Here is a 72,089-nt window from a genome sequence, read left to right on the forward strand (position 1 = left end):
TCCTTTGACTATAGCAAAATTACCAATTTGGTCCCTTGAGTATAACAAAATTACCAATTTGGTCCTGATTTTAATGAATGTTTAACGGTAAAATAAACGGAGACCGAATTGGTAAAAATTTTCAAAGTCGAGGGACTTAATTGGGCACGAAAAATTGTCGAGGATCAAATTGGTAATTTTGCAATAGTTGAGGGACCATTTCGGTAATAAACTCCAATATTAAATAGGATATTTAAGATCATGGGTTTGAATTTTTAGTTGACGTAAAAATAAAAAAAAAATTAACTTCAATAAAAAAAATAATAATAATAATAATGAGTCCCTTCTAGCATTGGGCCATGGGAGAGGCCGCCGGGCCTGACCCTATAATTTAAAACGCAACATGAATTGGACTGGGATGATATCTATGCCTCACTCAAGTCTTCCTTACTAGTTTATTCTAATGCAAATTAGGACTACATTATTTCCTGAACTAGATTACATTGGGCCTAAGGCCTAGCTCGGGTTCCTCATTTCGTATTTTCATTAGTACTCTAGCCCAATATCATAATTATGACAAGTTATGCTATGAACCCAAGTTGACCTTGCAAGGTGGACCCAGGTCTATGTTTACAAATGAGTCATTTCCATTTTTGGTCCTACTGTTATTGGGGTATTGTCAATTTTAGTCCACTTCATTAATTTTTGCCACATTGCGGCTAGTCGTATTTAGTCCTTTCCACTTTTAGTCCACCGTTAAAATTTTCATCAAATGACTGTCCAAAACAACGGTATTTTTGTTTTTTCATGCTTTGGTTATCTTCTTGACCATTTGCAGTGATTTTTCTTACACATTTTCATACAATGAAGAGGTTCGGCGAAAGCCATGTGAGCCACATTACAAAGCTATGGCTTTCGCCGGACCACTTTATTAGATGAAAATGTGCAAGGAAAACCACTGCAAATGGTAAAGGAGATGATCAAAACATGAAAACACCAAAATACCCCTATTTTGGACGGTTATTTGATGAAAATTTTAACGGTAGACTAAAAGTGGCAAAGACTAAATAAGACTGACCGCAATGTGGCAAAAATTAATGAGGTGAACTAAAATTGGCAATGTTCCAATAACAGTAGGACCAAAAATGAAAATGACTCTTCACAATTTTAGATCTCAGAATTACATTATTCAATATTTACAACTTTTAAACTCTATATTCACAATTCTGTTATATATATTTAAAAATTGTATTATATTGTTGAACATAGAGTTTTGGTACTGTGAATATAGAGTTTTAATATTGTGAATAGATTTATAAAATTGTGAACATAGAGTTATGAAATTGTGAACGTAGAGTTATGAAATTGTAAACATAAAATTATGAAATTGTAAACATGACGTTATAAAACTGTTAACATGGAGTTATAAAATTGTGAACATGAAGTAATGAAATTATGAAAACAGAATTATGAAGTTGTGAACATAAACTCGTTTCCACCTTGCAAGATGGACACGCGTTCATGGCATAACAATTGCATAATTATCCCAAGTCAATGAAAATCCTGCACTCAAGTATAATCGCACTTGAGTTAACACCACAAATGAGGAAAATTATATGGTGGACCAGGTCCTCAATCTAAGTATGGATCATAGTCTAATACACAGAATTTGATTTAATAATGCACATAATTCATGTTCATAATATTACATAAATATAAACACGATATAATGAATATGAATTTTATGCATTATAAACATGAATCTTATGCATTATGAACATGAATTATGTGTATTATGTTAAGTGCTTATGTGCCCTCAGTTATATAATTCACAGAATTTATATTCATAATGCACAGAATTCATGTTCATAATGCACAGAATTCATGTTCATTATATCGTGTTTATGTGTGTGTATTATGAACATGAATTATGTACATTACGAATATGAATTATGTGTATTATATAACTGAGTGGATCCTGGTCAATGATATAACGATTGCAAATGATCCTCTCACTATTGAGCTAGTACTCTCTTTAATCATCAACTTTTAATTGGACCAAAATATGTATCTTGACTTTTATTCTTTTTTTTTTCCACAAATAGTCTTTTGTTAAGATTTCTATTAAATGAGAGTTAAATTTAGGGGTATTATCGCCAAATTAATTAGTATGATTATGATTACCTCTTTTAATTTAATATGTGGCTTAATTTAATATGAATATACTCCATGGATTGCTCATTTAGCTTAATGCCATACCTATACTCAATCCAGGTATTCGAACACCATCAATCGTAATTGTTAAATAAATGCATTTTGGGAAAACCCAACCGAGTTGGTAAAACAATTGACTTGATAACCACAAGCTTTCAATTTGATTCTCGGTAGGAGTTGCATATTGGTCTTCTTAGTTTAAGTCGATAAGCTACAGGCAACCTATATAGGCTAGTATTACCTCATTGTATTCTTTTGCCTTCTAAGTCACAATATGGGTTTCATCCAGAACACACCTCTGGTAGTGAATTAAAAAAAATAAATGTATTTTGGCAATATTAAAAAAAAATATTCTCTCTCATAAATTTTAATTCAATAACAACGTGATCTCATCGTAACTATATATAAAAAAACACTTTTATATTTATAAATTTACTTTATATTACTAACTCGTATTTATATATGTTATTTTTCTCTCCTAAACTCTATCACCTTCTAGTGTTTACCTCTTGAGTGTTAATAAAATTCTTTATATACATTGATTGTTGACATTTGAAGTTTTGTGAGTAGGGTTGAGATGTCAAAAGATATTTATGTTAAAACGGAAAGTCTGTGACTCCCCGAGTGTCGGTCTCGAAGGAGGGACGTGGAGGTGTGTCAAACGTTCGGGAGTTTACTTGATTGGATCATGCATAAGATTCGAGTGTGGTGAAGGGTGGATTTGCAAGTGAGAGTGTAGTTCATTGGTTGGTTTGAGTGCAAGAGAGTAGTAAAGTAAAAGGGATTTTGGGAATATGTAAAAGGGGTAGGGATTGGATAGTGTTCATGAATATTGCATAGTGAGTGTCTAAGGTCATGGATTAGGATTGCTAGGATATTGTCTATTCAAGAGTGTGTTGTCTTAGTCCTTTTCCACCTTGTGTACTAAGGCTTCTTTGACTTAGGAGTGCCTTCAAGCATCCAAAGTTCTAAGAGGAATTTTATCAAACACTTGAGCTACACACTATCCTACTATTCTTAAGAAGTCCATAGGAACTTTGATTGTGTAAAGCTTCAAATCCTAACTCTAATCAAAGACATGAAAGAGTCAAGAGCTCAATCTCTCATCTAGATTGGCCAAATCCAAACAAGATCTCATCAAAACAACAATCAAAAGACAAGAATAGATAATCCATCAACACAAACTCATAGATCCAAGATATAGAAATAAGATCATCACAAAAGCAATATTCAATCACACACTCCAAATCCCTAGACTAAATTAGCTACTCATGATATGAAATGCAAGCAAAAGCTAATTTAATCCAAGAACAAGATAGCTAAAATTATAGAAATGAAATAGAGATCACCTAGATAGAAGAAGATCTTCAATCCAAGCTTGTTGTCTTCTACAATGGAGATTGATCTAATCTAAAAACTAAGAAAAATGGAGAAAGTTCTCCAAAGGAAAAACTAAGAAAAGGGAAAACTAAAATTCTGGAATCCTCCTCTGGAAATTCATCAAAGGTGTTTAAATAGTATCCGAAATTACAACCCTAGCTGAAATTCGCGCATCACGCCTCCACGCCTCTCACACGCGTGTAAGCGTGCGTGGGGAGCTTCTGGAAAGTTTCAACGCTTGCTCACACGCGTGTAGCCTCCCAGTTTGGTCCTCCGGGGCTCCGCTTTTGCCTGGTTTGCTCTTTAAACTTATCTTTTGGTCCTATTTGCTCCTGGGGCTCCTGTTTTACTTCCTTTGAGCTATAAGTAGCTTCTGTGCATCAGTTAGTGATTTTCAAGCATTTACGCATATGATTTACCAAATAAGGATGCTATAGACGCGATAAAACACCCTAAAATGTGCCTGAAATAAGGGTATCTCGGAGTCTTATCAATTATTCATTAATTAGTTGATTCTACCACAAATTTAAAAAAAAAAAAGAAAGAAAAGGAATTTACTCAATAATCAAATACAAATAATCTCCAATCGAATATTACCAAATAAGGAAATGAATATTATAATATAAATTTAAGATGAAAGTGCAGTGTCAATCATTTATTATTTGTGGAAGGGTTTTTAAAGCTTGTCTATTAAACTTCATTGGTTAACAATAACTTCTATTTTTAGATTTTCAAAATAAGTATTTATTTATTGTAATTTATCAACGTATACAATAAAATTGTATTATCTATGAATTTGTTTGACACTATAACTATCAATAATTGTACTTCTAAAATAATGATAAATAATATGAGAATAATTTTACTTTACATTTTACAATATTATTTTTATTTTATTAACTTAATTTTTATTAATATTTGAAATTAATTATGCCTCCATATAATTATCTAAAAGAGGTAATCATAATTATATTAATTAATTTAACGATAATACCCCTAGACTTAACATTCATTTAACAAAAATCTTAATGGACGACTATTTGTGGTGAAGAATGAAAGTCAATCAATGTACATGTTTTGGTTGAATTAAAAGTCAAGAATTAAAATGAGTACTAGCCTAAGAGTTAGAGGACCATTCAAGGAGCCAACTATATCTACTCTAAATTCATTAAAAGTGAAAATTGGAGTTTTTGTTTATAAGTAATAATTGAATAGTGATTTTAGTTCAAAATTATTTAACGTGGTAATGCATGCCTAGTTCTCAAATTTTAATCACATTACAATTTAAGTTCTCTTATATTACAATTTTAATCTCTAATGTATGACTAAATAGTGATGTTAGGTTTTAACTGTTGAATATAACAGACTAAGATGTCAACATAACTAAAGTTTTGGAAATTGTTTATGTTCATTTTAAACAATTAGAAATAAAATTCGTATTTAATGAATTAATCATAGAAAATTCTAAAATATCAAATATTTAAAATGCCGATTACTATGAATAAAAAAGACAATGATAATTTTAAAATTGAATAATAATCTTACTTTTACTACTAGCTATTTACAAAAATATATACAATCAATATTTATTAATTATTTAATTTACGATAATTTTTATAGAATCGAGTCCACCATAAATCGGGTATAGAAGTACAGAATGATGGTAGGGAAATAGTAGCATTATTAGCTCGAGGCACTATGCCCAAAAGATACTAACCCAAAGAATACATAAATAATAAATACTATAGCCACTACTACAAAAAAACCCATTTTAACGTCGGTTTTTTTTGCATACAACGTCGGTTATTTTGCGATGTAGTTGTAGAGGACACAGTAAATAATTGATATGGGATTAAATGCAATGCATCGACCATCATTGAGCGGAATAAGATAGACCATTGAGAAGCGAGAAGCGGAAGCAGGAAGTGTTGCGGGATAACAATATGCTGATTGTAGAGATGCGGGGTATCAGAATAAGATAGATATATCGACCGCTGAGAAGTGGGATAATAATATGTCGATTATAGATGCGGGATAATAATAATAATATGTCAACCATTGAGAAGCGGGATAATTATATGTTGACCGCTGAGAAGCGGGATAGTAATATTGACCATGATTTTCCTGGCACGGGTCACCTCCGAAGCTATGCGACTGTACAATACGTGGGCCGCCTATCCTGCTCTTCAGACTTGGTATAATGTGCGTGTGTGGGTTGCCTGACTTGCCTCTAGAGCACTACAAACCCAACACGCCTATGTGTTTACACGAGTCGCCTACCCTACCTTGTAGACCCAGTATGGTATGCGCATGTGGGTTACTTCTAGAGCACTATAAACCCACACGACTATGTGTGCACGCGGGCTGCCTGCCCTACCCTTCAAGCCCGATACGCTGTATGATGTGGTGTGCGCATGTGGGTTGCATCCAGAGCATCGCAAACCTAGACGACTATGTGTTTACACATGCCGCTTACCCTGCCCTACATGCCCGGTAGGTTAGCGCATGTGGGTTGCCTCTAGAGCACTGCAAACCCACACGACTATGTGTGTATGAGGGCCGCCTACCCTGCCCTGCAGGCCTAGTATGGTGTGCACATGTGCGTTGCCTCAAGAGCATTGCAAACCACACGGCTATATGTGTACACGGGCTGCCTACCCTACCCTACTTGCCTGGTACGTTGTATGCATGGGCAACCTACCCTACCTTGTACGCCCAGCTTGGTACGCGCATGTGGATTGCCTCCAGAGCATTGCAAAGTGATGAGTGTCAAATATTCCTTATTCTATATGATGGTTGAGTGATCTTTAGTGCATTAATTGAGTCCTTTTGGGTTCGATTTGGTGCTTAATTACTATACTCTCATGTGAACACTAGCATTGAAACACTTGTAAGGCATTTGAGTGATTTAAAGGCAATTGAAAGCAAAAAGAGGGGCAAATGAAGAAAAGCATGAAAAGATGGAATGCATAAGTGTGGATGTATGCTCGTACATAAGCCCTTTCTTAAGAAGGCTGAATGTTGTGGACTAGATCACAATCGTGGTAGCAATCGAGCTACAGGGGAGTGTGTAAAAGGGTGCGTACGCACGTATGTTGATGAACAATTTAATTATCCTCGCAAGTGCACGAATCAATTCCAATATAGCGTGCAAAGCAAGGGTTAATCTCACAGGGAATTAATACTATGCAATTTAAAGACTTAAAAATAATTGACTTAATGATTTAAAGCGCTCAAAGTGCAATAGGTGTGGTATTAATAGTGATAACTAAATCAAATGCTATATAGAAAACCAAGAAACGAAATAAGCAATTGAAAACCTTAACAATAAGATTGCAAATAAGTTAAAAGCTAACAAGAGAAAAGAAACTCTAAGATCATGAATAAACTACCATTATAGTAAAGGAATTTCGACTAACAAATAATTGAGCACTTAAGATTGTGTTTAGCATTGTAATTGATACAGTAGGCATTAAGAACTGTAGGCATCAAACAGTAGCATTGTAGTTCATACTCAAATAGCATTATAATTCATACTAACATAATGAATTGAAATGGTAATTACTAATTATTCCAACTCAAATTAAAAGCAAACGAAAGGAATCAGAATAGCTAATGCCTTCTAGAAATTAACGTTGCTACCAACCAATTTCACTGCCAAGATGAATTGTTGTCGCCAAACTAAATCAATCCAAGGTCGCCGAGCACAATTTCCGTCGTCGCCAAGTACAGTGCTACTAAATTAGAATTCGCTCAGTCTCCAAAGTCGAACTCCGACCGGACGGAAATCTCCTATGCAAGTTTTGGTGTCGAGATCGATGTGTGTTTTGTTGTCTTTTTTTCTTTGATTTCGCACCCTTATTTATAATGCTCCATTCAACTATACTCCGAGATCGCCCGCAATATGCTACAACTCCATTCACAATCCAAGTTAACGAGCGAAAATCCTTCCTTTAGTCTAAAGATCTCCAATGGCCGACCGAAAATTAAGAGAAAACGGGTGTCGAATCACGAAATCCCCAGCGCTATTATTCGTTGAAGAAAAAACCGATCAGCTCTGCAGCTCCTTTAGGCTTCATCGTTGGTGTCTCTACTGTTGACCGCCCATAGGGAAGGGAAGGGGTTTTATTCAATGGGCCAAAATTAGACTAAATAATTAAGTAATCAACATAATGGACTGCTAAATAGTTATTTGAGCAAGAAAATAAAAAAGATATCACAATACTGAAAGTAATAAAACAACTCATTTCTTAATTACTATAAGAAGAATAAAAAACATAATTAATAATAAAAATATACATTAACTAATTAAATATTACTTATTAAATAGAAAAGTTAAACTAAGTTAATAATACAAATATTATTCATCATACGTGAACTCGTATGCCCATCAGATTCCAAAAGTTTAAATTGTTGTTGGCGGGATTCATTTGGATGATTCTACTCTCTTGTTCCAGTTTACTTTCAATTAGATTAGGTTTATATTCTCTATCATCTAGACCAAGTTCTCAACTCTCTCCTCTTGAGAGATAAAGAACTCCTAGGGTTAAGGAAAAATTGGCAACTCTCCTTCACTCAATTAGATCTCTTGTTGCTTAATTGGAGCCATCTTGTGGATTGTGTGTAATTTGCAATTAAGCTTGGTAATCTCCTGCACTTTTCCATCTTTAATTCCATCTTACATCTTCACTACTTTGCTTAATTGTGTTTGCAATACAATCTAGACATGCTTGGCGGCTAGAATCTTCATGTGCATTGGATCCTATTTCCTTGTGTTGTGTATGAATTGATCAGGGTAGTTGTGCCTATGTGTTGATGTCTTATTGGAAGTGAAATGTTTATATTGACTCTTATGTGTGAAGTACACCACATGTAATAGATTTAGGTAGGATTATGCTTGCAAGAGACTGAGTCCTAATCATAGACTTCTTCCCCTCGCAATCCCTGCCCTAAATCCGAAAGGACAAGGTCCGGGATGGGATATACACAACTTGCTTGATGAAATGTTTCCTAGGGAATGTTGACATGAGAGTGCTACATTGCCCTATGATAGGCCTTCAAGACCAAAATGGCTAAGGCATTGGAAGTCATCTCACATAGACCTCAATTCATCACATGGACCTCAATTCATCACATAGTTTCACTTCTTGCCTAGGTTTATTCATTTCACATGATCAAGGGTAGACCAATCCAATTCACCTCACATCTTCTTTGTTTCCTTTGTTTAATTGCTTGCACACTTTACATACTTTGCTCTTTACTTCTCGCATTTCCATAACATGAACTGTGCTTTACGCTTTCTAGTGCAAATGTGTGAATGTGTTTGATAATACAACACTCAATTCCAAGTGTCCATCCTCGTGAAATCGACATCCCATGAATCTTCATTCCCACCTTTCTTTCCCTCCACCGCATATACACCAAAAAAAAAAAAAAAAAAAAAAACCCACTCATCACAAACCCACACGGCAATGTGTATAGGTCGCCCCGGTGCAATGCGGCCTGTACGGTACACGGGTTGCCTACCCTACCCTGTAAGCCTGGTATGGTGTGTACATAGGCCACCTACCCTGTCCTGCAGGTCCAATACGGAAAAGGGGTGAAGAGTAATAAGAAAATAATAAAAAGTATTTTTTTTATTACCTTCTCAGGCTGCTTACGAATCCAGTCACAAATTTTCCCTTAGTCCGCCCATCGTGCTTTCCAAGCCTAAGTACAAAATGAAGCTTAAAATTGTTTTATTACCTCTTCAGGCTACCTACCTTGCATGCGACCCCATTTGGGTGCTATTGCTTGTTGTATTGTCCCCTGTCTAGACCGCTAGTTTCCAACTCACGTTGGGACCACTTATCTTGTATTCGAGTCCACTCTCCGAGCTGGTTGCAAGCCCACCAAGGTACTACTATTCGGTTCAGGGCCGCTACCCAACCTATGGGCTCTTAATGGTTGGAATACGGTCGATACTATTATCAATTAGATCAATGGGCTCCTCGTGAACGGGTTCAACCTCTCTCCATAACAGGTTCCCTCATTTTGGCCCTAGTTGCATCCTCGGGCCCCTTGCACTGGGGTCCCCCACCTTATTGGTGCCCTCTTCCAAGCTCTTGGAGAGCTGAGTCGGTTAAGAGGATGATTTGCTTGAGTGTTCGGGTCAGCGGCCAACTATCGAGTCAAGTCGGGCTAGGCCCCTACTGTTAATGGGCAGTCCACTTGCCGATGGTGTTTGTTGCCTCTTGGGCTAAAGATTGCACACTATGTCCAACTCTCTAGGGACCTTGGTTGGTTTCACCGACAGTAGCCATAATTTACTAGGTCAAACCAAAAATATGCTAATGCAACATATTATGAATAAATTTTAAAAATTAAACTACAATATTTATATTTATATTTTATTCTTCTAATAAAATTAAAATATGTAATGAAATTTTGTTACATTTTACTTAAGAGTTAACTGTATTTACATCTTGAAATAGTAATTGAGAATTTTTTTCAAACCCAACAAAATTTGTTACCTAAAAGTAAACTTATCATTATCCTTATTTATCCTATGATTCCTATCCTATGGATAAAATATGGTGCAACTGAACCTTGGATAAAATGTGCTGCAAGTGAATGAGAAGTCATCGATCTTATCTTCAACCTAATGTGTTGCGTCAGTGCCAGCCCACATCCTGAGAATCAGTCCCTCGAATATTCACCCCCCATCCCTCCCAAAAGAAAACCGAAAAAGAAAAGAAAAGAAAAGAAAATTCATCATCACAAGATTCGTTTCGTACGCGACGCCCCGACCCCGCCCCATCGCCACCCACTTTCTCTCTCTTTATATATGTTTTTGGAAGAAATATCACTCTTCCTTCTTGATTCTCCATAGATCCCTTATTCCCATTTCCCATTTCGGATCTCTCTATGCGCACCCCCCAACCATCCATCCCTATTTAATCCCCTCACCAAACTCCATTCTTCACATTATTATCGCTCCAGAAAGCTCAAGTTTAGAGACCCAACAAGCTAAGCTAAGCTTTAATCATTATCCGCCATGTTAATCAATTTCCCTGAAGACAACAAAACCCAGAGATGCCGGGACTACATCCAAGCTTTGGAGGAAGAGCGCCGCAAGATTCAGGTTTTCCGCCGGGAACTCCCTCTTTGTCTCGACCTCGTCACCCAAGGTTAGTTCAATTCCGAACTGAAACCAATTTTTTAAGTTTAATTTGTTTTGATCATTTTTTTTTTGTCTTGTTTGGAACAGCAATTGAGTCGTACAAGCAGCAGTTGTCGGGGACGACGACGGAGTATAACCTCAACGGCCAATCGGAGTGTTCGGAGCAGACCACTAGCGCCGCTCCGGTTTTGGAACAATTTATTCCGATGAAGAGCGCCCAGGAAGACGACGAGGAAGATTACGAGGAACAATCTCATAAATCCGATAACGATAACGATGATGATCACGGTGATTATGTTAATAATAATTCGGAGAAATCGGACTGGCTTAGATCTGTTCAGCTTTGGAACCAATTCCCAGATCCAACTCCTAATAAAGAGGTAATTAATTAATTTGTAGTTTTAATTTTTCTCAAAACTTTTTTTATTCAATTATCACATATAATTTAATTGGATTTTGTTTATTGGGATTACAGGAATCGCCGGCGCCGGAGGAGGTGAAGAGAAACGGGAGTGGCGGAGCGTTCCAACCATTCAAGAAAGAAAAAAGCGGTGCTGCCGCGGCGGCGCAACCGCCAACGGCGGCCAGCTCAACCGCTGAGACGGGCAGAAGTCAGAAAGAAGATAAGGAAAGTCAGTCTCAAAGAAAGCAAAGGCGGTGCTGGTCGCCGGAATTGCATAGGCGCTTCTTGCAAGCCCTCCAACAGCTTGGCGGCTCACACGGTATATAATATAATAAATTTAATTTTATAATTTTAATTAACAAATATTTTTTATTTCTTCTTCTAATTCCCAACCTAAGGGCTGGGCCAGGCCTGACCTAATAGAGTACATGAGACGAAGTAAATTGAATTATAGGTAACTCTAACTCCATGATTTAACAGTCATGGTTAAATGTCTATACTTACAAGATATATGTTCACTTTGAGTGTAATCTCATGCTGTTGCGGTCAAGTTTCAAATCTTATTTATTTAGATAATTTTTTATTTATGATAAATTACTAATCCTTTGATTTAATATAATGATTGTGCACGGCAGCGGCTACTCCTAAACAAATTAGAGAACTGATGAAGGTTGATGGACTTACAAATGATGAAGTTAAAAGCCATTTACAGGTGTGTTTGCAAAATTATATTCTAGATTTCTCTTTTACTTTTAATTTAATTTTTGTTGGTGTGATATATATTTTGTTTGGTAGAAATCCTAACTCACCCACTAAATTGGATTATCTTGAATAGGAGGAATATCCGAATATGAGTACAATCTAGAAAGATTCTTTTTTCCCAATAATTCATTGCCAAATTGGTCCATTTATATATGTGTATACAGAGATGGAATATGAAAGTAGTCACGTACCAAATAAATTTCTTGAAAACATATACTATAAGGGAATATTTCTCCTCTAAAAAAGATGAATCTCCAACCCTAAAGGTCTCACACCTGATTCCACCCGATGGTGTGCACAAGGGATCACTGTAATTCAGGTCCACAATGAATTTGTTTACTTTGGACACAATTTTCACCCTTTGTCAAATGTTAAAGTCTCTTTTTTTTTTTTCAAATATTACCTATTGAACCAGTTAATTTTAAGTGTGACAATTTTTTACTAATCTGTACGGGCAAATAGGACGTTATTTAGGACTTTTGTCTTTCATTTTCATGAAATTCAATATTTAGGCTGTGTTGTTACAGAAATATCGGTTGCATACAAGAAGGCCAAGTCCATCGAATCGCAATAACGGCATCCAACAACAAGCAGCCCCACAGTTCGTGGTGGTGGGTGGGATATGGGTGCCTCCGGCGGAATACGCCGCCATGGCTGCGGCGCCGGCACCGGCGGCATCAAAGGAAGCTACCACCTCTAACGGAATATATGCACCCGTGGCATCCTTACCACACTCCTCCGCCTTCCAAGATCCATCAGCGTCGAACAGAAGATCGTGCGGCTCCCATGAAAGGGGCAGCCAAAGCAACTCCCCGGCCACCTCCTCCTCGACCCACACCACCACGGCGTCACCACCATACTAACTCCCAACATTTTTCTTTCGAGTCACTCTTCGTAAGGCTGTCTCGCTAATTCTTCTTCGTAACATGAGTTGGATCGAGATTGAAAATATAATATTTATATTGAAATCTTAATACTAATTAGGAATAAAGTGTCCTTTACATATATAGAAAAGTGTAATATTTTGAGAAAAGATTAAAAAGTATTACATTTTCCTTTATAAGTAATAAATACTTTATTCCTAATTAGTATTATATTTTTTAATATAAGTATTATATTTTCATCTTGACCTGATTTGTTGTATGGACAAGGATCCGTAAGATGGTCTCATACAAGTTTTTAACTTTTTCATCTTTTGGTGTGTGATGAGATAGAGGGGTAGATATTTTTGTAACCAAGTCGTATTGTGTTAGTTGTAATATTTTTGTTCTAGTATTATAGAAATTATAGAGGAAATTATTGTTGTGTTTAGTTTAAACATGGGAATCAGAATTATAATGGACTCAAATACTTGGTAATAATGAGTTTTAGATTAATGAACCACTTTGTTTGGTAGTAATTAGGACTTTGTATCAAAACAAATAAATCAATAAAATAAATATATAAAAATGTATTCACATATACATTAAATTCCATATTTAATGCATGGACCGTGACTTTTTTATTTTCATTTTTTCCTTTATTTCTTATTATATTCTTCAAAAGTAGAAGAGTAAGAGGTAATGAATTTTACGGGGCGTTTGGTTGGAGAGAAGAAATTATGTTTGTAATTCCATGAGAAAAAGAATAACGTGGAGATAAAGTGAGAGTTTAAATTGCAATGTTTGGTTTGCAGGAATAAAAAAATTTCGATGTTTGGTATACATGTGAATTGAAAGGAATAAGTAGTATAAAGTCTAAAATGCACATTGTTGTTATTGTTGTTGTTATTTTTACTATTATTAATGTTATTATTATTATTATTAATTATATTATATGACAAGTATCTCTTGGACCCATTTGCATATTCAAACACTCAAAAAATATAACATATTAAATTCAAAATTGTGTTCTTCAAAATGTAGGCAAATATGCTATATACACATCAAATTTAAATACTTGAGAGTTTTGAGAAAACATAATTGATTAAGGTTGGCCTAGAATGATTATTTCTTAAGAACGACATTCTCTGTTGACAGTAGTCGAAGAATAATACACACTATCATCTAGAAGGAAGGTGAGACATAATTTTAGGTTAAAAATGGAGGGATAATTTTGTCTTATGACTCTCTTTTTTTCTTCCTAAAATCCATGAAATTTTTACAGGGGGGCTATGAGATTCTAATTCCATAAAAATGAGGGAATTGCAATTCCACGAAATTACAATTCCCTCCAACCAAACTAGGAATGTAGTTGCCTTTTGAATTAGGTGAGAATTAAGAGGGAATGAAATTCAAATTTCCTCCAACCAAACACCATGTTATAGTTACTAAAGGATTTGATTCCAATAGTTAGATAACAAAAGTAGGCACCCAGTTGCACCCCACATGGGATGGGGTGGGTTCGAGCCTCAACGGAGACGATATTGGCTCTCTGTGCTTCATTTAGTTGAGAAAGTAGCTATGAACAGATACTACATTATAACGGAGTAAATAGTACTAAAAAAAAAAGTAGGAAAATAAATATGGTAATATATATATCAAAATCTAACAAAAATAGACAAATAAACATAATAATAAATATTAAAATTCATAGTAGAGTGCAAAAGTTCACAACCAAACACACCCTGTATATGTTCTATGGAGTTGATTTTTATTCCTTTTCTACAGTCTGCCAATGGTATAGTTTTTCTTGTTGAGGACCATGTACACCTATGAGAGTTTTGAGAGTGACACTGAGACTTGAATAATGTTGCTCACTTCATACCTTCCTGTTATGTTGGATGGCAAAATGATAATATTTCAATCAATGGGTCAAACTTTATTAAGATTTTAATTGTTTTGTTATAGTGAAAAATACTAAATAGCATATTATTCTGTATCTTTTTATATGACTTGTATTAATCTTAATAGCATATATTGAACCTAGAGTGTAAAGGTACACTATATGAAAAAAGAGAAGAGACGTAGTGTATTGATAAATGATTAAATAATAAGTGAGATGTCAATCGGCCAATCCAATAATGTTGAGTTAATTAATGTTCTAATAGGAACATAAAATGTGTTGGTATAATATTTATATTGATAACTTTTATATTTTGATTTTTTTTTCTTATACAATGATGAGATATTTCTAAATTTAATAACATCTTTCCTTTTTAGCTTCAATTCTTTCATTTATGTACAAACTTTGATAACAAAATATTACGTACTTTAACTTATTATTATTATTATTATGCCTGACTTGAGTTATTATAAAATACTTTTCAACTTTTAATAATAATAATACTAATAATAATAATAACAATAATAATAATGAGAATTTTATTTTTATATTATTATTATTATTATTATTATTATTATTATTACTATTATTATTATTATTGTTATTATTATTAAATTAGTGTACACAAAAGGAACACATGATATTTCTTTTTTATTTTTTGTTTTTGTATATTCTTTGTGCAACTATTTTCTCATTTTGTGATAAAAATTAAAATAAAATATTCTTAATTTATTTTTTTTCTTTTAATCATTAAAAAATGTGAAAGATATTATTTGTTGAATCGTCACCCTAACAGAATATGGAGGTCATACTAGAGCTGAGTATTCTAAGAATATTTTTTTTTTCTTTTACTCAAATCTCGTTATAGCACAATTTTTTTTTATTTTTCAATTTTTCACATAAAATATACATTTTATTACAAGTTAATATATTATGTCTGGCTCTACAAAATTTCTCTACACTAACAATTTAAATGAAAAATGTTCATTATGTAATCAATCTTATAAAGAAAAAAATTAGTATTTCAAAATATTAATGAAAATTTGTAACAATAAGAGTTAACATATAACAACAATATAATTGATGTCTTAATAATATACACAAGAAAAATATATAAATTCGTGATTTATAACTTCATTGCATAACTCTTTATTTAACTACTTATCGACAACATTAGTAATTCTATTATAAGCATGTCATCTTTCAATTAAAAAATACGTTAAGTTTAACAAACTAATCAATGATTATCAAAATCACATTAAGAATATTGAATTTATTTTAATACGAAAATTGTTAGGACATGATTTCAATTTTTGATCATAACTATTTATAACAATACTCATATTTACTAATTACTATTACTTCCACCCCAAGCTAAAAATACTCATTTTGATTATATTGAAAATAATCAATTTTAATTTATATTAATTAACTTTTATATTTAAAAATTATATTAATTATTTACTTATTTTAATTTTCACATTGGGTATTAGTTTAATCGTGCATGTATTATAACTAATATAAAGTATAGACATAAATATGTAGTGCAACTATCAACTTGAACTTTTAGTTAACACGGACACATCCTTCAATTTAGTATTAGAGTCAACCCCATGCAAAAAATCATGGGTTCAAATTTTTGCATCACTTGATAACTCTAGTTGGGATGGTGAGTTATAACTTTAGTTTAGTAAAGGTCAATGGTTCAAATCTCATTACTCCCACTAGTAGATTTTTATACTTTTTGGCCTTTTTAAAAATATTAGTAGTGATATTTTTATTTTCATTCTTTAAAATATAATATGTGCAAGCATTCTTTTATATTAATAGTGATATATATAATTTATAATGTGCAATATTTTTTATTTGAATCATTTTATCAAACTAATTATTTTTCATATTTTGTTATAAATATTTTGTTATAAATTTTTTTGATGTGTTTTGATTTTTCGTTCATATCCAACAATATTTATGGTTATGCTTTTTAAATATGTTTTTAAAATTATCTCTTTTGTGTTAATCTTTCGTCCCCACTGAAAAATATTTTTTGATCCACCATTGATTCTTACAACTAATAATTAATCAATATATTAATATATATAATATAACTCTATTATATTTTTCTATCCTAAAATCACTGTCATAAAGATTGTCATATCGCGAATTTCACATAATCATAGCTGACTGCCGCTTTATTTTATCGTTAATATCACAAAAACCTTATCCGTTCGTACATAGGTCTTTGATGGGAAGACAAATATAATAGTATTGTCGTTCAACGGTACAGCCATTCTTGAAAATATGTTTAAAGCAGATAAATAAGAATACCTCTGATCTGCACTACTTTTTACTATTAACTTTTTTTTTGAAAGTATTATTAACTTTTTTTTAAAAGATTTATAATTCTTTATAAGATAGTATCTGTTTTATTCCTTATCAGTCCGTAAAAATATATTTTTTTCTCGTAGTTTGCTGCAATGAGCTTCATAGAGCATTTGATAGAAAAATATTATGTAGACTTTCGTTTTCAAATTTTTGATGTGAACTCTTTTCTGGAGACTTGCATGATGATAATAGCCTATATTTGTTTGTCACATCAGAAAATAAAAATGAGGAAATAAAATTTGAAAGTATACATAATAGAACCCTATCTGGTATGTTTTTCACTTTGGTTAACTTAAAAAAAAAATGATCAAATATATCTACTTATATAAAAGTGAAAGTTTATTATTAATACACTCTGAGTAGTGCCTATAACCCGTAAATTTCTCTCACCACCAAAATAAAAAGTCTTTTTACTTTTAACGAAAGTATAGTTTGATATATTAATTTAAAAAGTAAAATTAGAATTTTAAACTTTCAATTTCTTATAATTAGATTTTAATATTAACATATTTAGTGTAATTAAGTTTTAACTTACAGATTAACGACATTTTTTTGAAACTGACATTTATTTGTGTCCAGATTTATTTTAAAAAAAAAAACATGTATAGTTTTCAAAAGTATAATCTTTTGAATTAAGAGTGAGAGTTTTAATTTAGAAGTTATTCCTTTAAAATATTACTTTTTGATTGATAAGTTTTTACTTTAACTGTATGTGTTGTTATTTGACAAGTGTAAATTTTTTAATAAGTTTTTACTTTAAATGTATGTGTTGTTATTTGATAAGTGTCTATTTTTTTTTTAAATTAAAAAGTAATAGTTTTTACTTTTTAGACATTTTGATGGGAAAGTGATTAATTTTCATTTAAATTTGTTATGTGATTTTTCTTGACAAGTATTTCCTTTTTGAAGAGTTAATTCCATTTTTAGTCCTAGATTTATAGGTAACAGTCTATTTTTAGTCCTTTTTATCAGAACATCTTCATTTGGATTTAGTATTATTGCTGCATGATCATTTTTGGCCCTCCGTCAAGAAAATCATTGAAATGCCGTTAAATACAAGGACATTTTGTTCTTTTTTATACAAAGTAGGTTGATCTGCTATATTTTTTTATGTTTATTATTTTTTTTGAAAAAAAAATCAAAATTAAAGACTAAAGTGCTCTTGTATTTGACGAATTTAAACTATTTTGTTGATGGACGACAAAAAATTACTATGCCACAATAATACTAGGATCAAAAGTGGATATTTTGAAAAGAAAGGACTAAGGCTATGTTTGGCAAACATAGCTGAAAAGCAGCTGAAAGCTGAAAGGCTATAAGCTAGTAACTGAAATCTGAAAAGCTGTTAAGTTAGGCGTTATGCTGAAAAAGTGTTTGGTAAAATTAGCTTTTTAATAAGCTGATTAATATAAAAAGATTAAAAATGATATCTTCATAAAATTTAAATAGGTTTATTTACATATTATAATATAAAATAATGAAACCAATATATTTTAATATAATATAAAGTAAGAACATATATTTGAAAATATATAAAGTAAAACAAAATATTTATAGTAATACAAAAATTAATGTTCAAACACACAATTGTCAAATTGAAATTACAACCAAACATATTGCAGAGAAAATGCCAAAAAATTTTAATTGAGAAAGGTAAAAGATGTCATTTATTTAAAATAATAAGGATAAATATGAAAAAGAAAATTAAGAAACTACTAGCTTATTTTTGAAACGCTACCTAAAGAAGTTTTCCAAAATAATATCTTATTTTAAGATATTAGCTTATTTTGAAAATATAACCAAACAGAGCTTATAGCTTATTAGTAGCTTAAAATAAGTTTTAAACTCCTAAATAAGCTCTGCCAAACAGAATCTAAAATTGACTGTCACCTATAATTCTAAAATAAAAAATGGAATTAACTCACTTTTCAATTAAAAAGAAATAGTTGTGTCTTTTAAATTATTACCTTTTCGATCGACTGAAAAATAATGTCTTAAATTATTAGATTTATAGTAAGAATTATTATTTATCAGCTGAAATGAGAGATAATTGTTAGGTAAGAGGTGTGTAGTGTAAGCTTAGTTGATGTGATAAACATTATTGCAAGTGGAAATTCCACTGTTTTCTTCACAGAGAATTTCGTGTAAACTACTCTTTTTAGAGATTGAATTGGCATTTGGCACCTGACGCCTTCTATGCCAAGAAAACAATATTGGGAATTTTTTATTTTTATTTTTTTCTTTTTGGTGTCCAGATACACACCCCGCCCCATCAGCTCAAAATTTCAGGGGTCTTTGCATAACAATCTCGACTCTTCAGGAATTTCGCCTGCATTTGTACGCTACACGATAATATTTAATTCATTACTTTATATAGGGCAAAAATTTTTGTGACGTTTCACGGATCTCAATCTGTGAGACAGATTGAATCTTTGATTAATAATGTCAAAATTATCAAAGATCCGATCAGTCTCACGGATTAAGACCTGTGAGACGGTCTCACATCAGTGTTATCCTATATATATATATATACACACACAGATACACACACAACACACATATTGGATCAAATGCAGACAGGACTTTCCGTGCATATTGGATCATTGGATATGCATAAATGCACCACACAATGTTAAAAAATGTACCATAATGAAATGAACAAATGCACCACACCTAATGGTGCATTTCCGAACACATTGTGGTGCATTTATGCGTAACTAATGGTAAGTGACCACACGACCGTACGGGAAGTCCTGTCCGCACGGAAACTTGACCCTATATATATGTCCATATGAGAATCTATACTAACATGTGAACTTGAGAACTAATCTGAACTCTTTATCGATATTAGTGGACAGTGCATGTTATCAATAAAACAATGAACACACGTTGTGCACCGCATTCTGGGTTGACTTTTCCCGTGCGCCATGTTATGAGCCGTTGGATGATGCAATATCAATGATGTGCACAAGTTCTCATATTTACACAATAAAGTAGGTTTTCACCTAAATAAATTTATCTTAATTGCTTTATTTTATTAGGTATTCAAATTTATTTATCTTATAACGAGTTAATTATGGTTACATATAAATCTATCAAAGCTAAATTATTTTTATAGATTTACATTCTAATATTTGCATTCACCCTAATATATAAGAATAATAAATGTACAATTTCATTATTACTTTAGTTTTTTAGTTGAGATAAAACATTAGAACTTTTGTGTATTGCTAGATCCATAATAATAATAAATATATCGTCTTACTATTCATCTAAACTTTTAATTGAAATAAAATGTATTCATCAATTATTTGATTTATTTAATTTATTATTTTGTTATTTATGACTAAATAACTTTCTTTTACACTCATAATAACACCGATGAATTTATAAATTATTAATGAATATAAAAATTCATTTTCACGTGAAGTGCAAATTAAGAAATAAAATTGAAAATAACAAATTTTCTGAAAAAATATAAATGATGGATGTTGGTACAAATCTATGGGTGCCGCCCACAGTAATCCATTAATTGGCCATTGTAAGCTACAAAAGTAATAATTCCCTATTCTTTCTCATAAATTATCAACCATAGTGGCATGCCGGCCTGTATGGTTGTAGCGTTTCTTTGCTTAAAGTGCCTTTTGAGCTTGCTAGCTATAGATTGGATAGAATCATTCCAATTCAAGGAAAGAAATTAAAATTATCTACAAGGAGATTTCAAAGAAATTTGGTAGAATAATATTTTTTTTGAGAAAAAGATAGATGCTACTAGAACTTTCCGTCTATAAATAAAATGTATAAAACTTGTGTGATCCGTGAGATGTGTCTGATCAATATGAAATGTAATTATATTTATACTAGAAAATGTAATATTAAATCAAAAATAAAATATTTATTACTCATATGGAAAGATGTAATACTTTTGAAGAAAAACAAAATACTTTTACATTTTTCATCAAAAATATTACATTTTTCTTTATAAGGGCAACATTACTTATAATGGAATAATTTTAATGAAAAAAAAATAGTAAACTTTTACATCAAAATATAAAAATATTACATTCGTACCCAAAAGTATTATGTTTTTCCAAGTAACAAATATTTTATTCCTAATTTAATATTACATTTATTAGTATAAGAATTATATTTGCACATTAACATGACCCGACCCGTCTCACAGATAAGGATCCGTGAGACGATGTTATATTAGTATGGCTCGAAAGAAAAAATTTCAATTTACTTTAGTTTTGAAATTAGGTAGAAAATGAAAACTGTTGTGCATCTATTTTAGTTTTGAAACTAATAAGATATTTTATCACAAAACTTAGAACTTGTATATGTTGAAAAATTAGTTAAAATTGGCATCTAAAGTGGTAATTTAATTTTGAGGCAAAGTTTTGGGTGAAGTTTACTTTCAATTTAGTTCGGGTCATAGTGGATTTGAACTCTTCTAAGTGAGGGGTTTAATTTGATAAATTATACACTCAAAATGGATAATGAGTGAATAAGAAATTAATTCTCAAAGTATACCCAGTTGAGTTAGAAAAGTAATAGAGTCTGTGGAAGTCATTTTAAGTAGTATTTGTTCCACATTGAAAGAGTATGTGAATTTGTACTAGTATATAAACAATTCAACTTTTTATGGAGTTTAAATTGTATAGCATAAGTCAAATAGCTTGTAATTCAATAGCAATATTTTGACACTTCCAAATAGGAGGCCACCAATTCACTGAGTTAGTTTAATTTTTCTTCAAATTTATATCCTGATTTTTTCTATTTCTTTAATTTGAATTACAATAACTAACTAAAAGGGCATATATGAAGGGAACTAAAAGACCAGCTGTTCCACCAAGAGAGGTGCCTACAGTCCAGCGAGGGGTTAGCCACTGTGTCCGACGGTGGAGACCCTGGGTTACACCCAAAAAAAATGAAGGGAATTAAAACAAAATCATCATACAAGGGTCACACTTGCATTGCGTGAGACCTCCGTGAGAAGGAACAGATTAGGTCGAGTCAATATGTAAATTTAATACTTATACTAGCAAATGCAATACGAAATTAGGAAGAGTCATACTTGTGTGAGACCGTCTCACAGATCTTTATTCGTGAGATAGGTCAAGTCAGGTCAAGTCAATATGTAAATGTAATACTTATACTAGCAAATGTAATACTAAATCAGGAATAAAATATTTGTTACTTAATTATAAGGGAAAACATAATACTTTTGAGAGCAAATGTATTAGTTTTATATTTTGATGTAAACGTATTACTTTTTTTTTCATCAAGTATTATATTTTTCTTTATAAGTAATGTTGAACTTATAAAGGAAAATGTAATATTTTTGATGAAAAATGTAATACTTTTACATTAAAATGTAAAAGTATTACATTTTTCATATAAGTAATAAATATTTTATTCCTGATTTAGTATTACATTTGCTAGTATAAGTATTACATTTCATTTTGACCCGACCTGTCTCACGGATTTTTGTACAAACCTACAATTTAGATTAAAAAGAATACAAATTTTAAGAATATAACTATCACTATTTCTTTATATATATATATATATATATATATATATATATATTTTGTATGATTAATCGTTACTCAAAACGAAGAAATAAATATATAATGGATGGTCCTCAACATATTCATATACATTCTCATGTATAATGGTGATCGTTCAACTTGTACAACCAAAAAATATTTTTAAAAAATACAAATAAAAGTTGTTTAAACAGGATGGATGGTCGTGCATGCACACACAATACATACGTTACATTACGGGAATAAAAATATATTCCACCAAGTTTCAACAATGCAATTTGGATTATTACAAAGCCAAGAGAGAATATACCATCTTAAACACTATTAAAACTAATCTAAAACGTGGTCTATCTAAGTTGAATTCCATATCATCTCAGAGAAAAATGGGACCAAAAAATAAAAAAAGGAAAAAATTAATTAGCTGTACTTAGTGACTCTATCAAGGCACATTTGCTTTAAAAATGTGTATAGAGAATTTGTACTCCTCCCATTAAGTGAGAATATTCTTAGGAATTCCTATAATATTCTTTCTCCTTATCTGTATCGTCTTATATTATTCAAATACAGTGAATTATAAATCAGAATACGTGTCAGGATAATACATAAATAATACACTAAGGTACACTAAGTTTCATATTACAAAAACAATATAACATATTGACCAAAATTTCTGCACTAAAACTTGTTTAATAAGGTAACCGCATAGTACTAAAATGGCTGTGTTAGGTTTTCTTAGTTAGATCCATTTTATTGTAGTTTTATGGAGCTCCAAGAGACATTTGACTCTTTTATGCACTGAAGGGTCATATTAAAACCAATAAGTCTATCTTTGTCCGGTTTAGGTGATTAAATTAATGCTATAATATTCATGGCATGTCCAATGCTGCTAGCTTAAACAACTTTCAAAACTAAGAAAATAATCATTATTATCATCATATCATACCATAAAAATACATTATCATCTAAGGCTGCACATTGTTCTTTAATTTTTTATAGGGTATAACATGATTATAGAGAATCACATGATCTAAAATAACAAGGTCAAGCCTAGTTTGGTTAAGTTTTTCGCTTAACCCAATTTACACCCCAAAAAAATATGATATATTGTTTTTCTAATGGAAAAAGTAAAACTAGATAAAAAAAATTACTACATATTAAATTTTTTGACTTACTAATTGAAATTGACAGAAACTTAAAATAAAATAAATAAAATCCAGTAAGAATATCCTTACTCCATCCCATTTTGTCTATTTTCAGTTTTCAAAAGTCAATGCCATAAAAGTTTAGGTGAACTTATTTTAAATTTTAATTGTCTATGTTAAAATATAATACATTAGATCTAGTATTAAAAATAGAGAAACAAAATAAAATTATTAGAAGGTTCAAAACATTTTTTTTTTCAAGAAACTCTAAAGTTGTTTTCTTAATAAATTGCAAAATCAATATGAATTAATGAATAAAATATACTCCAAAAAATGAGTTTACAATTGAAGCATGTGATCTATCTCAACTAAAAGACTAAACTGATAGTTGGATTGCACATTTATATTTATATATTACATATGCTCAACATTTACAACTACATAAAAGATATATGTCTTTAAAACATAACTTATGTTAATAAGTTAGGATTTAAAAAGTAAAAATGGACAAATAAAATTGATCAGGATTAGTACCTCTTCATTTAATTTATTTGTAAGGAAAATTATAAGTGTATTCTTAAAGTATAAAATTCTCATAACTTATCGTAGTTTTATTAAAAGAACGAAAAAAAAAAACAATGTTGACCCCTTTTTAAAGAAAATTATTGTGTGGACCATAACACAAAATACATTTTTTATATATTAAAAGTACATTATTTGGTGTTGGATATACATTATACAAAATAATGTATTTTTAGTATTCAAATAATGTACTTTATCTGAATACAATGTATATTTTTATTAAAAGTACATTATTTTTGTACTAAATGTACATTATTTGATAGTAACGATTGTTTTTTTAATCAATTAAAGTAAAAAGTATAGTTAAAAGTAAAAGTAGATTTTGTATCTCGGTAAAATATTCATATCATTAAATTAGTTGGATAGGCTAAATGGCAATATTGATTGTTTTTTTTAAAGCAATAAAGAAATTTTAAAAAAAAATTGATTGTTTTTTTTTTTTTTAAAGCAATGTTAATATAGAATAGCGCAACAGGTGGGGTTGGCCATTGGAAAGGACCAATATGATGATGTACCCTACGATACGTACCCCCAAATAACTCCAAAACGCACTTTTGAATAATCAACATAAATTAATAAGTAATCAAATAAACTATTCCATTAGGGCAAAGCTAAAACATGGGTGGGGTTTAACCTAAAGTACTAAAGAAAAGCCAAAACATGGCATCGAATCTTGAACAAGATTCTCTGGGATCGGAATATCTCCATTCAGGATTGAGGAACCTTTAAAAAATTTTAAAGAAAGAGGGAATATTCTTGACCAATCAAATGGGCATGCATTTTTCTAAAGTTTTTTCAAACCTAATTAGGTTGTAACATGCATAAGCGCAGCTAAGGATGATGAATATGCTTGTTATTATGCCAAGAACATTCCCAAATGCTTTGTATTCTTTTGTTTGGCTTTGCCCTAGTGGAATCAATGGACGGAAAAGAAATACTATTTGGCTTATTAGCTCTTTTTTTTTTTTTTTTAAATAATTTTCTAACTTTAAGGGGTGTATTCAATCAAAACTTTTAAAGATTTTCAAAGACTTTTAAAGTGATGGATTTTAATTGACTTTTGTAGAATTCTTGTACACTTTCCTATAATCTTTTAAACTTTCATCAACTTTGTAAAAGTTTATAAATATCCGTACAACAAACATTTATAAACTTTTAAAAACTTTTTCATATTAAAAATTCTACAAAAGTCATTAAAACTCTAAATTAAATAGGCCATTACAAACATTCCATAACTTCTATTAATTTTCTTAAAACTTCTATTATTTATAATTTTCTTACAAAAATATATTTCTATAGATCATAAATAAATTAACGCATTGTAAAAAAAAAATACAACCAACAGCAACTACAAAAATATTTTTAAATTAAATAAAATTTTAATTAATATATTTTTGAATGCATTGAATATATTTTTATTTTCTTATATAAATACATATATTAATAATTAATGAACATAAAATTATATTAATTAAATAGAATTTTAAAATATAAATTTTTACTAATTTTGCAACCAATAGCACTTGCTGCTGGTTGCGGCAGCAAATTAATATTATTATAAAATGTTAAAGTTATATGTTATATTAATATTATTCTCAATACTTAGATGGTTGAATCAATTATCTTATTAAGAATTAAAGGGGCGTTTGGTTGGAAGGAGAGAATTAGGGTGAAATAAATTGTAATTTTATAGGAAAAGAATAAGCTGAAAATTCAAATTCCATTGTTTGGTAGACAAGAATAGAATTGCTAAATTTTAATACTAAATTATAAACAAAATATTTGTTACTTATAAGGAAAACAAAATACTTTTGAGGACGAATGTAATATTTTTGTATATCTATACTATTAATAAAAACAAAATCCTCAATTTTAACTTCCCGCTCAAAAAATTCCTATATTATTAAGGTTTGCGTAATATTGTAAAATATGGTAATACAATTTCTATTCGTAATACAATTGTACATTAAAATATGGTAATACAATTCCTAAAAATATATTCTTCCCTACGTTCCTATTCGTAATACAATTCTAGATTAAAATTACTAATCGTAATAATAGAATACATATATTTTTCTGCAATGCAATATATACAATTAATAAAAACAAAATCTTCAATTTTAACTTCACGCTCAAAACACTTATATATTATTAAGGTTTGCGTAATATTGTAAAATATGGTAATCCAATTCCTATTCGTAACACAATTGTACACTAAAATATGGTAATACAATTCTTAATAAAATATATTCTCTCTTACGTTAATATTCGTAATACAATCTATATCTATATATATATATAAACAAAATCCTCCAAAACGAAATCCTATTTCCCGCCCAAAATATTGTACATTAAAACAATTAAAACAATAAAATAATATTAAAAGTACAATAATATTAAAACACGAATTCTATAACATCAAAACATTGTTATACATTAGGATTAGTACATTGTTATAATATATATCTATATATATATATATATATATATATATATATATATATATATATAAACAAAATCCTCCAAAACGAAATCCTATTTCCCGCCCAAAATATTGTACATTACAACAATTAAAACAATAAAATAATATTAAAAGGACAATAATATTAAAACACGAAATCCTATAACATCAAAACATTGTTATACATTACGATTAGTACATTGTTATAATCTATATCTATATCTATATATATATATAAACAAAATCCTACAAAACGAAATCATATTTCCCTCCCAAAATATTGTACATTAAAACAATTAAAACAATAAAATAATATTAAAAGTACAATAATATTAAAACACGAAATCCTATAACATCAAAACATTGTTATACATTAGGATTAGTACATTGTTATAATCTATATCTATATATATATATATATATATGAAAACACAATCCTATTTCCCGCCCAAAATATTGTACATTAAAACAATAAAATAATATTAAAAGTACAATAATATTAAAACACGAAATCCTATAACATCAAAACATTGTTATACATTAGGATTAGTACATTGTTATAATCTATATCTATATATATATATATATATATATATATCTATATATATATATATATATGAAAACAAAATCCTATTTCCCGCCCAAAATATTGTACATTAAAACAATAAAATAATATTAAAAGTACAATAATATTAAAACACGAAATCCAATAACATCAAAACATTGTAATACATTACGATTAGTACATTGTTATAATCTATATCTATATTATATATATAAAAACAAAATCCTCCAAAACGAAATCATATTTCCCCCCCAAAATATTGTACATTAAAACAATTAAAATAATAAAATAATATTAAAACACGAAATCCTATAACATCAAAACATTGTTATATATTACGATTAGTACATTGTTATAATCTATATATATATATATATATAAACAAAATACTCCAAAACGAAATCCTATTTCCCGCCCAAAATATTGTACATTGAAACAATAAAATAATATTAAAAGTACAATAATATTAAAACACAAACAATAAAATAATATTAAAAGTACAATAATATTAAAACACGAAATCCAATAACATATTAAAAGTACAATAATATTAAAACACGAAATCCAATAACATCAAAACATTGTAATACATTACGATTAGTACATTGTTATAATCTATATCTATATATATAAATAAAAACAAAATCCTCCAAAACGAAATCCTATTTCCCGCCCAAAATATTGTACATTAAAACCATTAAAACAATAAAATAATATTAAAAGTACAATAATATTAAAACACGAAATCCTATAACATCAAAACATTGATATATATTACGATTAGAACATTGTTATAATCTATATATATATATATATAAACAAAATTCTCCAAAACAAAATCCTATTTCCCGCCCAAAATATTGTACATTAAAACAACTATGATTTTCGCCCGTGCATTGCACGGAATGGATTTGCTATAATATTTTAAGAATATTTGGATCGATATACAATTATATAAATTATAACATCAAATATTATATAGCGCAATTGATGAAATTTGTTGGACCGATTATGTTTTATGTTTTCCTTACTTGAATTAAAGCAAATAATTGTCCAATTACCCGTGCGATGCACAGTTAATTTTTTATTATATATTTAGATAATAAAAATAAAGATAAAATTATAAACAAAAATTATATTGAACATGTACATTTATTATTTGATTATAAGATTAGTGCAAAAGTATTACTCAATTAATTGATAATATATGACTTGTTTGTCTACAATTATCTTAAAAAGATCAATATGTAATATGACTTATGTAATTATATTATTACTAAAATAAATATGGGAAAAATTAGAAATAATTTAATTATAATTATAATTATTATAAAAATAAATTCAACGACCAATGTTTAGTTTAATTATCATAATAATGATTAGACAATTATTAATAGTCAATTACACTAATATATGTGAAATTATACTTTTATAACATAAGTATATTCATGTTCACTGTATCGCATTTAGTTTTTTCTTCCTCCTCGATAGTTGAATGAATTAATTGTAATTATTATAAATAATCTAACAACACATGTTTAATTAATTTTTTTAAAGTTTAAATAATTTAAAGTTTTCTAAAGGAAAGTGTAATTAACTTTCTTAAAAGTTTTTTAAAAATAATTTTTTAGTCAATTAGTAATGTCCTTTTCCTTTCTAATTTGCCTAATTTCCATTTCTTTTTTCGTTTGAATATTTTTATATTTCAATCAATTAGTAAAATCAGTTTTCTTTTCCATTTTATCTCTACTATTGTTTGGGCGGAAATTTCACAAAGGATTATTTTATATTTATTAATAGTAGTATAGATATAGAAGTATAGATAAGTGTTGGTCCCGATAGGGTAGGAAAAGTCGAGAGGGGGGGGGGGNGAATAGACTTTTCAAACAATTCAAAAATATTATAACACTTTATCAAAGATAATTCAAGTGAATAAATTCAACTTGAATTGCACAGCGGAAATAACGATACGGTAAAGTGCTATAAAATAATCAGCGTAAAAACGAAGAGATAATCTGCATGCAATACGTTAGAAACACTTAGAATATATCAAATAATAAGTGTATGAAGTTTGGTGCACATGCATACGTGGGATCATGCAAACCCAGATGTGTAAATTGAATTACACGTATGGAGTGGGTTGTGAAATATGTAGCAAGATAAAGGATGTGTCAGGATAAGAATATATCTTGCATGCAAAAGAGCTTTCACACAAACCCAAATGATAGGATAAATATGCAATGGATAGTAAATGGGTTAGCTCAGATCAGTTTGCAAAAGTAAAGCTACTGCAAGTAAAGTAAAGAGACAGAGAGATCTATAGTGGTTCGGAGATGGTGTAATTCTCCTACTCCACTTCTTCCTTTAACTCCAAGGAAGGTTTCCACTATCTTCAATCACCCAGATACAATAGTGAAACTCCAAGTGCTACACAAGCACTTCTCCGAGTGTTTTGCACAAAGCTACACTCCAACCCGAACGTCTCGCACAAAGCTACGTTCCCGAGCGTCTCGCACCCAGCTACGCTCCTACAACCAAGTGTCTCGCACAAAGCTACACTTAGTCCTCCCGAGTGTCTCGCACAAAGCTACACTCCCGAGTGTCTCACACAAAGCTACACTCAATTTTCTACACACAGTAGAAATGGGTTTCACAAAGAAAATATTTTTCTTCTCTCTTCTCAGACTTGTATTTTCACGTTAGTAGCTCAAGAACTTGCTATTTTTGTGTTTCGCAGTACTTCGTATTTTATCTCATAAAAATGATCCGCAAGTTTATATCTTCATCCTCAAGTCTTCTCGTTGGTGCATTCATTTTCTTTCCAGATTCGGAAGTCATCCTCATCCTAAATTGGATTGAGGTCATCCTGTTTCCTAATTTGGAAGTAGTCCTCATCCTGATTTGGAATTGAGGTCATCCTCATCCTGATTTTCTTTCTATTTCTGGAAAGTCAGCCTCTTCTCGATTAATTGATTGAAGTCATCCTCTTTTCGATTTGAATGTCATCTTCTTCAATTTTACAATGTCATCCTCATCCTCTTCAATGTCATCCTCTCGAATTCAAAGTCATCCTGATCAAATTGATTCGAGACTTGTCCTAATTTCAATTGATTGAGGTTATCCTGATCGAGGTCATCCTGATCTGATGTCAACCTCTTCCTTAAAATTGATTTGTGAGAGAACTCATTCAATTTTGACTTCTTCAATTTTGACTTGTGCTAGTCAACCTCTTCCTTGATAAATTAATTCTTCCAAAATAATTAATTCGAGGCTTGAACTCGTGACCTTAGCGTCGAAGATAATTCCGGTGCTCGATCATTTTTCCACTTCTTCTATTTTTATTTAGTGGAAGCAAACGACTTACAAGTATAAAATAATTTTATACTCTATTGTAAATTTCAAACCGTCGTTGCTTGACCTTGACTAGGTTTTGACTTTGGACATAAAATGTTGCTAGACTCAAAATAAAATTGGGGGTCTAAAATACATATTTGGTTCATCAAAACAATTACACTATATTCCTAACAATTTCCCCCTTTTTGATGATACCAAAACCTATACCCGAACATTTTGGCTTAGTCCAATCAAAAATTGATTTTTCGTTTTTCTCATTTTATTTTGACTAGCCAATTTGACGAGTGTAAAATAATTCGGACCTACTTGCTTTTTATTTTAAGACACATACGAAAGGTTGCAATTTGAGATTCGATTTTATCTTTGTAATCTATCTTTTAATTTGTCTTTTCCCTCGAATTGCATTTTACAATTAATAACAGTGTGTCTAAAATAATTAAGCAATTGACAACATAAAAACGTAAAAATAAGCAACATATATCATCATCATAGATATAGCCATAGTCACGTACATATATAGCAAAATGTACGAAAGTAGTAGAGCAATAAATTTACAAACAAAGCATATCCTTAATTCTTGCTCTAAGTTTCTCAAAGTTACCTTTGCAATCCTCATGGTAGAATATCTCCTTGACCGTGCCGTTAAGGTAACACTTGATAACTTCACGTGGATCTCCGGTGGGAAATACTCCTCTAGTGTACCAAGATGCACACTCCTTTAAGCTTCGTCCTTCCGTGAGTTTTGTTCCTTCCGGTACAAGATACTTGAGCATCCCAACGACTTTGTCTTCTTCTATGCAAATGGGTGTACCTGTAGAATCAAGACAAAAACGAAAAGAGGGTACAAGTTCCTCTTCCCCCTGAGTACCCGAACTGCCACCATATGTAGTGTCAAAATGTGAGGGTCTCCTACTTTCCCCCTTTTTGGTAGCCTCAAAAATCTTGGTGAACATAACCATGTCACCCTTTTGTTGAGCTCGGACCTCCTTTATCAACGAAGAATCACACGCTTGTTGGCTTTGCATTTTCTCCATGATTGCGGTTAATTTGAGCATTGAATCGTGTAGGATTTTTATTCCCTCATGTAAGTGATCAACTTCCTTTTCATGAACCAATTTTGTTTCCTTCAGGGTGCCTTTTAATCCTTCAACTTGTGCCATCAAATGGTTGAATTTGCCATTATTTCTCTTGTCAATTCTAGTGGTTTCCTCCCGTTGTGCGTTGATAATTTCTCCAACCGCTTTCCTTTCATTCTCAAGAGATAATAACATTTTGGCAATAAATCCATTTAGCTCACCTTTCACATATGGATTCACCTTTTCAACCTTGCGCTCCATGCTTGTAAGTTAGTCAAATAAATTCCTAAAATTAGTGAACATAGTAAAATCTGTGTCAAATAAATTCCTAAAATTAGTGAACATAGTAAAATCTGTATTGTTCAAATTCCTAAAATTAGTGAACATAGTAAAATCTGTATTGTTCACTGCCCTAAAATTAGTGAACATAGTAAAATCTGTATTGTTCACTGCCTCCTTGAATTCTTTCAAAGCTTTGACCAATTCCTCATTCGAATTTCCCTTCTCTATATATATATATAAACAAAATCATCTAAAACGAATCCTATTTCCCGCCCAAAATATTGTACAATAAAACAATTAAAACAATAAAATCTTTATATATATAAAAACAAAATCCTCCAAAACGAAATCTTCCTTCCCGCCCAAAATATTGNATCTTTATATATATAAAAACAAAATCCTCCAAAACGAAATCTTCCTTCCCGCCCAAAATATTGTACATTAAAACAATTAAAATAATAGAATAATATTAAAAAAATACGATTCCTATACTACAATTCCAATACAATTCGTATAAACAATAGAATAATATTAAAACAATACAATTCCTATACACAATAGAATAATATTAAAACAATACAATTCTTATACTACAATTCAATACAATTCGTATCAAATAAATCTGCTATTAAAACACGAAATCCAATACTACATAATAATTTTAAAACAATACAATTCCTATACTACAATTCCAATACAATTCGTATAAACAATAGAATAATATTAAAACAATACAATTCCTATACTACATTTCCAATACAATTCGTATTAAATAAATCTGCTATTAAAACACGAAATCCAATACTACAAAATGAAGTCTACTATTCTACAATTCCTATACTACAATTCCTCTACAATTCCTATACTACAATTCCAATACAATTCGTATACTACAATTCCTCTACAATTCCTATACTACAATTCCTCAGTCTATTCGTATTATAAATACATTCATCAATTAGAAATTTTATAACCTGCTCACACAAATCGAAATAGTAAAACGATATTGTCATGCAAATCTTTTAACAATATTGTTCTTTCACTAATGGGGTCTATTTTTGTCTCTGCTTCCGACCTATCTCCCAAGACGAGAACGAGTTGTATTAGACTCCGGCTAATGCGTTGTTATTTGTCAAGGGAATATCCACATTCCACAATCAACCAACACACACTGGAGTGCTTACTCCATGACTCCCAGGTAAATACTATTACGTTTAAAATTGTATATAAATTAGAGAGAGCAGATTGTGCCTATATCGTGGCCGAATTTTGTTCTATGAATTAGAGGAAAAAAGGTTGTGTAAATTTTGCGGTGGTTGGCATTTTGTAATGAACACTGTAGTCATATTTAATATTTGCACCTGGAGAGCATTACAATATATTTTTTTTCTTTCTTCAGGGAACTTGTATCCATCTACAAATCCATAAAGAGTTTGTGGTTAAATTCAAGAAACATTGAAGGCTCCCGGAGGAGTGGATAGCAATATGCTAATTGGTAAATTCTACTTTAAATCTTATTCTATACTAGATGTGTTTTTATTTCTTTTTGTTATACTAAATTTCTAATAGTATACATTCACGAATGCCAATTTTAAATCTTTTGTCAAGAAACATTTTATCAGACCAAAATAATATTAAATATACATGCATCCTTATTAATACTTTAAATATTTAGTTGCTACAAAATATATAAATTTTAGTTTGGAAATATAGGATACAAAAGGTCCTTTATTTCAAATCTTTTGTTTGGTTTTTTGCAAATTTGATTGGCCGTGTTGTTTCCATTACTGAGCAAAAAATTGTCCAAGTTAATTCAAATCCTCAAAGGTTGATTGATTTTGTCATTGAAGACTCTCGGTATGTGTTTGTTTGGATGTCTTTTTGATTTGTTTAAGTATAAATTTAGGCATCATAATGCTCATTGTTGTTTTCACTACACAGGGATAGTCGGCTCACTGTTACCCTATGGGAGGAGCACGTGGATTCTGTTTTGCCTTACTATAATGTTGATTTGGCAGAACCACTGATTGTCCTTCAAGTTCCAGCATAAACAATTCCCATTGATATTTGCATATGCCATGACTATAAACAAAAGCCAAGGCCAAACACTAACTCACGTTGGGTTATTGCTAAAAAAACCGGTCTTTAGTCATGGTCAATTGTATGTGGCTTTCTTCCGTGTCAGTCATCCTAATGGCCTGAAGGTGTTAGCGGTAGACGATGATAGACAAGATTGTGTTGCGACTTCCAATGTCGTCTATAAAGAGGTTTTCAATAATGTGTAAATATAATCGATGATATTATGTTTTTTTTTTCAAAATAATAAAGTTGCTATTTATCTAGACAAAAAATATATCATCTATACAAATGAATTAGGATAGCAATTCATTACTATAACTAAGTTGCTAGAGAACGAGCACATTGGTTCAATTTCTAAAAATTTCTAACAATCTATACTATATATAAAAGTAAAATCCTCCTATTTCATTTTTCTCGCCAAAACTTTTGTAGTGAATTAATTAAATATTTTATTGGTAAAAAAAATTAATAAAGTTTAATTGGTAACAATTTTTTTTTTTGAGAAAAAAGACTTCATTCATTGAATCCGATAAAAGACAGTCAACCAGAAACTGAGGAGGGGTATCAAACCACTCCCCGCAACCTGACATAGAAACGGCCTCCCGAGCAAGTAGGTGGGCGGCACGATTCGCAGATCGCTTAGCAAAAAATTGGTAATAAAATTTTATTTACCAAATTCTGAGAATAATTAAACCATTATAATTGTGAGAATAATGGAAACTAATTCTGCATAATTTTATAAGAAAAAATAATTTATTAATTATTATTTACACCAATAATAATAATTCCAATACTTATCTATACTTCTATATCTATACTACTATTAATAAAAGTAAAAAATATATTTGTGCATCGCACTGGTAATTGAACAATTATTTGCTCTAATTCAAGCAAGGAAAACACCAGACAACATAATCGATCCAACCAATTTCATCAATTGCGCTATACAATATTCGATGTTATAATTTATATAATTGTATATCGATCCAAATATTCTTAAAATATTATAACAAATCCATTCCGTGCAACGCACGGGCAAAAATACTAGTTCTAGATTAAAATTAGTTATCGTAATAATACAGTACATATATTTCTCTACAATGCAATCTATACTAATAATAAAACAAAATTCTCAATTTTAACTTTCCGCTCAAAACACTTCTATATTATAAAGATTTGCCTAATATTGTAAAATATGGTAATACAATTCCTATTCACAATACAATTGTACATTAAAATATGGTAATACAATTCCGAATAAAATATATTCTTTCCTACGTGTCTATACGTAATACAATTCTAGATTAAAATTACTAATCGTAATAATACAGTACATATATTTCTCTGCAATGCAATCTATATTTATCTATACTATTAATAAAAGCAATATCCCCAACTTTAACTTCCCGCCCAAAACACCCCTATAGTATTAAGGTTTGCATTATCTTTTAAAATATAGTAATACAATTCTATCCGTAATACAAGTGTACATTAAAATATGGTAATACAATTCCTAATAAAATATATTACTTCCTACGTTCCTATTCGTAATACAATTTTAGATTAAAATTATTAATCGTAATAATACAGTACAGATATTTCCCTACAATTCAATCTATCTATACTATTAATAAAAACAATATCCTCAACTTTAACTTCCGCCCAAAACACTCCTATACTGTTAAGGTTTGCGTAATATTGTAAAATATGGTAATACAATTCCTATTCGTAATACAATTGTACATTAAAATATGGTAATACAATTCCTAATAAAATATATATTCCTTCCTACTTTCGTATTCGTAATACATTTTAGATTTAAATTACTAATCGTAATAATACAGTACATATATTTTTTTGCAATGCAATCTATATCTATACTATTAATAAAAACAATATCCTCAACTTTAACTTTCCGCCCAAAACACTCCTATACTATTAAGGTGCCCAAAACACTCCTATACTATTAAGGTGCCCAAAACACTCCTATACTATTAAGGTTTGCGTAATATTGTAAAATATAGTAATACAATTCTTATTCGTAATACAATTGTACATTAAAATATGGTAATACAATTCCTAATAAAATATATTACTTCCTACGTTCCTATTCGTAATACAATTTTAGATTAAAATTACTAATCGTAATAATACAATACATATATTTTTCACTGCAATGCAATCTGTACTATTAATAAAAACAATATCCCCAACTTTAACTTCCCGTCCAAAACAGTCCTATACTATCAAGGTTTGCGTAATATTGTATAATATGGTAATACAATTTCTATTCGTAATACAGTTGTACATTAAAATATGGTAATACAATTCCTAATAAAATATATATTCCTTTCTACGTTTCTATTCGTAATACAATTCTAGATTAAAATTACTAATCGTAATAGTACAGTACATATATTTCCCTGCAATGCAATCTATACTATTAATAAAAACAATATCCTCAACTTTAACTTTCCACCCAAAACACTCTTATACTATTAAGGTTTGCGTAATATTGTAAAATATGGTAATACAATTCCTATTCGTAATACAATTGTACATTAGAATATGGTAATACAATTCATAATAAAATATATATATTCTTCTCTAAGTTCTTATTCGTTATACAATTCTAGAACTAAATTACTAATCGTAATAATACAACATATATTTCTCTGCAATGCAATCTATACTATTAATAAAAACAATATCCTCAACTTTATTGTAAAATATGGTAATACAATTCTTATTACAATTGTACACAAAAAAAATAAGGCCAATGGTTGATGTTACGAAGTTTGGCATAAGTCAACGACATTCGTGCCTGCAGGTGTCGGCACACACGAGTCAAGCCTTTTCAAGTTCATTTTGGGATTTGATTTGCACCCCCCTGCACGCGAGAGAGAGTCTCTATAAGTAGTTGGATCGATTATGTTGTCCTAGAAAGACTCTTGTATAAGTAGTTGTGCAAACCTACTTCCCAAACCAATGTGGGACAAAAGCTACTTGAAAGTTTTTTCTCTCGATTTTTCTAATCCAAATGTGTCAACTTTGAGAATCAATTTCTCATTCACCCATTATCGTTTTTGAGCGCAATATATCAATCTTTTCGTCTAACTACTAAGAACCCGAATCCACTTTGACCCAACCCAAAGTGAAAGTGGACCCCACATATATTTGTACCACAATATAGCCACTAAAATGCCATTTTATGCTATTTTTTCCAACAGTTATTTGTGCAGAGAATATCAACGCTCTACAGTCACCCAACAATCACTCAATTGATTATCTCATTACTCCCAGGTGAATTTTTCTCTAATATAGTTATACTTATTGAATATCAAAATGTAAGTGTACCTTAAGATCTTGCAATAACTAACCGACAAGTAATTAAATTAATGATATATAATGCAATAATGCAAATTATCTACATATTGCATTTATACACTTATTTTAGAACACTAAATTTTTGTGATATTTGTTGCATGCAAGAAAGACTCATACTATAGTTTATTTGTCGATTCTTATATGTTATAAATCGTAGTATCATTAGAAACGGATACTTTGATGAAATATGAAGCATGAGTAGTCTGCCAATCAACGGTTATAGACATCGCATTTCAACAGTTTGGATGTGCATCATTCCAAAAAGCCATACACTCCATTTGGTAATCTGGAGTGAAGTTTGGATTAACAGTTTAGACAAACGATTCATATATTTTGATATATTTTTGTTTATTGCCTGATGCCATTATGATGATTTGAATTTTGAGAGCATAGAAACAAGCTCGAAACATGCTTATATGCTTGAATGGTCTTACCTCAAAGTTACTACCTACTATCACACAATGCTTTATGTTGTATGTTAGATTCAAGGTTACTAACTTCTCACAATAGTCAGAGACTTGCTTTAATTTATATGTATGAAATATTGAAAAAAAAATTAGGCTTTAGATGTGAGTTTTAATTATATATACCTGGGAATCTGAAACATTTTCAAATTTAGTGATTGGTAAAATCAATATGTTTTACATTAGAAAAAATCACAGAATATATATACATATAGATTATAAAATTAAAATTTCAGTGTCAATATTGTTATGACTCAATGCTTTGATTACATTAAAAGTGATTTTTTAAAATTTCAAGCTCAAGATATGGCACGCTTGATGAGTCGCAGCTGGAAGGTCAGTGATCCACTCTCTGACTTTAGATGTCGTTGATCAAATTAATCAGTAATGTGCTACATGAATATTGCAAAAGGACGAAGATATTTAAGTTGTAACTCTTTGTGTAAGGCAGAACCAGACGGTGAAAATCTATTAGAAGTAACACTCCTAAATTCTTAAATAGTTTGAGATTGTATGATTTTCTTAATCATTCATTGACATTAATTAAAGGTCGGTGCACCTGTTATGTTATTGCGGAAGATTTGGCATATCACATTGTTGAAGCAAGAATAGTTAATGAGACACATGAAGGAACCAAAGTTCTTATCCCTTGAATGTCTCTCACTCTTTCTGATACAAGATTGCCCTTCAAGTTCCAGCATAAATAATTCCCATTGATGCTTGCATATGCCATGACTATCAACAAAAGCCAAGGCCAAACACTAACTCACGTTGGGTTATTGCTGAAAAAATCAGTTTTTAATCATGGTCAATTGTACACGGCTTTCTCCCGAGTCACCCATCCTGATAGCCTGAAAGTGTTAATTAGTTCTAGACGAGGATGGACAAGATTGTGTTGCTACTACCAATGTTGTCTACAAAGAGGTTTTCAATAATGTGTAAATACAACAGGTGATATTATGTTTTTTCCAAGATGGAAAAATTGCTATATATCTACACAAAAAAATATATCTTCCATACATATGAATTAGAATAGCAATTGATTCCTATAACTGAGTTACTAGAGAACGAGCATATTTGTGCAATTTATAGAAATCCTAAACAATGATATATAAAATCTCTAAAGTTCCAACACCGCATGCGTACATCAACACATTAGCTATTAATTAAGCAATTATTTGCTAGAATTCGAACAAGGATAACATCATAAAACATAATCGATCCAAAACATATCTTCAATTGCACTATATAATATTTGATGTTATAATTTATATAATTATATATAAATTCAAATATTCTTAATATATTATAACAAATCCATTCCGTGCATCGCACGGGTGAAAATACTAGTTTATGTAAAAGTATTACTTTTTTCATCAAATTATTCCCTTATAAGTAATGTTGCACTTATAAATGAAAATATAATACTTTTGATGAAAAATGTAAAAGTATTACTCCGTACATTTTTCTTCAAAAAAGTATTATATTTGCTAGTATAAATATTACATATAATCTTGACTCGACCTGTCTCACGGACAAAGATCGGTGAGACAGTCTCATAAAAGTTTTATACTCCATAGTTGATTTTAATTTATATCTTTCAGTTATTATTATCCTTTATTACTTTTGAAAATTAAATTCAAAACAATTATATATTTTTTTAAGATGGCAAAGACCTTGTGTTCAAGCGGCGTGAAGTGACTTTTTCAAATGGACTCAAATATATATATATATATATATATATATATAAAGATAAAAGGAAAGGGAAAACCCAAGATTAAACTACACAAGCCACTTGGTACTTGCAGCCTAACTAACACTACCGTACCCTTGAACGACCCTTTGAAGAGCTCTCTGAACTTGTAAAAGTCGAAATTTCAACACTTTTATCCTGCGTTTCTGCTGCACTAATTTCTTGGTTATATGATTAGCTGCTCTAAAATACTACTTGGACTTCCAAATTATACTCCTTACTTTTATTTCCTCACATAAAAATTTGATGTTGACACTTTCTTTGGAACTCACAGGATGAAGATAACCAATCATATCTTGCCACGACAATGAGTAAAAGTGATGGAATAGAAAATGAGAGTCCTTGTAGTAGAACTCATTCAGTTTTACACATTGTATGTGATCTCATTTCTTCTATGCCCTTGCTAAAAGACAAAACTGTATTCAAAACAAATATTTATGTATTAGATATCATAACATTCTTTTTGAGTAGTACTTATTCCATTACAATGTAATATCTGTTCATACAAAAAGTCATTACCTACACTGGAATTTGAACATTTGACCTCCCATGTAGGATAATGTGCCATTAAACTACAAGTTACATGGCATTTGAATGTCATATACTCCGTAATTTATAAAATATGAATGACTTATGCAACATATATATTTTAAAGAGTTTATTATTGAAATGGTCCATCGACTATTGCGAAATTACCAATTTGGTACTCAACAATTTTTTGTGCCCAATTAAGTCATCAACTTTGAAAAATTTAACCATTTTGGTCATCCGTTTATTTTACCGTTACAAATCTGTTAAATCATGACCAAATTGGTAATTTCACTATAGTCAAGGAACCATTTCAGTCACTACATGCACAACTTTTCTGAAAAATTAATTACCGAAATGGTCATTTGACTATAGCAAAATTACCAATTTGGTCTTGATTTAACGAATGCCTAACGAAAAAATAAACAGAAGACCAAATTGCTTAATATTTTCAAAGTTGAGGACTTAATTGGGCACGAAAAACTGTCGAGGACCAAATTAGTAATTTTGCAATAGTCAAGGGACCATTTCGGTAATAAAATAAACGTAACTTTAGAGCAATCCAAGTTAGTCGACACTCAACAATTAATATGATAACTAAATGATTTCAAATTTGTCTTCCAATAAAAATCGTTTATTGGTCTTCTTGATTTGTTTATTAAAATCTTAAATACACTTCACAAGAAATTTGTATAAATCCAATAAAAATAAATATAAAAATATGTACTACCACTACAAGAAATTTCACATTTAGTGACAATAGAAGTTGTCACAAAAACTATCGATTTTGGTCACTATTAAAATTAGTGATCAATTTTTGAAGTCGTCACCTGTCGTCACTATATCCTCCGTCACTATTATAGTTGTGACGACTTTTAGAAAGTTGTCACAATTACTCAAACTTTTGTGACAATGCTTACGGACACTAAAAGTTGTATTTGAGTGCTAACAATAGTGGTCACAATAAATGTACATTTTGTGACCAAATATGTTATTACAAATAATTGATCTAGTGACAACTAAAATCGTTGCAATTAATTATTTTATTGTGACAACACTTTAGTCACAATAGTTGTATTTATTTTTGAGAATTGTTCTTGACACAAAAAATGATTATCAGTGACCTAAAAAGTGGTAACAAATAATTACTTTGTTGTGACAATACAATCATGGTAGTAACAAATGTTGTATTTATTTGTGACAAAAGAAGTGAACTCTAAAACAATCATTAGTATTAACTAAAGTCGTACAACGTAACAATTCAGTTTCTTGTAGCAATCATCTTTGTCACTGATATCTTTAAAAATAGTGGCAGGGTATTTGTCACTAAAATAATGAAAATTAGTGGTGAAATTTGTGTCACTAAAATAAGTTGAAAAAATGTCACTATTTTCAATCTTAGTGTTTTTATAAGTGACCATTTCTTGATTACAATTTTTTTTTCAAATAATACTAGCCAAATGCACAAAATATAAATTACTTATTTCAAAATTTTGTCATAATTAAATGTTTTAATTTAATTATTATCTGGAATAAAATAATTCATTCAACAAATATTACTCTTCAAATTAAAATATATCTAAAAGAAAGATCTCATTGTCTAACAAATATATGTTGTAAGAAATACAACCTAAAGTAAAAACTAATATATAAACTATATTAAAGGAAGAAAGGAGAATGGATATTATTGAAGAATGAAATTAAACTGCCAAGTCAGTAGTTTTAATAGGCATGCAAATCCCAAGATAAAGAAAAAACAAGTGATCAGTTGGACATTTGAGGAGAAAAGGCTATCATCAGCAAACAATAGAGCCTTGAACGCAATCCATAACGCCATGAGTTCAGACCAATTTATGCTTATATCCGCCATAGATCGGGCAAAGGATGCATGAGACGCACTAGAAACTCATTTTGAAGGTACTGGATCTTTGAAAGTATCCAAAATACATATGCTCATGTCCCAATATAAAAGTCTATGGATGGAGGAAACAGAAACTGTCTCAGAGTTCAGTGCTCATGTCAAAAGCCTTGCAAACAATGCTTTCAACCTAGGGGAACCATTTGATGAAGAAAGGATGGTTCGTAAGGTGTTGCGGTCTCTACCTCCAAAGTTTAAAATGCAAGCAATTACTATTAAACAATCTATAGACTTGAAAGCATTCACACTAGATGCATTGATGGCCAATCTACAAACCTTAGAGATGGAATTAGACGAGGAAGACAAGTATTCGAAGAAAAACAAAGGAGTAGGTTTTGGTGTAACTACACAGAATACTGGCTCAGATTCTGAATCTGATGAGGCCATGACACTGTTAACCAAGAAATTTACAAAGTTTCTGAAGAAGGCTAGAGGTCAAGGAAAGACCAGAGGATCAAATTCAAGAAATGAAGGAAGCAATAAAAAACAAAATAGTGTGGGCGCCGACTACAAACAGAAGGGAATTCAGTGCTATGAATGTGGAGGCTATGTGTACGTGCAAGCAGACTGTGCAAACAATAAAGGAAAGAAATCCTTTACTCTCACTTGGAGTGATACAGATGACTCTGACAAAGATACACAAGAGGAACAACAAACCAACTTTGTGGCATTTCACGGTAATATATATATCACCCAGATGATATAGTAAAACGAGTTAACTTTGAAAAATCCTTCAAGTTTGCAGATCAAGAAGAACCAGAGCTCAAGGAAGTGTCATGTCACGAGGATGACTCTCAATCAGAAGATGAAGATGATCTAGCAAAAGCATACGAAGAACTGTGCATAAGTTGGTGTAAGGTAAGTAAATTAAATCGTTCTTTGCTTAAAGATGTTAAGATTCTTGAAGAAGAAAACTTGAAACTGAAATCTTCAGTAAAGATACTTGAAAACGAGATAGAACAAAAGATTCTAGTGAAAGGTCTTTACAGAAGGAACTGGAGCACTTGAGGAAACAAGTCCGGATGTTGAACGTGGCCGGGTACCGACAAGTTAGAGGAGATACTAAGAACAAATGGACAATCTTTGACCAAAATAGGGTTGGGATATGTTGAAGGAACAACTAATTAGTCAAAGACTACCTGGTTGAGAGAAAAGACAACAAAGGTAAGGAAAAACACTAATCATCTTTACAATAAAAGTTGTTTTAGGTGTAAAAAACGAGGGCATGGTTGGAGGTGGTGTAAAGCACTAGAGCTAAAACTGAAAAAAGTGTGGAGACTCAAGATCACATGTATGGCAACGAAAATATCAATGTCAGCTAGCGTGTCATCAGCATGGTACTTCGACAGCGGGTGCTCTAGACACATGACTGGACACAAAGGGTATATGACAAATGTAACATATGCACATACTGGTCAAGTCACTTTCGGTGACGAAGAAAAATAAGAAATCATTGGACGAGGAATGCTCGACACAGAAGGTATGCCTAAACTTGAAAATGTCTTTTTGGTAGCGGGTCTAAAGGCCAACCTAATTAGCATAACCCAATTATGTGACCAAAACTTGCTTGTTAGTTTTACCAAGAAAAAATGCAAAGTGTTTGATACTCAACAAACATGTGTCATGGAAGGGATTAGAACATCTGATAATTGTTATATGATCAAATCTGTGCAATGTGCAATAGTGTCACAACCAATGAATGCACAAATTGGCATTACTAACTTGGGCGCTTAAATTATCATGACATGGAAAAGTTAGTTAAGGTTGGGGCAGTCAGAGGACTTCCAAGCCTCACAATCACGGAGAAAACTCAACTGTGTGAACCATGTCAAGAAGGCAAGCAAACCAGAGTGCATCATAAAAGGTTAGTACACATTTCTACTACTAGAGCTCTTGAATTACTACACATGGACCTAATTGGTCAAACTCAAGTAGATAGTCTAGGAAGAAAAATATATGTGTTAGTATATGTGGATGATTTTTCACGTTTCACATGGATTGACTTCTTAAAAGAAAAATCCGATACATTTACTGCCTTTGAAAAAATTTGTTTGAGATTACAAAGAGAAAATGAGGCATAGATTGTGAAAATCATAAGAATAAAAAGTGAGCACGGTAGATAATTTGAAAATAATGCTTTTAGCAAATTTTGTGACAAAACTGGCATACAACATGAATTTTCTGCTCCTAAACCACCACAACAAAATAGGGTAGTGGAAAGTAAAAAGAGAACTCTACAAGAGATGGCAAGAGTAATGCTACTCACCAAAAATATTTCTCAGGAGATTCTGGGCTGAAGAAATGAATACAGCATGTCACATCACAAACAGGGTAATTTTAAGACCAGGTACTAAACATACCCCCTATGAACTATGGAAAGGGAGAACCTTGAATCTAAAGTATTTTCATGTGTTTGGAAGTATGACATTGGAGTTTTGTGAGTAGGGTTGAGATGTCAAAAGATATTTGTATGATAAAACGGAAAGTCTGTGACTCCCCGAGTGTCGGTCTCGAAGGAGGGACGTGGAGGTGTGTCAAACATTCGGGAGTTTACTTGATTATATCATGCATAGGACTCGAGTGTGGTAAATGGTGATTTGTGAGTGAGAGTAGTTCATTGGTTGGTTTGAGTGCAAGAGAGTAGTAAAATAAAAGTGATTTTGTAAATAAGTAAAAGGGGTAGGGATTGGATAGTGTTCATGAATATTGCATAGTGAGTGTCTTAGGTTATGGATTAGGATTGCTAGGATATTGTCTATTCAAGAGTGTGTTGTCTTAGTCCTTTTCCACCTTGTGTACTAAGGCTTCTTTGACTTAGGAATGCCTTCAAGCATCCAAAGTTCTAAGAGGAATTTTATCAAACACTTAAGCTACACACTATCCTACTATTCTTAAGAAGTCCATAGGAACTTTGATTGTGTAAAGCTTCAAATCCTAACTCTAATCAAAGACATGAAAGAGTCAAGAGCTCAATCTCTCATCTAGATTGGCCAAATCCAAACAAGATCTCATCAAAACAACAATCAAAAGACAAGAATAGATAATCCATCAACACAAACTCATAGATCTAAGATATAGAGATAAGATCATCACACAAACAATATTCAATCACACAATCCAAATCCCTAGACTAAATTAGCTACTCATGATATGAAATGCAAGCAAAAACTAATTTAATCCAAGAACAAGATAGCTAAAATTATAGAAATGAAATAGAGATCACCTAGAAAGAAGAAGATCTTCAATCCAAGCTTGTTGTCTTCTACAATGGAGATTGTTCTAATCTAAAAACTAAGAAAAATGGAGAAAGTTCTCCAAAGGAAAAACTAAGAAAAGGGAAAACTAAAATTCTGGAATCCTCCCCTGAAAATTCATCAAAGGGGTTTAAATAGTCTCCGAAATGACAACCCTAGCTGAAATTCGCGCATCACCGTCTCCATGCCTCTAACACGCGTGTGAGCGTGCGTGGGAAGCTTCTGGAAAGTTTTCACGCTTGCGCACACGCGTGTGGCCTTCCAGATTGGTCCTCCGGGGCTCCGCTCTTGCCTGGTTTGCTCTTTAAGCTCATCTTTTGGTCCTATTTGCTCCCGGGGCTCCTGTTTTACTTCTTTTAAGCTAAAAATGGCTTTTGTGCATCAATTAGTGATTTTCAAGCATTTACGCACATAATTTACCAAATAAGGATGCTATAGACGCGATAAAACACCCTAAAATGTGCCTGAAATAAGGGTATCTCGGAGTCTTATCAAATTTTCCACACTTTGTTTCTTGCTTGTCCTCAAGCAAGACATTTTACTCTCTAAGCATATAAGTCTCCGAGATACTCTCTCATGCAAAACAAAGCTTTTGGCAAGTCAAAATAATGGGTGTCTAAGACTGTTGAAACGGGGGAAATCATTTGTGTTATCTATAAAGGATTTTGGTCAGATGTCGACTTCTCCTCGTGTCAACCCCTCATGCCTTTTTCTATTTAATGTTCAAGGGTTTTGTTTTCTCATTAAGCTCACCATTAGGCTCACCTTTTGCCCCATGCCCTACCAAGGTTAGTTCAATTCCGAGCCTTGCTAGTTTTATCTTTCTCAAATTAAAGAGTGCACACTCCCACTTCGAGAGATCCTTGACTAAGGTCCTACGTAAATAAGAGGTGAACATCATGCAAGCAGGCAAGAATATAAACTTATTTGGCTCTAAACACTCTCATGGGTGCGAAAAGTAACTTCCTCAAAGATATTTCGAGAGTAAAAATTTTTGGGTATCTAGTCAAAATTCTCTCTAGATAACACAAATAATAACTCTCTTTTCAAAACTGCAAATGCACCCGCTTATCATTCCCAAGAGCTTCAACTTCTAAAACTAAGCATGTAAGCATGTAAGCATGTAAAGCACAAAGTGCGTCCTTTCCACACTTTAAAGTAAACATCGTCCTCGATGTTTCCATACGTACAGGGTAAAAGAACGAAACGGGGATCCTAAGGATAGACAAATAAAAATCCCTTTCCACACTTTGGAAATTGCTCTGGGATAAAGGGTATGCATCAAACGATCCTATTAATCATGGTAAGCTCTAATATACTCATACACAAAGCTATAAAGAAAATATTTCCACACTTTAAAGATCAAAACGGGGCTTAAAATTAGAAAAGGGATAAGAGGATAAACCAAGTATGCATCCCTCTTTCCACACTTTAGCTTCCAGCATAGGCCTGCTCCCGTTATAGATGCTCTATAAGAAATGGAGACATAACATACAAAAAGGGTTTTCGGTGTACTATTCAATTATTATAAGCTGATAGAAATATAAAAGCAATAAAAATAACAAAAACTTAGATTATAAAGCATATAAATAAGTAGAATTATTCAAATAGAAATGCAGAAAAGTAAAGCAGTTGGAAATTAAATAACATAAAGCGATAAAGATAAGTGAAACAAAGTAAAGAAATAAAGGAAATAAAAGTCGGAACCCCGCGCATAGGGATCCTAATGTTCAGATGGGGCTAGCAACCATAGTAACCAAAGTCAAGGAACTCAGTATCAAGTGTCAATGGGTCAAGACCGAGAAAAATCGAAGGAAGGTATCACTCATCACCGAAGGGATGAAATTGCCTGTCGAATCTAGCTTCAAGAGCGGCAATTCTTCTATCATTATTGTCCACCGCTTGTCTCATGCGGTTGAGGTCCTCGGTGTGAACATCCTGTCTCGTAGAGATGGATGTGAAGTGGCCTTGTTGCCAAGTATGCTCCTCACGCCTGTCGAATCCATTCGTTCATTTGTTCCTCATGGAGCTATCTATGAAAATTCTGTGACGCGGCCCAATCCATTGGAGTAGGGCCTTGCTCCTGTGCAGCATCCTCCTCCTCATTCTCTTCCTCGTCCTCATTGTCATCATCAGAAGCCTCTAGATCAGGTGCATCATCACCTCCAAGCCTTAGTTCTGCAACAAAGAACTCACCCACGGTAAAAGAGACTGTACAACCATCGGATCTCTCTCCTATCAACCGGTTCAGTAGGCCCAACCCAATGCACAGTTTAGTAACGAAAGGTCCAATGAACACAGTCTGAACCTTAGGCTTTTGCTGGGTCTGGAGCCACTTTTTAGCTTGAACGCCCATGTTGATGCGAACATCATTCTCCATGCACCACATGTAGAATAGATCCTGCTTGTATACCTTGTTGCGATTTGTTGTTCTTCTGAGAGATTTATTGCAAAGGCTAATCTGATAGCCTTCAGAGCATTCCGGGTGATGAGCTTTGCTTTCAAGTTTGAAGTGTTATACGGGGCATTGTTGGTGATTCTTCTCCAATACTGTCTAGCAACTTCGTCAGTATCAAAATCTTCCTTGAAATCTCTGAAATATGGCATGGATACGCTTGCTGCATCATGAAGACCGAGTGTAACACCTAAAGTGTTGACAGACATACTGTAGTGGTTGCCGAAAAGAGCGAATGAAATAGACTCCCTTGCATCGTTTACTTCTCTTCTGATTTCCAAAGTCGCCAAGAACTCATAGGTGGCAGGCGCATAGGTGGGTCCTCTCCACTGAAACAGATAGCGGAGCTGTGGGTGCCTAAGAAGTCCATTTACCTCTTCCAAACGACCAAATTCTCTTAAAACATTATCCTCAAAGTGATAGCCAACAGAAAGCTGCTTCCCTTTATAGTTATCCACTGTTGCAAGTTGAATAGGTGTCAAGTGTCGCAATGACCTTGACCCCGGCTCTTGTATAGCCTGTTGAGCAGTAGCTTGTTGCCGTGTCCTTGATCGACTCGATTCTCCTACATCATGTTTTGATTTCTTTGCAATTTCTTTCGAGCATCCCATCCTACAAATTATATAAATTATAATTCATGGTTTTAAATAAGTCACAATCATATTAGTGCAAAATTCCTTGTTAAAATAATGGATTTCAAACATATAGGGTTAAGAATTTTTGAAAATTTCGCCATAGTTTCCCCTATATTTTGGACAATTCTATCATAAGAATATCAACAATATCATTCCATTATCACACACATGCATAAATTCATCATAAGATATATCAATTTGATAGTCAAATAAGAAGTCAACTACAAAAGTCAAGAATTTCAAAAAGTCAACTTCATATTCTTCCCCAAATTCAAAATTAGGGTTTGAAATTGAAAATTTAATTTGGGCAATGTAGCATGTGAAAAGTCAAATTGATGGCATATAATAGGTCTATAACAAGTTTACTCATCAATTCAAGCATCAATTTCATAATTTCAATAAAAATCTAACAAACCTATTTGTTCATCAATGGTGTTCACACTTGAAGTTCAAAAATATACAACAATCCATCAATGTAACCATCAATAATGAATGAAAACATCAAAGGATAGTTCTATGAAGCATTATAACCAATTTAATCATTCAAAATCATGCTAGGCAATGTAGAATAACTTTCATATTCAAGCTTTTCCAAACTCATGAATATTCAAGGATAAAGAGTTAAAAAGATGGAAAATTACCTTGATGTTGATGTTTTGATCTTCCTTGAAGGTAAAAAGTAAGAAATATGTTCAAACCTTGAGTTTGGTTCTTCCTTGCGTGGAGAAGAGAAGAGAAAAATGGTGTTTTGGGGCTAAGGGGTGTGGAGTGGCCGAACAAGGGTTTTAAACCCGTAGGGGACCTTCCACGTCGGTCACACTCGTGTGACCGTGCGTGGGAGCTCTCTGCCTCGCTCCCACGCATGGCAACACGCGTGTGAGCGTGCGTGGGAGGCTACTGCCTCGTTCCCACGCACGGCTACACACGTGTGAGCCTCGTGTAGGTCCACTGCATTGTTTTCTTCCGATTTTTGGCCTTGCCTTCCATACCTATGTCCAAATTTAGCATTTCCAAAGCAATTTTTAGTCCCGACTCCTACAAGTTAGTCCTCATAATATGGTTCCATTTGATTGTAGCAATTTATTAGAACAAAAACATTAAAAGCTAAAGCATAGAAATAATGTAAAGCATATTATTAAAACCTTGGGTTGCCTCCCAAGTAGCGCCACGGTTTACGTCATTGGCTAGATGCATCATTCCTCGGTTGAAATTCAACCATATTCCTTGGTAGTGGGTAGAAAGCATTTTGGCACCCACGTGTAAGTTTATCATTCTTCCGCTTCGGTTTTGGTTTCACCTTTGATTTGACCTTTGCCCTTTCATCGTCATCAGTTCCTTCTTTTGCTTTTTCCTTGTCGTCATTTGTGGCTTGTCCCTCGAATCGCAGGGTAATTTCACCTGAACTAACATCTATTCGTGCACGACAAGTAGCCAGAAATGGTCTTCCAAGAATTAAGGATTCATGGGGATCATCATCACCCATCTTACAAACAATAAAATCGACAGGCACAAGAAACTTTCCTATTCTTAATAGAACATCTTCCGCTAAGCCTTCAGTATACCGTGTGGTTCCGTCAGCTAAACGTAGAGTCAGCCTCGTCGGTTTCATATGAGGTAAGTTCAGTTTTTCAAAAAGATTTGAAGACATGACATTAATAGAAGCACCAAGATCAGCAAGAGCATTTCTAGGTTCCATGTTCTGTATAGAACAAGGAATCAATAAAGCTCCAGGCTCACCCTTCTTTCTGGGGTTTCCCTCAGTTAAACAAGCCGAAATTCTTGGCTTAAACAGGTAAAATTATCACAAATGTCATTCTCAAACATCTCACGACATTCTTTGCTATTGAAATTTTTTTGAATAAAAGCTTTAATTGTACCTTCTCGAGCTGTTTCTTTCTCTTTTGAACTTTTGATGTTGTCTCGTAGTAGCTCCGTTTCTTTCGGGCATTCTTCCGAAGTGGTTTTCTCTTTGTGTTCTTTCATTGATATGGTGCACGAGCTGTTCGTATTCTTCAATTCAAGATTTGGACTACAAGAGGTAGTCTTGTTTCTTTGGTCATCTACCTTACATTGACATGTTCCACAGATAGCATCCATTGGATCACACTTTACATGAGTTTCTTCTGTGGCATCAATGGCGTTGACTCTCTCTTTCGGATTATTTTCAGTATTACTCGGGAGTTGTCCGTAGTGGCGATCTGACATCATCTTAAACATTTGAGAGATTTGATTCTCAATTGTCTTAAGTGTGGCCTTAGACTCTTGTCGAAGACTAGAAATTTCTTGTCTAATCTCTTGAGTAATCTCTTGTTTCAGATTTGCCCGATCATTTTTCAGTTCCATGATCGTCCTTGTAAGTCTTTCATCTACTTCACGGATGTCATCCCTCCTTTGTTGAGTAAAATCAAGTTGAGAGTCGGATTGTGGCCTGAACTGGGTCATTTGATTTCCATTTCCTTGGTTTTGATTGTACATCAGTCTGCTCTTGTCATTTTGTCCATATGCAGGCTTGTGTCCATAGTTGTATTGTCTTTGCGCTTGATATCCGTCATTGTGGCTATTGTTCTAACCCTCTCCCTGTTTCCAATTGTTGTTTGATCTTTGGTTTTGTCCATAAGCATTGAAGTTGGAGTTCCTTTGATAATCTACCGCCTCAACTTGTTTAGATGCAGACGTAAAAGTGCAAATATTGGTGTCATGAGGTCCTCCACAGATATTACCATAAAGTGCCAATGCCATGCAAGGCTTGGGCTTTCCTTCCATTTTTTCTACCATAGCCTGTAGCTTTTTGATTTCGTGATTCATTGCTTCGATTTTGGCCTCGCTTGCCACTCGATTATCAACTTCATAAATTCCTCCATGATCTCCTCATCGTTCATACCAACAGGATGTGTTTTTAGATATTCTCTTGATTAGTTCCTCAGCCTCTTGCAAAGCTAGGGAGACAAAGGCACCGCTGGAGGATGAGTCAAGCGACATCTTTCCTTCATCGGTCAACCCTCCATAGAATGAGCTAATCATGTCCCATGGGTGCATCAGATCTTGTGGGCATTGCCTTTTAAGAACTTTAAATCTTCGCTAAGCCTCTCCCAAACTTTCAAGTCTTCCTTGTTTGAATTCTTGTATCAACCTTCTAATCCTCATAGTTTTTGTAATGGGAAAGAACTCGTTCATGAATTCACGATGCAACTGTTGCCACGTTCTGAAATGATTGTCGTCTTGGCTTTCCAACCATCGTGCTGCCTCTCCTATAACTGAAAATGGGCATGTAGGCATAGGCCGACCTACAGAGACGGACTCCGCGAGTTATTAGGCAAGACCGTAGAGGTCGGGCTGGGTATCCCTTGAAAAAGGGTCAACCGATTGAAGCTCGGCTAGGTCCTTAGACCTTAGGTCTGAGGGACTGGAAGGATGTTTAGTTTTCATAGTCGGACCTCAGTGCTTGAGGTACGTCCCAAAGGCAAAGTTAAAGAAAAATTCGGCCTCAATCCCGTCAACTAAGGTTTGAAGGACTGGCCCGTCCTTGAATTCGAAGTAGCAAAAGGTCTTTGGTAGTCCTCCTAGGGCCAAGAGAATGACTCTGGTACGACTCGGCCTGATTAACAAAAAGCATGCAGAGAGTAAAAGGCAAGCACGAGCCAAAGACGATCTTCATTCATGAATCCCGGAGGCTAAGTATTTACATCCAAAATAAAAAGAAAGGGTCAATGGGGCACCCTTTCTGCAAAAAACTAGCAAAAATTGGGACTATTCTAGGTTAAGTCCCAAACCTACTTAGTCGGAGGAGGAACGATTTCAGAAGAGACGGCCGTAGTCGCTAGAGCTAGGGTAGATGCGTAATCACGGTACTCCTCCCATAAGATAGCGATGCCCAGAGGAGCACCGTTAGGAGTATCGCGATCCAGCATGGCTTGGAGTTCGTTGAAGAAATGCAGATAATCAAGGACAAGAATAAGTACGTCCTTCAACACCGGCTCGCCAAGAGCTAGTTCTTTTTCCTCGGGCGCTGGGTGGTTGGGTACGAGAACCTCACCATGTTCTTCCGCTTTCGGTGGAATGTCGTTAGGCCAGGAAGAATAATCGCCAAGAAGAAGGTCGCGAGAGCTCAAACGTTCCCTTCATTCCGCCATGCAGGCCTTGGCGGCGCGGCGGGCCCTCTCAGCAAGACGTGGGGAAGATCGCCTATGGGCCGGAGCAGGTGCTTTGCGCTTAGGACCCATGGTTTTCAAAGGAAAGTTTTGGAACGTGGGTGAGTGAACAAATAAGGAAGTAGCAGTGTTATTTATAGAGGGAAATCTGTTTTAAAATGACAACCATCAGTTGCACTCGAGTGAACGTAATTAAGCTGATGTGATAGTGTCAGAGGCTCACTATTCGACAAAAGATAAGGATCGAAGGGAATTAAATGCATCAGACTTGACCAATGATGGGACCAGGAGAAGATAGAGTTAAAAGGTGGAAGATCCAGAAGGCACGAGTGATGGCCAACGTAGGATGAAAGCTTGAGACCTAGTTGCAGGTACTTTTCCGAGTCGTGCTTCGCATAACTCGGGAAAGTGAGGGACTTGGGGGGGGGGGGGAGTAAAAACTTTCTCTAGGCAAAAAAAAGTGAAATGGTTAAAGTGCGAAGAGGATAGGACGATGGTAGAAATATAGTTATTAGTATTTTTCCGAGTCGTGCTTCACGTAACTCGGGAAAGTGAAGGACTAGGGTTCAACACATTTCCCCAAGCCGTGCTTTGCGTGGCTAGGGAAAATGAGGGATAGACTAAGGCTCGGTACTAGAAACTTGGCGTAGACAAAAAGTGCGACTGATGAAGAGGGAAAGAGGAACGGAGAGGCCAAGCTTGAAACACTCGAAGGAAGGCATGATGATACGGCGTAGGTCGGTCGATGATGAGTCAGCTGGCCGATGGTTTGTTATAGAGGTGACAAGGCAGTTGAAGATCTTAGACTAAGAGTGATTGAACAATGTTATTGAAACAGTTAATTACCATGAAAGAAAGAACAGACTAAAGAAATGTCGAGATAGATTAGGAAAGTGTCTAAATGTAATAAGGAAAGAATTCCTAACTTGATTATGGTAGTTTAAGGTTTCCAAAGGGAGAAATCTCTCCTAGCTTGTATAAATAGGAGTGTAAAGCCTTGAACGAAGAAGATGCAATTCTCTGTAGTCACAAGCAATTTACCGCATTCAAAAGGCAATCTATAATACAAAGAAGGCTGAGAAGTCACTCTAATTTCCGATAAAGTGTTAGTCGATTTTCTGGTGGTGTTGGCCTGCCGTTCGACCATCCATGGTTGATAAAACCAACACTCGTGATTTCTATGATCTCCTTGATAATGAAGTAGGACAATAATAATGTTAAGGTAGGCCTGATTTGAATGCTGCAACTGTTGAAGTAAGCTCATCAAATATTAATACCATGAATATCGAAGAAGATGAAATTGATAGGGATGGAGATGCTTTTATTAATGATGATGATAATTATGAGATTTCAACAACTAGAGATGAGGAAGCTGGTGATGATGATGATTGAGTATTATATTAATTTTTATTTATAACTTTTGAATGATTTATGTAACACCCCAGCCCGGCTATACCGTACATTCGGAGTAGTTACCGCCACATCTAAACTGAACCCTGTCCAACCTCGGTAGAGTCCACTCTAGATGCACATGCTAAAGAAGAAAACTGCTTCACACACACACACACTTTCTACTTGACATAACCATATATTCATTTCAGCAGAAAGAAACAAAAGTAGCTAGATTAGCTACGAATATATATATATATATATACCAGGATTGACCTCTAGGGCCCCAAAACACCAAAGTTAAAGTTACTTACAACCTTACTAGCCAACTAAGTTTACTATGGCTACAAAAAATATTTACACAAAACAAATCCTTCCAAAACCTTCCCAACCAACCATCTACTCTAAGAGGCGGTACACCGGTCCGATGTACGTGCCCCATACTAGGTGCCACTCACCCGCGAACCAGGTGAGATGATCCAAAAAGTAGCAAGGAGTGTTCACCATAGACCACTCATCCCAATACTCCGGAGGACTGGGGTCCCACGGGTAGGGATAAAAGACGACGAACTCCAGGGGATCACTCCCCTCTAACACTTCTATGGGATAAAACCCATGCCTAGCTTGGGCACTATCCAGAAAAGTCGGCTGCCAGTTGCGAACCGGAATGCAAGAGGGTGTAGATGGATAAGCTAGGGGAGGGCTATACTGCGGAGAAGGAGGAGTAGGAGGATCAGGAGCGTAGCCAAGAACGTAGGGGTCTTCGCCTATCAAGAACTGTGTGTAGTCATCATAGTCCATAGTCGGGAATGTAAACTCAGATGAGCTCCCTGAGCTCATCGGGCTCCAAGAGCCCACACTAGATGACATCTGTTAAATAGAAACACATTGAAGTGTAGTTAGCGCGACGGCTAAGTAAGGGATCCATGGGTCACCCAAAATCAAATAAAGGTTTGCAAAACAGGTATATTTAAACAAAACCTTTATTACCATTCTCCTCATTGACACTTTACCTGCAAACATGTTATCAAGTATAGCTTGCACAAGTAATAATTAAGAATGGAACAACAATAGAATTTATTTAGATAAGGGATTGCTTAGCAAGAAATACATTCCTCAACACATCACTAATCATTTACGCATATAAGCAAGCAGTGGAAAAATTTTATGGACTTCGCGTTTAATCACCACCCTGTACTTGAAAATCTTCCTCATAGGGAAATTCCACTAACTTTTTCTCAAAGAGGGTTCATCAACACCCTTTCTTGCTTAAACAATCCACACATCCCTCTTTAGAGTAGCTACAGAGTAACTACATTTTCATACGAAATTCTCCACTTAGTTTCTTTGTAGAAAGCGTGAGGCCTTTGGAGTATTCTCTTGACTCCCTCTCTTGACCACTTGGATCATCGAACTCGGGTTCAGTGGTCATCACCCGGTCTAACACTGATCCCCTGGACGTAAGGTTCGTTAAAATGATCCCTAGCTGGCCCTACTAGGTCCATAGAAACGACACCTACCCGGACTTTCTAGAGTAACTATACTTTAAGTGTACACACCCCCGCAGGAATTCCTCATCCAAACGAGTTATATAGTACCCGGCGAATAGACTTCGCTCCTTCCGTATGAATGATCATACTATATATAACAACCTTGGGCAAGGGCACTTTAAGCTACCCGAAGGCTAATTAAGGTCCTCCTCAACTTTACTAGAAACTAAGGGTTTGAAAACATTTTTCCTTCTTCCTCATCTTCCTTGAGTCAAAAATTACGTTTTAGACATATTCCACAAAATCAAGTCCCAACTTGAAATCATTCAACACTCTTAACTTTGTCCAAAAGTTTTATTTCTCAAAACATTTTGATAGTACACTAATTACCATACACCGGGGTAATAAAGTGTAACTATCCCACATTGTTCCATTATCACATTACATATGTATATAATACTTCATATATGTATATAAGCAATCAACATAACGCCTCACACATTTAGGCAAACTCACATAAAAGTGCACATACTATCCATATACATAGTATAATTTCCACAATACTCATACGTATAGGTATACACGGTTAACATATATATCACATATATGTATATACACATAATACAACATTTTATTTTAATTATACATACATACCCATTAGGTATTTATTTATACCCATATATGCACATATATACGGTTTAACATATACATACATCACACGTATATATATATATATATATATATATATATATACCATACTTATACGTATATACATATATTATATAATACACCTAGCATCTCTAATTTAGATATTTAGGCATATTAACTACCACATCTCCTCAACACAACAATTCATACCTATATATTATGCAAAATACAATTTCATATATACTATACATACAATCATGTACACAACATTTCCACCTAGATCTCATCATATTTCAACCAAACAATCAATTATCCAATTTCAAGTGACCTTAACCTACTTAAGGGATTCCTTACCTTGAGAAAGTTTACTAACACCGTAGAAAGCAAATCTTGGACCTTTTCCCCAATTTTCACTCAAAACCCTAGGAGAGAAATTAACATCATAACAACAAATATTAAGAAACTAAGCTTAGATTTAAGGTCTAGGAAGGAAAATAAAGCTTTATACCGAATAAAATTAAAGTTTTACCGAAAGACTTGAGACTTGTGAAGAAACTTTGGCTATGGAAGTAGAGCTTTAATGGAGGAAGATGATGATCTCTCTCTCACTCTTCTCTTTGTGTATATCGGCCAAGTGAGGGGAATTTTGGGAAAAATGGCTTTATAATTTTAATCCCACTTGGTTGACTAGTCTCCATAACATGTGGTAAAAATTTGTGACAAGTGTCACTCACTTATGGTGGGATATTGAAAAATTATCTTAGCTAGACTGATCGGGATTAAAACAGATGAATTCTCGGTAGAAAATAATTTAAATCAAATAATTTTCGAAACCAAAAATTTATCCCAGACTGAAACTTAAAATTGGGCCAGGTTCGGTACACCGCGAAATTTAGCGATGTTACGATCAAAATAAATTTTCGCTGCTATGGGCTAATTTAATTAAATAGGAAATTCAAGAATAATAGTATGGTGTCTAATAATCCATTTCCTAGGACTATCGGGTCCGAACACCAGCTCCTAAAATTTTTACGGTTCGTGACCGGTACGTACGATCACAGCTTATTGGAATTAGTGAGGGGTTATAGTCTACCCTCCTTAAGAATAGTTTCGTCCCTGAAACTAAGGTTAACCATACTTATTGAAATAGAAGCTTCAATTTGGAAAGAGATAAAGGTTCTCTTTTACCTTGCTCAAACAATGTAGGATATCGCGTTCTCATTTCATCTTCTAGCTCCCATGTGGCTTCTTCCCCCAAATGGTTTGACCATAATACTTTCACCAACTTTATGGACTTTCTGCGGGTATCCCGGGTCTTAGTATCCATGATTCTTACTGGTTTTTCTTCATATGATAAGTTTTCATCCAAAGTCACCTCCTCAGGTTGGAGTACATGCGATGTATCATACACGTACTTCCTTAATTGCGACACATGAAATACATTGTGTACTCGATCCATCACCACAGGTAGTGCTAATCGGTATGCTACCTTTCCGATCCTCTTAAGGATTTCATACGGTCCAATATATCTTTGACTCAATTTTCCTTTCTTCCCGAACCGCATTACTCCCTTCGTAGGAGATATTTTTAGCAATACCTTATCACCTTCTTGAAATTCCAATAATTGCCTTCTTTGATCAGCATAAGACTTTTGTCGGTCCTGAGCAGCTTTCATCCTTCCTTGAATCAACTTGACCTTTTCTGTCATTTCTTGAAGACATTCGGGTCCTAACGTCACAGAGTTAATCGAATCTTCCCAACACAGAGGGCTTCTACACTTCTGTCCATATAAGGCTTCATATGGTGCCATTTGGATACTTGCATGATAACTATTATTGTAAGAAAACTCGATTAGGTCCAAATGTTCATCCCACGATCCTTGAAGTCCAACACACAAGCCCTTAACATATCTTCCAAGGTTTGTATGGTCCTCTCAGTCTGCCCATTAGTCATAGGATGAAAAGCAGTACTAAGTTTCAACTTTGTTCCCATAGCTACTTGCAGAGCTTGCCAAAATTGTGACAAGAATCGAGAGTCTCTATCAGAAACGATATCCTTGGGTATTCCATGATACTTAACCACCTTGTTCACATAAGCCTTTGCCAATTGAGTCATAGTCCAAGTTTCCTTCATGGCAATGAACCTTGCTGTCTTGGTAAGCCTGTCTACTATTACCCATATCTTATCTTTCCCTGACCTTGTTAATGGCAATCCCCCCACAAAATCCATAGAAATAGAGTCCCACTTCCACTGAGGAATCTCTAACGGTTGTAGTAAACCCTTTGGTTTACTCCTCTCTGCTTTAACCTTCTGGCAGTTTAAGCACTTGGCCACAAATTCAGCTACATCCTTTTTCATGCATGACCACCAAAAGTTTTGTTTCAGATCTTTGTAAAGTTTGTCTCCTCCAGGGTGAATTGAATATGGTGTATAGTGACCTTCCTTCATTAGCTGGTCCATTATCTTCTTACAACCTGTAGGTATAACCCATCTGCCTTGAAATCTAACACTCCCATCTGGGTGTAACTCAAATGAACCACATTTTCCATCAACCATTTTCTCCTTGAGTTTATCCACCCCATTGTCTTCTCCCTGTGCTTGTTTGATTTCTTCAAATAGGTTTGGGGTGACCGACAGGTGATATAATTTCATCTCTTGTTCCACTTGACTACCCATTCTTATTTCCAAATTGAGCCTTTGAAAGTCCTTACATAATTGCTCGGGCAATACCCAAAGAGCGTGATTTGACTTCCGACTCAATGCATCTTCTACCTTGTTTGCTTTGCCTTCCTGGTATTGGATTTCCAAATCATAATCCTTGATCAACTCCAGCCATCTTCTTTGCCTCAAATTGAGATCTCTCTGAGTGAAGATGTACTTTAAACTCTTATGATCCGTAAAGATCTTACAAGTAACTCCATAGAGGTAGTGTCGCTAGATTTTGAGAGCAAACACCACAGCTGCTAGCTCTAGATCATGGGTTGGGTAGTTAGCTTCATGTGGTTTCAGTTGACGAGATGCATAAACTATTACCCTTCCATGTTGCATCAAGACACATCCCAGTCCTTTGTGAGACGCATCTGTGTATAGTTCATAGCCTTCCGTTCCAACAGGTAAGGTTAATACTGGGGTAGTTGTTAACTTCTTCTTGAGTTCCTGGAACGCATGCTCACACTCTTCACTCCAACGGTACCTAGTAGTCTTTTTGAGTAGATTTGTCAATGGTCTTGCTATCTTCGAGAAATCCTGGACAAATCTCCGGTAATAGCCCGCCAATCCTAAGAAACTTCGGACCTCCGTGACCGATTTGGGTGCTTCCCATTCCATTACAGCTTTTATCTTAGTTGGGTCCACTGCTATTCCTTCCTTGGTGATTATGTGACCAAGAAATGCTACTTCCTCCCTCCAAAATTCGCACTTATACAGTTTCGCAAAAAGTTTATTTTCCCTCAGCATTTGCAATACTGTCCTAAGATGTTCTTCGTGCTCCTCTGGTGTCTTTGAGTACACCAAGATATCATCTATAAAGACAATGATGAACTTATCTAGATATGGAAGGAAAACCCTGTTCATCAAGTCCATGAAAGTCCCTGGTGCATTTGTCACTCCGAACGACATGACGGCAAATTCGTAGTGGCCATATCTAGTCCGGAATGCGGTTTTGGGAATATCCTACTCCACGACTCGCACTTGGTGATACCCTGACCGTAAATCAATCTTTGAAAATATTCCAGCTCCCTTCAATTGATCGAACAGATCGTCGATCCTGGGCAATGGGTACCTGTTCTTCACTGTGACCCGATTGAGTTCTCTATAATCAATACACAGTCTCAGACTCCCATCCTTCTTCTTTACAAATAGTACCGGTGCGCCCCAAGGTGACACACTTGGTCTGATGAATCCCTTTTCCAATAACTCTGCCAATTGAGCCTTCAATTCTTCCATCTCTTTCGGTGCCATTCGATAAGGCGCTTTTGAGATTGGCGCGGTTCCTGGTGCGAGATCAATAGTGAATTCCACTTCCCTCTCTGGCGGTATTTCCGTGAGATCCTCTGGAAACACGCCGGGAAATTCACGCACTACTGGGATTTGATTAATCTCAGGTTCTTCCATCTCAGCATCCTGCACCAAGCAGAGGTACACTTCACACCCCTGGTGAGCGTACTTCCTCAACTTCTGCATTGTCATCAACTTGGGCTCGGGTTGCTTCTCAATCCCTCGGTAGGATATTTTCTTCCCATTCGGTCCTCGTAGGACAACCTTTCGCTCATTACAAACAATTTGAGCCTTATACATATCCAACCAGTCCATCCCGAGTACCACATCGATGCCCTCTAGCTCAAAACGAATAAGATTTCCGGGACAATTGAATCCCGCAATCTCTATCGAAATGTTGTCATATCCATCCTTACAGGCTACCACTATCCCCGAGGCAGTTCTCACATTTAAGTCTAACTTACTACTAGGCCATAACTTCAATCTATCCGCAAATGTAGATGATATAAAGGAATTGGTAGCTCCCGTATCAAATAATACTGAACCAAGCACTGAGTTTCTAAGAAATGTACTGGTTACGACGTCGCCAGCCTGAGCCTGAGCGCTGTTGACGACGTAGATTCGTCCTTGGTTCCCTGTGCTGCTTTCTCCCATTGGTAACTTCCTTTGTCGCTCGAACCTGTAGCAGCGTTCGCTGGTCTTCCCCAGTTCACTTGTGGAGAATTAACTCCCCTGTTTCCTGATTCCGTAGGTTTTCGGCCGTTGCTCCCATTGAATCCTCCTCCTTGCCTGGTATTCTGCGAGGAGTTCCGGACGTTTTCTACCCTGGTTTGGCACTCATAGAATTTGTGTCCTAAGAGGCCACACTTGTAGCACCTTATTCTCATCCCTTGGCAATTTTCTCCAGGATGGCTCTTTCCACATCTGCTGCAAGCTGACTGTTTCCCTTGGTCTATTCCTCCCCTCTTCTCTCCTTGCTTTGGTTGAAATTTCCCTTGTTTAGACTTCCTATCATCCACCTTGAATCTCCTCTGTTTATCATCAGCTTTTCTTTTGTTCCTGCCGTAAACTTCCTGTTGATCCAGGTACACTTAGTACTGATCCGATGCCCGATTATATGCCTCCTTGAGAGTGGAGCACATGAATGGTGTGATTGCCCTTCTCACGTCCCAATCCAGTCCTCGCACAAATCTTCTTGCTTTGCTTGCCTCGTCCGGCACAATATCTTGAGCAAACCTCATTAGCTCCACATACTGGTCATAGTAGACCTGAACAGTTTCTCCTTTCTGCTTCAGTCGCAAGAATTCTTCGCACTTGATTCCCTTAATTCGTTCCGTGTAAAATTGTCCCCTCAATTCCTCCTTGAATTCCTCCCTGCCAAAGTCTGGGTTTTGCAGGAGTTCGGGTCCAGCCGTTGCTCACCAGTTATCTGCGGCTTTCGTCAAGTAATAAACCGCAGAAGATACTCGTTGATTCGCCGGGCAATTTACTGCGTCAAGCAGTTTATAAAATGTCCGTATCCATTCTTCCAAAACCACTGGGTCATCTTCCCCCGCATAATTAGGTGGGTGTCTGCTTGCTATAGCTTTAGCAAAGTCGACCCGAGGGTGTCCCTGATTTTGATTCTGGGCCTGCTGAGCCATCATAAACTCAGCCATCTGTTCCATTGCCAATGCCATATGATCCATTGCCGTGGTGGCGTCGTCACGTCCCGCAGGTACATTTCGTCTTGGCGGCATTTTCACTAAACGATTGTTTCGAGTTAGCTTCCGAAGTATAAAAGTTACTAAGAAGTTAGTTAACTAAACAGTTAGTATAGCAGCTTCTCAAGTTCACTCACAGCAATCATACGAAATGATTAACACATATAAGAATGCACAAGTATCAGTCAGAGTATTTAGCAACCAGAATCAAGAGATTCTGCAAAGTAGAAGTGAAATACCCCCTTTTTACGCTGCCTGGTCTCCGTTCCAACTCTGCTCCGAAACTTATACTCATTAGGATGTAATAACGACTCAAGTTGGTCTTAACGAACCTAAGCTGACTCGAAACTTAATTAACTTGAAACTGACTGACTTGAAACGAGGGTTCAAGGGTTAGACTGCAATCTAACCTCCAAAGATTCAACCGCTCTGATACCAACTTGTAACACCCCGGCCCGGCTATACCGTACATCCGGAGTAGTTACCGCCACATCTAGACTGAACCCTGTCCAACCTCGGTAGAGTCCACTCTAGATGCACAGGCTAAAGAAGAAAATTGCTTCAAACACACACACACTTTCTACTTGACATAACCATATATTCATTTCAGCAGAAAGAAACAAAAGTAGCTAGATTAGCTACGAATATATATATATATATACCAGGATTGACCTCTAGGGTCCCAAAACACCAAGGTTAAAGTTACTTACAACCTTACTAGCCAACTAAGTTTACTATGGCTACAAAAAAATATTTACACAAAACAAATCCTTCCAAAACCTTCCCAACCAACCATCTACTCTAAGAGGCGGTACACCGGTCCGGTGTACGTGCCCCATACTAGGTGCCACTCACCCGCGAACCAGGTGAGATGATTCAAAAAGTAGCAAGGAGTGTTCACCATAGACCACTCATCCCAATACTCCGGAGGACTGGGGTCCCACGGGTAGGGATAAAAGACGACGAACTCCAGGGGATCACTCCCCTCTAACACCTCTATGGGATAAAACCCATGCATAGCTTGGGCACTATCCAGAAAAGTCGGCTGCCAGTTGCGAACCTGAATGCAAGAGGGTGCAGATGGATAAGCTGGGGGAGGGCTATACTGCGGAGAAGGAGGAGCAGGAGGATCAGGAGCGTAGCCAGGAAAGTAGGGGTCTTCGCCTATCAAGAACTGTGTGTAGTCATCATAGTCCATAGTCGGGAATGTAAACTCAGATGAGCTCCCTGAGCTCATCGGGCTCTAGGAGCCCACACTAGATGACATCTGTTAGATAGAAACACATTGAAGTGTAGTTAGCGCGACGGCTAAGTAAAGGATCCATGGGTCACCCAAAATCAAATAAAGGTTTGCAAAACAGGTATATTTAAACAAAACCTTTATTACCATTCTCCTCATTGACACTTTACCTGCAAACAGGTTATCAAGTATATCTTGCACAAGTAATAATTAAGAATGGAACAACAATAGAATTTCTTTAGATAAGGGATTGCTTAGCAAGAAATACATTCCTCAACGCATCACTAATCATTTACGCATATAAGCAAGCAGTGGAAAAATTTTATGGACTTCGCGTTTAATCACCACCCTGTACTTGAAAATCTTCCTCATAGGGAAATTCCACTAACTTTTTCTCAAAGAGGGTTCATCAACACCCTTTCTTGCTTAAACAATCCACACATCCCTCTTTAGCGTACCTACAGAGTAACTACATTTTCATACGAAATTCTCCACTTAGTTTCTTTGTAAAAAGCGTGAGGCCTTTGGAGTATTCTCTTGACTCCCTCTCTTGACCACTTGGATCATCGAACTCGGGTTCAGTGGTCATCACCCGGTCTAACACTGATCCCTTGGACGTAAGGTTCGTTAAAATGATCCCTAGCTGGCCCTACTAGGTCCATAGAAACGACAGCTACCCGGACTTTCTAGAGTAACTATACTTTAAGTGTACACACCCCCGCAGGAATTCCTCATCCAAACGAGTTATATAGTACCCGGCGAATAGACTTCGCTCCTTCCGTATGAATGATCATACTATATATAACAACCTTGGGCAAGGGCACTTTAAGCCACCCGAAGGATAATCAAGGTCCTCCTCAACTTTACTAGAAACTAAGGGTTTGAAAAACATTTTTCCTTCTTCCTCATCGTCCTTGAGTCAAAAATTACTTTTTGGACATATTCCACAAAACCAAGTCCCAACTTGAAATCATTCAACACTCTTAACTTTGTCCAAAAGTTTTATTTCTCAAAACATTTTGATAGTACACTAATTACCATACACCGGGGTAATAAAGTGTAACTATCCCACATTGTTCCATTATCACATTACATATGTATATAATACTTCATATATGTATATAAGCAATCAACATAACGCCTCACACATTTAGGCAAACTCACATAAAAGTGCACATACTATCCATATACATAGTATAATTTCCACAATACTCATACGTATAGGTATACACGGTTAACATATATATCACATATATGTATATACACATAATACAACATTTTATTTTAATTATACATACATACCCATTAGGTATTTATTTATACCCATATATGCACATATATACGGTTTAACATATACATACATCACACGTATATATATATATATATATATATATATATATATACCATACTTATACGTATATACATATATTATATAATACACCTAGCATCTCTAATTTAGATATTTAGGCATATTAACTACCACATCTCCTCAACACAACAATTCATACCTATATATTATGCAAAATACAATTTCATATATACTATACATACAATCATGTACACAACATTTCCACCTAGATCTCATCATATTTCAACCAAACAATCAATTATCCAATTTCAAGTGACCTTAACCTACTTAAGGGATTCCTTACCTTGAGAAAGTTTACTAACACCGTAGAAAGCAAATCTTGGACCTTTTCCCCAATTTTCACTCAAAACCCTAGGAGAGAAATTAACATCATAACAACAAATATTAAGAAACTAAGCTTAGATTCAAGGTCTAGGAAGGAAAATAAAGCTTTCTACCGAATAAAATTAAAGTTTTACCGAAAGACTTGAGACTTGTGAAGAAACTTTGGCTATGGAAGTAGAGCTTTAATGGAGGAAGATGATGATCTCTCTGTCTCTCTTCTCTTTGTGTATTTCGGCCAAGTGAGGGGAATTTGGGGAAAAATGGCTTTATAATTTTAATCTCACTTGGTTGACTAGTCTCCATAACATGTGGTAAAAATTTGTGACAAGTGTCACTCACTTATGGTGGGATCTTGAAAAAATATCTTAGCTAGACTGATCGGGATTAAAACAGATGAATTCTCGGTAGAAAATAATTTAAATCAAATAATTTTCGAAACCAAAAATTTATTCCAGACTGAAACTTAAAATTGGGCCAGGTTCGGTACACCGCAAAATTTAGCGATGTTACGATCAAAACAAATTTTCGCTGCTATGGGCTAATTTAATTAAATAGGAAATTCAAGAATAATAGTATGGTGTCTAATAATCCATTTCCTAGGACTATCGGGTCCGAACACCAGCTCCTAAAATTTTTGCGGTTCGTGACCGGTACGTACGATCGCAGCTTATTGGAATTAGTGAGGGGTTACAATTTACTTTTCATATTTTGAGTTTGAATCGTTAATTTTAATAAATCTTTTTGAAATATATTGTTGGTACTAAACATATACATTTTTAGTGACAAAACTTGAAATCAACAAAATTATTGTCACAATTTAGTAATTTTTGTTATGGAATTATAGAGCGTCACAAATAGTTGTAACAATTTCATCACAAAAAATGACAATATTAGTGACAACAATATCTTTTCTCACAATTGTTTCTCATTTCTAATGGTATTAACCAATTGTATTTTTATTGGCAAAAAACAATTGTCATGAATATTATAAACAAGAGTGACCAACAACTATTTGTCACAAAAAGTATAAAAATTTGTGTCCACGTTATATTTTCTCACAATTACATTCGTTCCCGCCATAATTATTATGCCGCCAAAATGCACATACATTTAGTGAAAACGTATGTTATGACACTATTATTCTAGTAATAGTGACAACTTATTCATAACAAATATTTACTTGTCACAATTACCATATTATCCGTGACCAAAAAAAGTTCTCACAATTATCCTACACAATAGTGTCGAATTATTTTTTTGGTCACAAAAAGAATATTATTTGTGACTAAATTACAAAGTGTCACAAAAGATTTGTCATTAAATGTCTTCATTCTTGTAGTGTACACAAACATAAAGTACAAAATCAAAGCATTATATTACACAGAAACTGAGTTTGTCCGGTGCACACCGACCTATGAATTTTTCTCTATCACAAAAGGGAAAAGAAAAAAAAAATTAAAGCATTATAGTCTAATAGTGCGACGAATAAATTATCTCAAAATTCAACAAACTTCTGACTCTTTATCTGGCGTCGGAAATAGATAGGAGAAGAAATGAGAAACTATTGCCTCACTTCGTCCGACGAGTGTTGATATTTTCTTGTTTTCCACTGTTAATGTTGGTTAAAGCGGCGAATATGATGACCTAATTTGGATCGGATTGTGGATCACAAATTTAAGCTCTCCAATTGTTGGGCTGCTTTCTTTCTCTTATATTTTCTCTTCACTTTGGATCTTAAATGAATTGACATTTAAAATTGGAAAAATGGTCAAATAGACCCTAAAATTTTATACGAAAGTGCAATTAACTCTCTAAACTTTTGAAAATTAGAATTAAGCTCATGAACATGTTATTTCGTGTTTTAAAGCTTCAAAATCAGTTTATGATCTGCAATAGCAGGTAACTACGGTTCTTCGGCACCTTCGGTGACCGGCGAAGGCAGCAAGTTGCCTTTTCCAGTGACCGACACCTTCGTGTTTTCTTTCTTTCCGCATTTTGGATTTCTAGAACTCTCAAGTTCCTTCATTATGACATTTAGTTTCTTTTGACTTTGCTTCATCACTTCTTAATTTCAGCTGGTGTCACCCCAGGTTATTTGCTACTAGAACCGTGAGTTGATATGGTGCTGCTAGATCCAGGATCGAAGCTGGTTTGCTACTAGGAAGCCTTAGACCAATAAAATTTGCGAAGCTTGATCTTGTCTTCTTGATCACATCAACTGGGTCTGGATCTTTTCCATCATCATCCTTATCTCTTTGAGGCTTCTTAGATGTAGTTGCTTCATCAACACAGGATTTGCGCTTTGCACTTGATTTTGCTCCTTCCCACTTTACAACCTTTCAGATTCAAATAGTTGACCTTACTATTCAATCTACTACAAATCCCTTATATTCAGTAAGGTAGGCCCTTGGCCACTCTTCGGCCTTTGTAACCTTCCGATCTTGTACTTTTCGACTCTTCAATCCTTGAACTCTTCGCATCTTGAACTTTTCGAATCTTCTTTGTAGGCTTGTCTGTAGATCAGACCATCCAAGAAGTAACCATTCAAGTTACAATTTAGACTATTCGAACAAAATAAAAAGAGTTCCTAAGTCTAAAAAAGTAAAACAAATTTGGGGACTAAAATTTTCTAACATTGGTAACATTAAAATCTAAAAAATACACTTGCTCCTAACACCATCGGCTAAAGTGGTGTGGTATCTTCCCATTGTTCCAATATTTAAATGTCTGTTCGCAAATCCAAGTGATGCAAAAAACTTAACATGGCATGCATATCAAAAAGTTTATGATGGAAAGCTTCGACACACAGATGAACCTCTTAAAAGGAAAACATTTGATAATTCATTTCCTGAATTTGGCCATGAGGCAACAAATCTTAGACTTGACTTTGTACCGATGGAATTAATCCCGGCCCCATGGTAATCTTAGTAGTAAACATAGCTCATGGCCTGTTATGTTGGTGATATACAATTTACCTCCTTGGTTGTGCATGAAATGCAAGTATATACTATTGTCTTTTGATGATTTCTAGACCAAAACAACCAGGAATGATATAGACATCATTTTGGCACCTTTGATTGATGATTTGAAAAAGTTGTGGGATGAAGGTGTGCTAGTATTTGATGCATATTAAGAATCATTTAAGTTGCGTGTCATGATCTTCTACACAATAAATGACTTTCCAACTTATGACAATCTGTCTGGGTATAGTGTTAAATGACATAAAGCATGTCCTATATGTGAAGAAGATACATGTTATCAACAACTTATTCTTTGAAAAAAGATAGTCTACATGGGTCATCAGAGACTTCTTGATAGATTCCACCCTTATCGGAGATTAAAGAATGTAACGCCCCCAATTTCTAATATAGGACTAAACATAAATAAACAACCTTCTTACTAACTATACTGAAAATAAATGCGGAAGCGAACTCAAACTCTAAACCAATGGGGTGTTATGCCACGCTCAGGCCAACTCACAAGGCTCAAACGCACAGGCTACAAAAATTATAACTACAATCCATATTACAACAACTCACTATCCGTAATACAAATCAACTATAATACATCAATTTAGATTCTAACTAAACCATTATACCAAAGTCACTTCAACGGGGAACCTATTGCTCCAAGCTTTGCCGATGAAGTCCGTCTCCAAGAGAAGGAACAGAGGAGAGCAACTGCCACCCAAACCGCCATCGTCCGCCAGAGAAAGGGAAGCTCGCCGCTGCAGGTCTACTTGCGCCGAGAGGAAGACTGTAACACCTGATCCAAGAGAAGGAACAGAGGAGAGCAACTGATCCAAGAGAAGGAACAGAGGAGAGCAACTGCCACCCAGACCGCCATCGTCCGCCGGAGAAAGGGAAGCTCGCCGCTGTAGGTCTGGTTGCCATATCCTACTTAAAACCAATTGGTGATAGGTAGGTGGACATAAACCATTTAACCACATCCCTCCATGGTAAGTCACAGCGCCACGTCTCGAATCGAGCAGGGGCTGAACTCGGCCAACCCTGCCGACGCCATCGATTCGAACCCGTGACCTACTTAAAACCTTGGTGATTGGTAGGTGGACATAAACCGTTTAACCACATCCCTCCATGGTAAGTCACAGCGCCACGTCTCGAATCGAGCAGGGGCTAAACTCGGCCAACCCTGCCGACGCCCACATCCCACCTGGGATTGGACTCGGCTTTCGCCTCGCCATCGATTCGAACCCGTGACCTCGGCTCTGATACCAATTTCCCAGGGGGTCACCCATCCCGTGACTGCCGGATGTCAAGCACGCTTAACCACAGAGTTCTTTGGCTATCTGGTTGTCATATCCTACTTAAAACCAATTGGTGATAGGTAGGTGGACATAAACCATTTACCCACACCCCTCCATGGTAAGTCACAGCGCCACGTCTCGAATCGAGAAGGGGCTGAACTCGGCCAACCCTACCGACGCCCAACAACACCCCGTAATTCCGTTCAAGCCTTGAGACCGGTAGTTATTTCCACCGGGTAATTTATTTGATTTAATTGGGCTTCATTCTTCTAATTGATATACATATATATATATATATATATATATATATATATATATATGTATATATATATATATATATTTCTTATTCCGGAATTAATTATTTATTCTAAGGCCCAATTCTTGATTTAATTCCTATAAGGGATTTCTTTAAATTGGATCCTTATATTTCTTGTAAGTAAGAATATTTTGTAATGGCCCAATTTATTTATTCTTGAAGTATCAATTTCCTACTTACTAGTATTGTAATAAATAATGTAAGACCCATTCTTTATAAGGGCCCATTATTTAATCTACTTACCCTAATATAATACATGCACTATGTATGTAATGATTTTATCTATCCATATAAAAGGGCTTGTATTAATCCTTCCTACTCTTTTTCATTTCCCTGCAAACATAACTCTTCCTACCCTACCATTCCTAAGAACCCTACAATAATACACATTATCTTTTCTTCTTCAAGATTCAAGACCAAGATTGCTCGTTTAGGATTTCTAAGGCTTGGGTAAGTGTTTATCTTTTGGAATGTACCTTGCATCATCTCTTTTTCTTAATCTTTTTATAAGTTCTTATGGTGTTCTTTTGGGATCTTTCTTTGGGAAAAAGATGATCAAGTGGGTGGGAGTGGCTTGTGAAGGAGAAAGAGTTTGCTTGGTTTGAAGTGTGCTACAAGAGGTAACCATCATGTCCACTAAAACCTATTTTACACTCTTGATCTATGTATTATACTTGATGATTTGGAATCCTGTGGAAATTTGTTGGTTTAGCCTTGTTCTTGATAATCTGTGATCTCTTTTGATGGATTATTGAACTTGTGTTCTTGATCCTTTGCATCTTGATGAGTATGGACATTTATTGTTATGGATTCCATGTTTATTTGGCTTCTGAGATATGTATTTTGGACAATCTTATCATGTTTTTGCATTCTGGAATGTATATTTCGTATTTTGCTCTGAGTCTGTGAGCTGTGCATCGGGTTTCCTCTTGCGGAGCACCCCAGCGGTATAATGTGTCCCGCTGGAGTCTTCCGCAAGAGCGTAGCGGTGAGGGGTGGCGGAGGAGGGCCTTTCGCCAGAGGAGTCCGCCTCCTTCTTGCGGAGGAGTGCGGCGGAGCTGGGGGTTCCGTCGCTGGGTTCCGCTAGTTCAGTTTGGATTCTGGTTCCAGTGGCTAGTTTGTGATCTGTTGTCTTGTTGTTTCCTCTCTGATTCTGGAACTTGTTTGGATGTTTTGTTAAGTGTTTCACCTTGGTTCTGAAGTTGTTATTCATGTCTTTTGATTCGTTCTCTTGGTCTATTGGTTGGTTGAATCCTTGGTTATATTCTCTGAGCGTATGTTGTGTTCATAACCTGAGATGAACACTGTTGGTGGATTATTCTTGGGATTGAGTCTGAGGTTGGATGTGGAGTTGTGGATCTTTGAGTATCTTTTGGGTTGTTGAGGGCGAACTAACTGTGGGCATCATTTGCCTCTGTGTTTGGGCATCCATTGCCTCTGTGTTTGGGCTTCATTTGCCTCTGTGTTTAGGCATCATTTGCCTCTGTGATTGGGCATTCTTTGCCTCTGTGATTGGGCATCATTTGCCTCTGTGTTTGGGCACCATTTGCCTCTATGGTTTGGGTTTTTGCCTCTGTGAACTAACTTTGGGTTTGATGGTTGGTATGAGGGATAGTATTTTGGTTGGAGGGTAAGGTTTGGTGCTTATTCTTGGTTTGAGGTCTGTTTGGTTCCTTATGGTTCTTGAAGTTGAGTTGTATCTCGTTTGTTATCCGTTATTCCTTGATATATTGCGGTTTGGTGGTTTCTTTGTCAGTAATCGGTTGAGATAATGATATTGGTTTGTGAACTAACTTTAGGAGACTTGTTGTCTTGTGCATCTATGTTAGATATTGGTTTTACTTGGAGAGTCCTTGGTTTATTGCTTATTCAGCGTGTTGTTGTTGAGTGTCCGTTTTAACTAAAGAACAGTTCGTTGGTGTGTATATTCTATATGGGTGTGTAAACCTATTTACAAACTTACTATATATGTATGCTCTCACGAGTGTGAGTGGTGGTTGCTTAGCAGTCTTTTGCTAATGGTTTCTTACATGTTTTCCAGGTATGGAGTAAGTCTAAGCGAGAGCGCGTTAGAGCTTTATCGTTATGAGGCTTGCTTAGATTAGTTTATGTTTGTTTAGACTTGGTTTTTGGGCATGTGTGCCTATGTTGTATTATGTACCCTTGACTAGTATTCTTGTTACGTTTATGAGTTGAGGATTTATGTTATGTTTTCTTGGATAGCCTGTGCATCTAGGCTGTATTTTACCTAGATGTGACATGATACCCCTTAAGTTATAAATCGTTTCCGCTATGTTGTGTTTGGTAGTTGAGATAGGCAGCTTTTATGTTTAAAGTTTAGCTATCTCAGCTTGTGAAAAGTTGGGGTGTCACAAAGACGAAGAGTGGGAGATGCATGATCTAAAGAGAGACGGCTGCCTCGTGGAGAAGAAACGGGAGAGACGAGAGACACACGATAGGGAGCTACCGATTTTGACTTTTAATTTTGACAATGAATCGTAGTCCATAAGGAAATGAACATATGCATATATACTTAAGGCTAAATTTATTTTGGGCTTTGATAGTTGGGCTCAATAAGAATTATTTAGGTTTAGGAGATTAATTTATTTGGGCTTAGGTTATGTTTGGGTCCAAACCTAGGTTCAAAACAATGATACAAGGGTC

General features: G+C 34.2%; 2 protein-coding genes across 2 annotated transcripts; one reads left to right on the forward strand and one right to left on the reverse strand.

Annotated features, from left to right (window-relative positions):
• Positions 1 to 10,326: 10,326 nt before the first annotated feature.
• LOC116032959 (transcription factor HHO3-like) lies at positions 10,327 to 12,933 on the forward strand. Its single transcript, XM_031275707.1, has 5 exons — positions 10,327 to 10,742; positions 10,823 to 11,115; positions 11,211 to 11,457; positions 11,774 to 11,850; positions 12,428 to 12,933. The coding sequence occupies exons 1-5, from the start codon at positions 10,610 to 10,612 to the stop codon at positions 12,761 to 12,763; spliced, it is 1,086 nt and encodes a 361-aa protein (XP_031131567.1). The 5' UTR covers positions 10,327 to 10,609; the 3' UTR covers positions 12,764 to 12,933.
• Positions 12,934 to 57,348: 44,415 nt separating this feature from the next.
• LOC116033145 lies at positions 57,349 to 58,020 on the reverse strand. Its single transcript, XM_031275904.1, has one exon. It carries the CDS (start codon positions 58,018 to 58,020, stop codon positions 57,349 to 57,351), a length of 672 nt encoding a protein of 223 aa, XP_031131764.1.
• Between the last annotated feature and the right edge of the window lie 14,069 nt (positions 58,021 to 72,089).

This window comes from Ipomoea triloba, chromosome 10 (genome assembly GCF_003576645.1).
Source record: "Ipomoea triloba cultivar NCNSP0323 chromosome 10, ASM357664v1".
NCBI classification, from domain to species: Eukaryota; Viridiplantae; Streptophyta; class Magnoliopsida; order Solanales; family Convolvulaceae; genus Ipomoea; species Ipomoea triloba.

Bases quoted from the DNA above. Each gene is read 5' to 3' on its own strand.
- LOC116032959 (XM_031275707.1), top strand. From the start codon at position 10,610: ATGTTAATCAATTTCCCTGAAGACAACAAAACCCAGAGATGCCGGGAC. The intron at 10,743-10,822 runs GTTAGTTCAATT...TGTTTGGAACAG, and splicing joins TCTCGACCTCGTCACCCAAG to CAATTGAGTCGTACAAGCAG. The intron at 11,458-11,773 runs GTATATAATATA...TGTGCACGGCAG, and splicing joins ACAGCTTGGCGGCTCACACG to CGGCTACTCCTAAACAAATT.
- LOC116033145 (XM_031275904.1), bottom strand. From the start codon at position 58,020: ATGGCACCATATGAAGCCTTATATGGACAGAAGTGTAGAAGCCCTCTG.